The sequence below is a fragment of the Semicossyphus pulcher genome, unplaced genomic scaffold (assembly GCF_022749685.1).
Source record: "Semicossyphus pulcher isolate SPU_LCO1_2020_fin unplaced genomic scaffold, fSemPul1.0.p SCAF_18, whole genome shotgun sequence".
In the NCBI taxonomy this organism is placed as follows: Eukaryota; Metazoa; Chordata; class Actinopteri; order Labriformes; family Labridae; genus Semicossyphus; species Semicossyphus pulcher.
Window position 1 is genome coordinate 16,579,761 of NW_027211691.1, and position 72,089 is coordinate 16,651,849.

A 72,089-nucleotide genomic window follows, 5' to 3' on the forward strand; every position below is an offset into this window, starting at 1 on the left:
ATTGTTTTTTAGGTTATATACCCCACATTATTTATTATAGTCTTTTAAGTACTTTTTTCTCAATGAGTTCTGTTTTTCCACAAAGGAACTTTTAGTTTTTGGTGTAATATTTGGTGCCTTTGCAGTCTGCGTCCCAAATAAATCATCTGTTTCTTCTTTCAGCTTGATTAAATTTAAACTGCGCCTGCAAACCCACTGTCTCCACAACAGGGCCGAAAATAGCGGATGGTTTACTGTCTTTAGGAGGCTGCAACGCTGTTTAGTCTTTTGCTAATGCGAGGGCAGTCCAGGCTGGAGGCTTGTGTGTTTTATTTGGCACTGAAATAAGGACAAATGAAAAAGGCAGCTCAAGAAAACACCACCTGTGCAGTTAAAAGGTTCCACACGCTCTGTTTTCACTTGTTAAGCTTGATAAGATGTTGGATTTAGCTGTAGATCCATGTGGGCTGAATTCCAGCGTCTGGTACCTTCTGCTGATACCGAGGTAGATATAGAGTGGGAATAATTACGCGGAGGTATGCCTGATGAGCTTTCTCCATCCTCGGCCCACTTACCACAGCAGTCACCCAGCTTCTGTGTCTGGCAATTTTCGTGTAATTAAATGCAATTTTCTCACCCACGCCACGTGTACCCCAAATTAAAATGTCATCAGAGCTACTGCCACGACCACAAAGACTCACAACGTGGCTGATTTCTGCAAACCCTGCCTTAGACAGATAACGGCCTCATGTTTCATATAGGCTCTGCAGCATCTTCAGTCTGCTCTAATGGGGATATTAAACCGCTCATATATCTCCTGGACATTTTGTCAGCATGTAATCAAACCCAGAGGACCATTCACCGGGCTTTTCCAAATGTTCGGTGGGTTTTCAGACTTGCGCCAGCGAATTAAAGCAACACATAGCGTATTCCCGATATATCGCACGCTGCCAAGATGCTTCATGAGGTCCTCCGCCACAAACACTTATATTTTCCAGCTGCGGAGAGTTCCCGTACCAACCCACAGGGAGAGAGATCCCTGTAAGATATATGTCACTGAGTTGTTGAATTACAAACTTTTAAGGCTTGTTTCACTGCCTTTGGAAATCTGGGTTAACACTGTGTTGTTTTAACCTGGTTTGGTTTATGGTAGGGAGGATGACCTTCTTGGCTTGAATGAGTTTATGTTAAAGAGACAGCAAGATTTGAAGTGTTAATTTTTTTCCATATAAGTCTCAGCCCAGTGCTTTACTATCTGCTGCATGCTGAACTATAGCAAAAAAGAATGGCTGAAGTCCTAGAAAAGTATTCTATGTTGAGCTTTTTGACATGCCTCAACATTTTAAAGGGTTTATCAGGGCCTTACTGGAACAAAGTAATTTATCTCATATAAAAGTGTGGCTTCTACTCCCACTGCATTCAAAACCCAAGAAGCCCGGTGATGTCATTAAGTAAAACAATCTGGGTGCTGGCAGTCATAGCAACTGCCATGCAAAGCGTCGGCCAGACAGGAACAGCTTTTGCCGGGGGGGGCAAGTCTGTAACTTCTAATAAAGTATGAGAGACACAAATGAGACAAAGCGTTGGTTTCAAGGTCAGCTGAGAGACTGCGAGGCGCAGATACAATACGACAGTGAATGGAAGCTGGATTTTATGTCTGGTTTCTGTTTTTCTCTTTATTCCTCCCTCGGGTGCGTGCACAGCGCTGTAGAGGAGCGGGAGCAGCGCGAACATCTGTAGCGCCAGTCAGCTTTTTAATATATTGTCAGTGGTAAGATGTGGAGATGATAGTAGTAGTACAGCTGTAGGGATTGGTTCGTTCATCAATCGGCAGAAAATTATCTTGTCATATCTGATGCTTTTGCTGCTTTCTTTAGTGTTTCATTATCGTATACCAACTATTTTTAGACTTTGATCATGTGAAACAAGCCTTTTAAAAATGACATCTTGGGCTGTGGGGCTCTTTAGAAAGTCTGTAATAAGTGGAAATTGCCCCTCGCAATTTCCACTTATTACAGACCACTAAAGACCAAACAATGAATAAATGAATCAAGATAAAACCCAGCTGCAGCCCCAATAGCAAGTTACTAAATACTCAAGTCGTAACAAGTAGAAGTATTTCCATTTTATTCTACTTCATACCAATACTGCCCTCAATTTGTACTTTATATAAAAGTTAGAGATCATAAAACTTACTCCAGTGTTAGAGCTAAAAGTTATTTGTATCCGATATAGCATGGTAAAACAGGCACAAGTGGTCTGTTGGATAGTCTGTGATCGAAAAAAGGGTACATAAGGGATAATACATGTCATTTATACATAAATAAAAAACCTGCACAGTACATTGAAAGTCTGCCTCTCTGTAAATGTAATTTTGTAGCTTTACACCGTGATTTACACTAATGAGGCTGAATGAAAAGTCTTTTATGAGCAGGCTGTAGAAGGAGGGTAGTGTTGGTCATACACAGGCTGCTGGGTGCTCAGGGGGAGGGGACCAGGGGAGGGATATTTGACGGTCATGGGGGATGAGGAGGGGAGGGGGGCATTCAAATACAGCTGTGCTTGGTAACACTTTCGCGCAGGACGTCCCTGTGTCAGGGGTAAACACCGTTATCTTCTCCTCTGCCGCGTCTGTAACTACACTACTTGTGGCTGCAGTTACAATTAAGGGACCCACGCCTATTTCTCTCCAATTTAACAACTTTTTTATCCGCTCCCTGAAGCTGCCTCAAAAGCTGCTCGTCCAGAGAATTTCATATTTATCGGAGGATTTTTCTCTGCCTCCCTGTATTGTTTTATTATCGCGAGAGCGTACATTAAGACCCTCCAGTGACCACTGCTTTCTGGCTGGGAGGTATTAATCCAGTCGGTCACCCGCAGTCTGTCCGGGAACACGCACTGTAACAGCAATGGAGTACCTCAAGTTTTGTTTTGTGTTTTTATGCTGGATGAAGTTCGCAAATTCTATCTCCTCTACCGATACACCTCAAGCCCCTGCGCCTATTCCTAAAGGTAAGAGACGATAAAACTTTTTTGTCTTCATAATGCCATTTTTTGTTGTCGCCTCGAGCTTACCTAGCTTATATTACTGCCATAATGTACGACGTTAATGCTCATCCACGTTAAATGACGTGCTGCGTTTTAGATGTGTCATGATAACTGTCCAAATATGGAATTATATTCTCGAATATGTAATTTACCGGTGATGTTACTGAACAGGAGGAGAAGCAGGTTGCATGCCTGTGGCTCCCTGATGTGTCACGCGCTACATATATGTTGAACCGTTAAATTATATGATGGAGCTCGACACAAAAGTCTGCGGTTTCTCACAATTCGGTTTTTGTTTCATGTTGTTTTCTCGCGCGCAGCCCCGGCTTTTATATACACATGTCAGGCTGTAAAATGTCAGCGCGAGAACTAACGAACCAATTGGCGGCGAGTCTTTGATGCTTTCACTTGTTTTCTATCAGTTAGACTTGACTGAAACCCGGAACAATCTCACAGTTTTTAGGCGTGATTGAATCATAAATCAGAATGCACAGGAAATCAATTATCGTTTGATTTTAATAGCCAACAAGCAATTATGTGCTAGAGAAACAGAGACGCACTTGTAAACCTGTTTATAATTGAAGGCTCGTGGAGCTGTGCCAAGTACAACCTGTTTGAGTGCTCAGCTGTTCAGACAACCTATATACTGTAAATGTATACAGTAGGTTTGTGCTCCCTAAAGCACCCCCACACCCACAGTTTTATTGACTTGTTTGAAACCCTTCCCCTGTTAGCATGTTGCTGTGGCTAAATTGCTCTAAATTGCCCCAAAATCATTTAAGTTAAACACAGCTCTTTTCGCGCTCACAGGGCATCTTGTAAAAACTTGCAGACAACAACATAAGTGGAGACACATGTGCTTTTTTTTTTTATACCAGCGTTGGTGTCATAAGTATTGTGGGCCTACGTTTAAGTTAAGTCTGGAAATCTGCTTTTCTAATGATGCATTTGGCTGGGGTGGAAGCAGTCTGCTATCAGGGAACAACAGCTGCCTTCAGTCTCCACAGGCTTGTTTTGTCCTCTGGTCTGGACCAACACAGTAGCCACAGTTACTTTACAAGGTTTAAAATGTTTGCTTATAAAAGCCTTTTCAGAACACCTGGGGGGGATTACAGCAGGAGGTAAGAGAGGTCTAGCTTGTTGATGCACACGCTTAATCTACTAAACCTCTCATGAATGGAATTCGAAATTGAAATAAATAAACAAATTAATTCAGATTGATAAAATAAAATGAAAAGTTTGATTGCAAATGGATTTAATACTCAATACTTTAATGCAAAAATGAACAAACATTCCATTTAATGGAATCTCCGTTGCAATTAAGGACTATTTTCACTATTTATTAATCTGTAAATTATTTTCATCCAATAATCAATCAATCTTTTAGTCTCTAAAATGGCAAAACATTGTGGAAAAAATGCTCAAGACAACTTCCCAGAGCCCAAATTGATGTCCTGACATCGCTTCCTTTGTCTATTTCATAGTCTAATACTAAAGGACTTGTCATTTACTAGCATAAATGACAAAAAAAGCAGCTAATTCTTATATTCAGGAAGCTGGTACCAGTAAATGTTTCTCATTGTTGCTTGAAAATGACAAATAATTGCTATTTGTTCAAATTTGTATTCGTTGGATTGATTAATCGATTAATCAACTAATCGTTTCAGCTCTCAGTATCACATCTTAACAGTATCACTCCATGAATAATGTGCAGCGCTACAGTGTTACAGTGTATATAATAGTACAGAGAGCCAAAACACAATGCATAAGGCAATTACACATTTAATGAGGAAATATGTAGTTCAGATGTTCTTTTATTTCTCTCATTTTTAATTTTAAAATTTGGAGCCCTCTCTTTTCCTTTTCACTGGAACCCTAAAGCCAGCCAGTTATCTGCCCATTTAGGGCCTGTTTTGGGTTATAACATCAGAAACACGTATGCATTACACCTATTTAATAATGTGTTAATAGTTTGTAATATAAACTTGATGAGTCATTGTTCCCCCTACATTCTCAGTCAAACAGTTTTCTCATCCCTCTCTCTGAAAGAAAGCTGGATGCAGAGTGTTGGGGTGAAAATGGAGATTAGCTGTAATGAGTTGGTCGAGGCATGTCGGGTCTTGGCAAGCTGGGAGACGTCAATTTTCACCTTCAAAACAAGGCCAGATGACGTGACATCCACCACCTCGAGTAGAACAATTCTGTGTGTGACTCTAACTTAGGTAACGCAAGGCGCTGGTTGTCAATGTGAGGGGTATTACAAAGCAGAAATAGTCTGTTTGTTTTAATGCCAGCTGGGTGATGTAGTCAGAGTGCTGACAGAGCGACACCTCTCCATCAGTTATAGCACAGATGCATTTGGTGGGATCAAGCAGTGAAAAGGAAAAGTGACGGGGGCAGGAATGCAGACTTCTGCCCATTTCTCACCTACGGGCACCTGGCAGGTCACTGTGAACAGCGGACGTGGCTGTTGGGTTTTTTGTCGGTTTTGGAAAGTTACAAAAACTGGGCGGTGTAGACCCCCACTGTCCAGCCGTCTGAAAGGAGCCTTTCACTTATTCCTGACACACTGTGTGAACAGCACGTCCGACAGAGATTATATTAGATTTAACATGTTGCTCTTGTTCTTTGAGTCATTTTACAATATTTCTGTCCAAGTAGGTAAAAGGGACTTCTTTCAAAACACCAGCCCAACTTTTAACCCCTCCAAGGCTTTCAATTGAAATTGTTTCCACTGTCCATATCCCAACTTTAAGGTAATCCAAGAAGTTTTAACAAAAAGATGCCAACATCTGCAAATTGTAAAAGCTTGGACGACTTAAAGGAGATCTTCTATGTCGAGAATGGTTTAGAGAGATGATGATATTATTGACGTAGAAACTGGTTTGGTATTCCTGAGAGTTTCTAGGACATAATTCAGGTGTGTATTATTTAGTATGATCTTGTCCTCTCCGTTTGTCCAGTGCTATAGATCACCTTTCCCAGACCTCACTGACGCGTCAGCGGGGAGAATTTTATAGAGAAGAAAAGGAAACTCCACCTAAAGTTTGCCCATGCCTTATATACTGTATAATAGTGCTCTCCATGCCTGTAATTCCAGTCTAACAAACTAACAAACCCTGTTGGCAGGCCAAGCCTGTAATCATGTCTCAGAACATTGTCACTATATCACCACAAGGTTGGTTCCGTGCCTCCTCTGCAGCCAAGTATGCATTGTGTTGTCTGCTTTTTCCCTCTGCTTTGTTGTCTGAGCTGTCTGAGGTATTTCTGCCAACTATCAAATAGATAACAACAACAGGGCATCAAGCTGACACTTCCCATGATACAGAGTCTTCCAATAATAGATGCTATATCAGCTATGTTGTCAGAATTATGACTATATCACAAGAATCTCATTGTTCTACCAAACAAGTCATTTCAATTAGGACTGTCTGGGAGTGGGAAGTGAGCAGCTGTTCATATTTGGCGAGAGCTATGTTGGCTGGATCTTGTCTTGAGAGAGCTGCCAGGATGTGCTGTTTTATGTAATTGAAATTATGTTTTGAATTGAGACATTGGAAGTTGTCAAAATATGAAAGATAAAATGACTGGAATGCTAACTGTAACATACCAGTGTGATACAGTTTTCAAAAGGAGAGAAATGGTGCAAGCCACTGACGTCGTCATAGATACAAAAAAAACTCTATACGTCAAAAGTAAGCGAGACCAAGTTGCAGCTTTTTTACAAGAAATTTTGCAATAGGTCGATTTGTGACAGTAAAGTTGCTATCAGTTATCAGTCCCTGCAGGATTTCGCTGGCTTTTTCAGAGATAGTTGCACCCCTAAAATGCCTGATTTTGCGGGAGATTTTTGAAAAAGTTGCGATGCAAGTTGTGATGTTATGAGGCTTTTTTGTGTGTAACATCATTACACATCCACTGTGAGCGACAGGCACAAACGCTCCAATAAAGCCAATTATTGACTGAGCGAGCTGGTCAATTTCCGTGTCAAGATGCCAAATAAAATGTGTAAAAATTGAGTGATACTGAAGGAAATTATAATGGAGAAGTAATTTTGCACTGTGTGTGCCTATTGCAAGGTCATCTATATAAGGGCTGGGTTTAAAAAATGTATTACTCCAATTGTAATCGATTCTCATTTGAATGACCCAACATTGATTCATAAAGAGAGAGATCGAGATCGATTTCTAAAAGTATGTGTAAAAGCGTGTCTGATCACTAAAGTTTCCGAGTGCTCATGAACGCAGCATGACACAGCGCATCCCCCGAAACAAGGCAGTGAGGGAGACATGTCCGGACTCGTTTACTGCACCTGCTATGGAGACGTCAGTGATCGCCGACGGACTCTTTTTATCGGGTGTGCATCCATGAATATGTAAATTAGTTTTGCACTGATGTTTATGTTTCTCTCTGTTAGTGTTGGCTTGTGAATCGAATCAAATTGAGAAATCCTTATCAATACCAAGCCCAAAGAAGAATCTACACATTATTTATTACATTTAAGCTGCTATTTCAGGTGCTTCGCTTGTATAAAACCACTAGAGATGGCGATCACTATCTCACTGTACAAACACTCTTTAAAATCAACACCAGGAAGTGGCGAAGTGAACGGCTAACACCTTCAACGTGGATAAATAATCACAAGAAGACATCGAGTGTTGGATTTGTTATTATGGATTCACTGTATAGAGTCTCATTAAGGACACTGTAGTTGGAGGCCGGATTCGGAAGCTCATGAATGAGAGACGATGGCACTGGAGCCTTGTTACAACGGCACAGCTGTCTGCTTCACGACAAAAATAAGTGCGTCCCTAGCATTCAACGTGCATTCGCTGAATCGCAACTTCCTGGAGGGTCTGATTTATACTGAAGAGAAAACAACAAAGAAATGTACTTTAAGGAATCTGTCATTTTATATTTTCATTATCAATGAAGCCTGTTAAAATAAATCCACATGCTTAGTAGAACATGCAGACGTCAAACTATGCACTCAAAGGGCAGCTTGTTTATCTTAAAAGCATTTTCAATCCACTTTCAATGTAGAGAAAAGGAAGCATTTTAAGTTAACAGGATGTGGTTGTCCAGTTAAATTCTTGGCTCAAAACCCCTCTTTAGTCATTTTTCCCTATAAAACAGCACACGTCACAAAATTGTGTTCTGCTTTCCATTACCGGTAATTTCAACATAAAAAAAATTATGAATGAGCTCTTTAATCTTAAATTGCAAACCTCTCAGTTCATTATGTTGAAGTGAACTAGGTGTGTGATCCAGTCAACAATGAAGGATTTAAAGCCCCTCAGTGACCTTGGACTGTAGCCAGTAGAGGAAATGAGTCCTAACTGTAATCACTTAGCGCTGACGCAAGCCCTGCTTGACACAACCCAGAGAAAATTAGTTATTTTTCTTCTACAGTTCTAGTTGTTTTTGTGGGGCCAAACAAATAAGCTATTCTTGATTCATAATGACGTGTGACGAGACTCCTAAATTGTTTCCTGGCACAATGCTGGTGACATCACTCCACATCCTCAGGCAGAAGTGCCTGTGGTTTGACATGTGTAATTGAAAAAACAGACTTTTTTTCTGCCCTACACGCCTCCTGGATTTTGGAAATGGTGTGTTAGATCAATTATGGTGTCTGAGAGAAGTCACTAGAAAACGACTCTTATTTTCATTGCGGACGGCTAAATAACTTCCAACTCACCGACCTGTGAGTGTTGGGTTTGCTGGTCCCTTAGGTGTCATCTCTTTAATTACAGCTTATTACAAACACATGGAGTGCTCACCTAAGTAGCAACAATGGTATTTTGGGGGTTAAAGGAATGTCTGCATGTCCTGGGGCTGCTGGCTCTTAGATATCAAAAGTGCTATAACGGTGCCAAAGCTGCTTGTAGTTACATTATGAGTCTAATATGTTCTAAGGCTGTAACAGAGTTAAAAGTAGGTTGGGTCGCACGCTTCTATGTTTAGCTGAAGGCTGAGAAATGAATATGGCAGAGGAACACACATGAGGAATAAACAGGTCTGAAAGGAAAGATTCATTGATTTCTGTGTCTATGTATTTCTCATGTATACATTCCCGCCCATACAGAGAGCCAAACCACACTGTGCTTTGGAGGCTTAATAATGTCATGAAGCCTTTCTGACTTACAGCAGAAGTCAAGTCCTCTTTTACAGCTGGCTTAAATGGACATAATCTTAAAGATGGTCAGATTAACACCTTCCTGGTTCCCACCGTGACACAACATTGTAACAGAAGCACCATTTGAAAGTGTTTCCAAGTAATGAAACATAAACTATAGTATTACTAGTGCTCCAGTTCCCGTTACCTTATCCATTTATCTTTTGCAAAATGGGTCCAAATGACAATAAGGAATATGATGCGTGTCCCAGTGGACAGAGATTAAGAGATAAGCTCTGTTTCTGCTCACATTTAGCCTGTTTGCTGTCCTCAATATGGACTTTGGCTGCGTCTTTGGTAACATCTACTTCCCTTTGCTATGGTGAAAAATTAGGCCACTGGGTTTTTTGCCTTTTCATTTCTTTGTGTTTAGAAAGGTTTAGCTTTCATTCACATGGGACCTGGGTTACAAGCTTGCCTCCATTAATAATCCCTCAGCTGGCCAAAGTATATCAAGTTTGAAAGTCTTAGTTTGACCCTGAAAATTGTATTTTGCTGACTGCATTACATGCCAACAGAATACTGTTGTATTTTCCTATAAAGTTGGCCTCGAAATGTTTTCACAGTATTCCCTTTCAGAGAAAGCTGTTGGCGAGATAGAAAAGGTGTTTGTTACCTTGACTATTACAGTAAGGGGTTTCAGCTTTACAACCTGGAATGGCCAAGCCAAGGCTCATCAAAGTATACCTGGGTGTACGACTAAGACAAATCTCCAGGTTCTGGAACATTCAGTTGCATTTTTAAAGCATCATTTGGCATCATTGTGCAACACTTTCTAAATCAGGCTGCAAGCAAGCCTTTTTTCCAAATGTCATAATGTCTGGCTTTACCTGGGGATTAAGGCTGGCTCAGTTAAATAGGTGCCTGGGCTAAGTATATTGTGCCATGGACTGAACTACTTGCACTTTCCTATGCTTGAAACTTTTTTAGGAAGATTCAGGTCACCTTTCGGCAAACAGTGAGCACTGTTTATTTTCTAAGATGACCAAAATAGAAAGAAGTGAGGCCTCACTGGCCACCACTGTCTCGTCAAAGAGGAAAGATCATGTTATTCTTATGATCAAGGTTGGGCCACATTCCCATGATAGCTCTTTCCTGTTCTGCAAGAAATGCTTACTTAAGCTAGCCCCGGCAAGTGAGTCAGAACTTTCGCTCATCGACATGTGAAAGTTTACCTAGACGGCTGAGCCCCATGTGGTACATAGAGAGACGGTGAGGGAAAGACGCCTTGGCGCCCATGCCTTTCTTGGTGTTCCAGCAGCACTGTATGAGCTGCATTCCTCTCCTTCTGTGGGCTGCTCTTACAGAACTGACATGACGGTGTGTTGTGTTTACTCTGACTAGACACTCATCCTGCAAAATCGTGGCTGGCTTAAAACTTGACGGTGTCGCCGTTTGTCTCAAAGCTATGCTTCATTATCAGTCTAATTCTGCTTTTTACATAAAAAACATAAAAGGAGGATTTTGTCGTTAGATTGGAAGGTCGATTTGAATCTGTGAACATGAAAGGGGAAAAATTCATGTTGTGTTCTCTCCTTATGGACTCATTTTATTGGCAGATATGCAGTCTGAATTTATAAGAGGCCAAATATCTTGACAGATCTTGAGACTTTTTTGGCTATTGTAGGCAATGATTAGTCATTTGAGACCATTTGGCTGGGCTAGATGAGTTACTAAAGTCACTGATTAATACATTTATTCATGGGAATCAGTTTCATTTTGGAAGGCGCTTGTAGTTTAGGAATGCAAGCAAAGCACTTATTAGCACAATCATGGAATCTTGAGCTTACTTTGGTAGCCGGTGTTAAGGAGTACTTCACCAAAAAATTGCACTGGTACTATTTTTAAAAATGCATCATATTAAAATCAATGACAAGAGTAATGTTCAACTTGGTAAATGTGCATTTTAATAAAAAGCAGGTGCCTTCATCGAGTGTAAAATAGAATTGGGTGTCATCTGCATACAGGTGGAAGGTAGCTTAATACCATGAATGTGGATGACTGACCTCTGTAGCAGCAAACAAACTGAATAGTCTGGGATTAAGGGTTGACCTAAAGACATACCCAATAATGTTATCCTTACATGAGGAAATATTACTTGACGCAAGGCAACAAAGTTATTTTTGAGGAGGCCAAAAAATGCCTAAAACTGTTCCCAAGAGATTTTCCAGGATGATCTGCATCGTCTAGATGTTGCAACCACTTATCTGACCATTAACATGTTAATGATAATCTTCTATGTAAGTTTCAGACAACATCTGAACACATGAAGTCTGTTTAAATAATCTGCTATAAACTACTTTTCAGTACAAAAATCATCACATCAACACTTTTGCATGCAAGATTGATCACTTGAATCATGTGGTCCACATTTGGTTGTCCAATTTAACGATCTTTCTCATGGTGATAACCTAACTACAAATTACCATATTTACCAGCTGTTGGAAATCCCTTGCCTTTTGACAACCCCTGAATTGCCTCGGCTTGGATAAGTATTGATAGATCATAAATCTTCTCCATGCTCTATTTATTATATCTGGATACAATACTATAATTTCAAGCCCGGGTTTCCAGCCACAATTTGCATGATGACTTTGTGAATCCTAAGGGATTTTCTTTCCACCAGGAATTATGTGGAAAGGCCCTGAAAGAGACCACGCCAAAGTGTCTGAACAACAACTTCTAAATGTAAGAGATAAAAGTGTCATGTCTTTTAAATCAGAGGTGGTTTCATCCCCGGGTTGTACTTAACTGGGAGCTTCCTTGTTAGGCTGCACTTATGTGGCCTGCATTTTTACAGCGAAGGGGGGAAAGCTTGTGTGGTGCCAAAAGGTCAGACTGAAGGCACTGAGGGGTAATTGGGATCAAGGATTGCAACATGCAGCTTACCACTGGCTTTAATTAAAAAAATACTTACACAGCTACTGGTGATCAATTCACATTTCATGAGAACAGAGACATAAATTGAGTTCACTGGAAAAAGGAATTCAAAACACATGTCCTAGCTGTAATGACAGCATTATGAAATACAGAGTATTCATGGAGGTTTCCAATATTTGCCAGGAAATCCCAGCAGAAGAACTTTGTTTGAACTTCTTCCTCAAGCTATTTTCTTTCATTTTTTGTGTCACTTTTGTGTGTGCAACACTATGAAGGACTTCCACGAGAGACTGTCTGAAAATGTGTCTTCATCCACATATTTAAAAGTTAGTTCTGCCCACGATCAGCTTCACACAGCTTCAAGGGTAGAAAAAAAGGTGGACTGATATGGGCTTCAATTCTGCCGGCGTGACAGCCTGGGAAATATGGAGCATGCAAACCTCTCCTGTAACCATTAAATTCACTTGTTTAACAGACCTGCAAGGGAAATATGTTTCCTAAATGTGGGACACATCATTCCCTCCCTGCACCATGCTCGATCATCCTCAACCCCCAAGCCAAGAACAAGAACAAGACGCACCTGTGGCTCATAATCGGCATCCCTTCCCCTGACGAGGTGCTGAGGAAAAGTTGCTTTTCAAAAAATGACATGTGATGCTGTTTGGTTAGAGGCAGACCGGGGCACTATTTCCAACCTGTAACAGAACCTTTGTGTCAGGGGAGAACTGGAATGGCTATTACAGCGATGACAGGGCCACAGGCTAGACTGGGATGAGAGAATGGCAAAGTCACATTGATGGGAAGTGGATGGAAAAGAGCTGCAAAGAGGACTTCTTGTAATGTACTTTAGCTGTGTGAGTGAGTGGGCGAGAGGAAGGGGAATTGGATTTGCTGACAAATAACGCTTCAGAATAGGATCCTGGCTCTTGTATGCCCTCAGGCTTTGTTAGGTCTACATCTCCAGTGTAGGAAAAAGTAAACACGTCAGGTATCTTGATTTAGGTCCAACCTATTACCATCCACAGATGGCTGGTTTATATCCCTATTGCAGCTTTCAGCTTCCTTGGAAAGTGACATCACAACATACCCTTTTTAGTGCTTCAATCTTTTACAGGCATGGTGAGATTTGTTGTGCAGTCAAAAGAAACACAATCACCGTTGGTCTTATTCCAACAAAAAGAAACAATGACGACGTCTTCATCTTTGTATTCCAAAGGTGTAATTCAGGTTCTTTAAATGTGGTCTGGAGGCAGAGTGCACTCCTGCGCCCTTTATAGGCACCTGGTACATTCTTTTTCATACTTCAAATCCTACTCGGCAATGTCCAATAAATTATTTACAAGAGTTCAGTGGAACTGCTTTATGTTAAATTGAAGGCAGATTGGCTCTTGACACATGAAAGTAGGATTAGTATTCAAGTGGTCTTATAAAAGCACATAAGTGTGTTATTAACTTTTTGTTAGCTTGGCTGACGACTAGCACAGAACATTTGCACATTTTCAGGATGATCTTTTGGAAGGTACAAATGAAGGATCTACAGATCCACGGTACTTCCTTCCTTGGGTCCATCTAATCAAGGCCACCCCTGTTTGGTTTGACGAAACATAACAGAACAAGTGAAAAGCAGCTCAGTGGGTTTAGTCTGCCTCTCTGTAGCTTCACATGAGGCTATGGTGCTAATTTGTATTTGGTCTAACCCGTCTTCAAACCTCAGCTTTCAGAACTCATGGCCACTGGAAATGTCCTGCAGCTTTGTGGGAGTTCTTTTCACCCAACAAGGAAGAAATGATTGAGTCTGTGTTTAAAATGATGCTTCCGTTTCTGAATCAAATCAAGCCTACAGTAGATGTTGCTAATTTGAGATGTAGGTTTAGACTGCTAAGCCAAGCAGTTACCAGCTTGTTGACTTAGGTCTGAGGTTTACAAGGAGCTGGGTTCACAGAGGATGGAATCTCAATGCTTAAATATAAGCACCAACTTATTTCAGTGGACATACTTCCATTGAAGCCAAGATTTTTCCATAAAACGTTACCCTCTAAAGCTCTAACATAAAATGTTAAGCCCAAGGAGTATATCCCAACATCCCTATAATTTGGTAGTCAAAATATGTGATGACTTTATAAGGCACATGATTAAGGTTGCAGGAATTTGTTTTTCTTTCTTTTTCAGAAAAATTGCTCGTCCTAACCGTCGCAACAGAGGAAACAGATGGCTTCCTCCGCTTTATGAAGTCTGCAAACTATTTCAACTACACTGTGAAGGTAAGACTGTGTTCTCTTATTCTTTAACTACGTCAACAAATGTGCAGTTTGTCTAACGATGCTACGCTCACACACACACAGCAGCCAAATGTTTCCAACACACTTGATGGATTAGGTCTCTTAGAGGGAACAATGAAGTGCGGCAAGCTGCAAAAACAACCCCTCTTAAAGGGATACTCCTTAATGTGGGTCCAAAATTTCCCCCTGTGGTTGAAGTCTGCAGTAAAAATCAAGTCAGAGTTAGTGCACCCAAGCATTGGTGTGGTCCTCTCCCTCTCTCCCTTTGACGTATACAAACTAGTTTGCAAGACTTTTTGGGGCCTCAATTTCATGTTCTTCTTTGCTTGCTTATAGTGTTCCTTCAGGCTTGATATGCACCTATCTACAGCGTAGACAGTACAGTGAACAAAGAAAAAAGGGACCAGACAATATGGCTGCAACCTAGGTGTTACGTCATACTTACACCTCTCCTACAACTGTGTTACTCGTGAGATTGTGTTAAACTGAATTCTGGCTACAATGCACACCTGGCTACTATATCCAGCAAGAGCCTGACCGATATTACCGATATTTGAGAGTGATACCATTTATAAAAACCCTAAGCATTGTTTCTTCAGTTTATGTTCTGTAAACATTTCATATCAGGCCTGTTGGAAATCATATATGCCAATACTGATACAGGAGTAGTGTAAGGAATGGTTCCTCCGCGGGAACAACCTGCTCACTCTACATCATCCCGTTTTTACAAGTCTACCTATTTATGAAATCAATTATTTGACATGGTTTTATTCATTTAAATATGATATATTCCTGAATCCGTAGCAACGGTCCGTTATCGAGAAATAGCAGACCTCGGAATGCCATAATTAGCCAATCAGAATTAAGTATATAACAGCTGTGTAATAAATGCCAATATCGGCCCGATAACAGTGGCTGAACAATATATCAGTCAGGCTCTTTTTATAGCTACCACCAGGTGAAACACATTTTCAAAGGCAGCCTCTTCTATCCATTTAGTGGACCCAACTTACAGAAAGTTCTTTGAAATTTACATGAAAAAATGGACATAATAAAGACTGAAAAATGATGGATATTTTTACAGGGCTGCCTTCTGGTGAAGTTTGGTGTCAAACTATTTCATGTTAGGTTCTAACACTTCTCCATCACGTGCTCTGTCTCAGGTGCTGGGAATGGGGGATGCATGGAAAGGTGGTGACGTGGGTCGCTCTATCGGTGGAGGGCAGAAAGTCAGACTACTGAAGGAGGCCATGGAGGCTCTGGCTGACCAGGAGGATCTTGTCATCCTTTCTGTGGATAGGTATGTAGCATGTTTTGGTTATATTTAGCTTTACATATCCGCTTGATTTTACAATGTTTATGGCCACTTCAGACCAACTATTTTTCTTAATGCTTGTTCAGTGCTCCCCTGCAGCTATTTGAATTTCACTGAATATCTTCCCCCTTTAAAGTACCATAGTGTAATGGAGTCCCTCATTCTGAGATGTTAGCAGCCCACAAGTATTACAAATAAATAAGATCAAACTGTCATTTATTTCTTCTTTCCTCGCTTGTGTGTTACGCGTCTCTTTGATTGAGCTTTGTTCTGATTTAACTTTGATTTGAAACACAAAACATTTCCACGACAAGAAAGGGAAGCAAAACACCTTTAATTGCTGTGTAGCTCTACAGTTAAATTAAACTCATTTTCACAATCACAGACTGTAATAATTACTCTGAAAGCGATTCCTCCTCAGCGAGAGGTGTTTCTGCCCACTTGTGCAGCGTTTAACCGCCCTCCACTCGCTCATGTAAAGGCATTATTATAGAGCATGGGCAGATATGTGAGGGGAGTAATTTTCACATGCAGGTAGCTGAATTATAGCAGCTGAGTTTTCAAGGCCAGTGGAAAGTTTTGCAGAGATAATGTGAGTGGTTTAGAATAATAACAGCTTTGCGGGCCGTGCTGCCTCAAATAGAGCAGATGATGATGATACTCGCTGCACCGTGTCACATGGATAATGTGAGCTATAATTGCTGTGCAAAGTTGTCACACCCTTGAGACAGGTAATTGGAATGTCTCCTGTTGTAGTGTAAGAAACTGCATGTGCATGTGCAGAATATTATGAGGCATTCAAATGTATTTTAAAACTGTATAATTCTGCGTGTCCAACTTGGCTGCAAAGCAATTCATGACAGTCAATTTATTTTCTTACACCTACAAAGAGAATGTGAAGCAGACCAGTTCAATCCCAAGACAAGTTGTACCCCTTTCCCACCAACATTAGTGCATTGACGCAGGTTTTTCAGACCTGCTAATAAATGCCGATTGTCTCTTTTCCCATTGCCAGTGGAGTATTCTCCTTTCTGCTGCGTCACCGTCTGACGTCACGCCGGAAAGCACCAAAAAGCTTCCCCTCGGATCAGAAGAAGCTCTCTCACCTCGCTGTCTTGCCAATGTTGCTGCATCTTCTGTATTTACGCGACAGCAGCCGGAACTTCAATGCCGTCATAGCATCACGCTGGAAAGGGGGTGGAGATTAGCGTGTGGACCCGGGTTTTCACTGCCGATGGGAGCCGGGTACCCGGGTCTACTGCAGAGTCACTTGACCCGGGTCTGAATGCCGATTGTAACCTTTTCCACTAAGCAAAAAGAGCCGGGTGTTGGCAGGTTTTTTGACCAGTGGGAAAAGGGCTTTAGTCTAATTTATTTTCTTACAAACTGTCTAGACATCATGAGTGTTTTGTCAGGGACTGCAGGATAGTTTTATATTACAGCGATGACAATGATTTACGACTTAACAAGGGAGCAGAGGGTACTAGTTTGAACACGTGTCGGCCAGATGTGGATAGTGTAAAGCACACAGCTTCCTCACCTGTTTGACTTCCTCTCATGACATGCCTGAGAAGGTTGAGGTTGTCGTCTTTCCCTTTTCCTACCATCATATATTAAAACAATCTATATATAGTACAGGATTTTTTGGGATCGGACATTTTTGGACGAGTGTGTACAGAAGTCACATCTACCAGTGGGTGTTTTATATCCAGTGACTCACTGGAAACGTTGTCACCATGAATCGGCTCTTTTTACAGTTATGACTTCACACTTCTCAGTAAAATCACCAGAAGCATTTGAAGTTTTCACATCCTAAAATATCTGCCCTTTCAATAATAGCATGCTTTTAAGTCACCACGAGGCCTATAAAAAGGCTTAAGCACTTTTTCCTTTAATCCGTCACAGAGCTCCATAAGACGTGAATGGATCAGCACAGTCTGCCTGCCTGTGCAGATGCCCACTCATGAAGAATGTCTACTGTTTACATTAAGATGTCTATCTGTTAGAAGCACAGGTTTCTTGTTTAAGAGAACTGTCAGACTGCTAGATTATGATCTGTTGTGTTTCATCCTCACTCCTCCCTTTTAGCTATGATCTTATCTTCGCCGGGGGACCAGAGGAGATTCTCAGGAAGTTCCAGCAAGCCAATCACAAAGTGCTTTTCGCTGCAGAGGGACTGATATGGCCTGATAAGCGACTGGCTGAAAAGTACCCCTCGATCCGCAGTGGCAAGCGCTACCTCAACTCTGGAGGTGGGTGCCAAGAATTCTAAATATGATCGAAATGCTGCGACGTTTTGACCTGTTGAATGTTCTCCGTTATGGCTGACATGAGGCTTTTTTAGCCCTTTGTTTGGACAACGCTTTTTTGGGGGGGAATATTCTGATAAAACAGACAACTTTTCAAATAAAAATATGCATGGCACTGCATGGATTTGAAGTTTAATTGAGCCAACTTCAATTGCTCTTCACTAACCATGAAAGTGATGGCAAAGATTCTGAGAGACTTATCTCACTCTAAACACATGTAATGTGACCCTAAGTGTATTTTCTGGTCTAATTCCTTCCGTATTACATGTGTAACTACAGTAATTGTGTGATGGGCTCTGTGTGCTGCCAAAACATGGGTAACCCACACTCAATACTGTGCCTGAATGCATCCTGAGTAGACACAGATGTAGGGCAGAGGCTGCCGCTGCTCTGCTGATGTGCTGCAGCACACGCATTATGTTTAGGAGCAGCGTATGACTGATCCTGATTTGACGGCATGTTCAAATTTAACTTCATGTGACACAAGGTCTTGCATTACTAAGATTTAACAAATATCGTTAAATTTAGTGTGAGGGGGGGAAAAAAACTACGAAAAACAAGCAATATCTGAAGAGAATGGCTGTTGCTTAAAAAAAACTGAAAGCCATTTTGTTTATAGTATGTGTATTGCAATGTAAAGTGGGGCTGAACTAGTGTTTGAGTAACTTTGCCATGAACCCATAACTTCTGTGGGTGGACATGGGTTTATATATTCTACCATCAGCTGTCAAACTCTGAAGAGTTGCAGCCTTGGTTGGAATTCAGTGGGCTAAGCAGCAGCAGCACACCCTCGGCGTTACTGGCTTACAGAGTGGTCGGATGCATTCAAGGAATGGCAACAGACTGGTGTTAGTCTTAAAATATAAAACCGCAGACTTTTATTACTATCTTTATGTGTGAAGTGAAAGTATATTTTTCCTGTAAGCCAGCTTCTTGAGGTATTTCCTGTCCAAATGGAGAGGAGCTGACAGAAGCCTGTTCATGTGCTGCATACTTGGCTGCTCTTCAACCCTTTTGACCCAATTCTCATTATTGCATTGTCAGGCATTTACATTACATATAAAGATGTTTTAAGGCACGAAAAGGTTATAATGAATCATTTTCTCTCAACATAGAAACAATAACAGTATGCTCTCATGCATAATCCACACGGCCAGCTGCATCCTGTCCGTCTTCAGGACAGAGAATTACTACTTTCCCTGCGGTCATCAGCCTGCGCTGACCTCCCATACTGGAGCCTCGCTGCGTCCGACTGATCAGAGACTGTTTTTAGCATTCATTGTCATTGACTTGACATGTGGATTTGTCTTGGCCCCCACAAAGTGCCACAGTTTGTGTAAAATTGCAGGTTTTGTTTTTTTGTTCCCCCGGCTACCGCCCCAAATGGACATTGGGAAAGGTTTCAGAGTATGTGGACGTCTGTGTCGCAGAGAGCGCTCAGATTCAGGGAAGGAATCGAGATACAGAAGGGTTGTGTTTGTGTGCGTTTATTTAACTAAGTTTATCCAATCTACTAACAAACAAACTATAAACGTCTGTAACCGGGACCTGAAAGCAGCGAACCGCTTAGTAAGAGTTGCATAAGCTGTAAATGAAACATTTCTTATTCAGAATCGGCAAATATAATGATAAAAAAGTTAGATTGTTCAATGCAGCATCGTCTCTTTCTTGCAGCTTTGTAGTCAGAATATTGTTTACTGCGCTCTCAAGCAGAGCGTAGCTTTCCAAAGGCATCGGGTTTCCAAGGATATGTTGATTTTACAGCTATCATTTTGCGGATAAGCAACCGACAATATGAGTCTCATAAAATTTCATGATGTCCTTTCAACTTCTCCTCGCTCCGGTCATTTAGATTATGTCACGTCTATCCTTCGACTTGTTTACAGTGTCCACGGCTTCTTTTTAAATGGTGGGATGCAAAACTGCGCAGACAAGCAACACAGCCAAACCCTGCAATCTTGCAACTTGTGGTCAGTGTCCTGGAGCACGAGAGGGAAAAAGAGGAGACGGGGCAGAGCTGGAGTGGAGATTGCCATGAGAATGTACATTGAGAGAGGGTGTGAGATACTTGCACAGACTGTTCCAGAAGCCGGCGGACGATTATTGCTCTCCTTTCTATCTACAGACTGTGGGAAGAGAGAGTCCCTGCCCATTTTGTGTGTGCTTAGGATTGTTACCAAAACTCACACTTAGTGTAAGGCGTTGAGGCTTCCTAGAGTGAATTCCATAGACTACGAAGGCAGAAGATAGTTTATAATTGTCACCAACAGCCAGTTGTAGCCTATATGACCTCGTAAACTTCTCCCAACCCTACACTTTGCGGCTGGATGTGTGGTTCACACTGTTATTTGCTTGCAGGTATCATCGGCTACGCCCCGCACATAAACAGGATTGTTTCCCAGTGGAACCTCCATGACAATGATGACGACCAGCTCTTCTACACTAAAATATACTTGGATCCTTTAAAGCGGGTGAGTATTTCGAGTCGACGCCAACACTTGATGATGAAATATATCCCTGGAAAACAATCTTGGATGGTGAAGACACTCTCTTATGTCTTTCAGGAATCTTTCAATATGACTTTGGACCACAAGTGCCAGATTTTCCAGAACTTGAATGGAGCTGTCGGTGAGAAACTCAAGTCCATCAATAAATGACCTGCGCATCTGTTTATATATCTGGCGCAATATTGTAAACAGAGGTATTTCAATCCTCAGTTTTATGATTGCACTCTGGATGTAATAACTTCTTCTGCAGAGCCAGAGTTGTAGTCCACTGTTTTGCTCCCACACGCCAGGAAAGATTGCATATTGTATTTTCAAGGAGACTTGGCAAATCATCCGGTCGTAACTTATAAACCTTCAAGGCTCTCGCCCATGTGGTAAGTCACTTTTCATAACCTGGCCTGAAATGTCTCTTGTTCCCCTTTTTTTGGCAGATGAAGTGCTCCTCAAGTTTGGAACAGGCCGCGTGCGAGTTAGAAACACCGTGTACGACTCTCTGCCAGTGGTTGTTCATGGCAACGGAAACACCAAAGTGAGTTTGAATAAATGGCCGTGGGCACACCTAACTAATAGCACGGCGTTGATTCTTTGAAGGTAATCACTTTCATCAAGGGCACTGCCTGTGGGCTCCTTTTTCCCCATTTGCTGATGTCCTTTAGATTTGATCCATTTAACATAAAGGGCCAACAATTGCATTTAGGAACATAAATTCAACATATTCAAGAAACATAGATACTGCTCTGACAACTAACTAACCCTGTCAAAAATGCCAGGGCATTATTTAGTGACAGGGACAGATCTGGCCAAACCTCTCTCTGCATAAGTTCCCCATTTCCCTTTAAAGACAAGTCTCTGTATATTAAAGTGCTGGGCTCATACAAGCTGAGAAGCGATCCCTCCATCGCTCCACCACCAGCCGTCTGCCTCTGGTCTTCCTTGGTAATGAACCAAATCCAACAAACTATTGAGTCATTCTTCCCGGAGGCCTCAAACATCTGCGGGACAAGCTCTAAATAGTGGATCACAGAATGTTTGTCCAAGCAGTGGTTGGTTCTGTTGGAGCTGCTTTGCTGGATCTCTTACCATTGATTTATTGTGACTTTCCAGTTATCAAGCCAAATACAGTCTGCTTGAAACGCATGATCACAATGTTAGTGTCCAAGATAGGAGATTTGTTGAGAACAGTAGTGCACTGACGCCATCATCCACAAAGTTGTGGTATCGGCCTGTGATACTTCCTTTAAGAGGGGGTGTTATGCTGTTTCACATTATAAGACATGTGTATAATGTTACAATGTTGGCTCCAGATCTGCAGGTAAAAGTATGTTGGGCTAATCCCCAGGCTTCTCAGCTCAGTCTGCAGGCTGTATTGAACGCCAGGTTTCACACAGTTTTTTCTACACCCTGCACTCTGTGACGTCACAAGGGAGAGCTGGCCAATCAGAAGAAAATGGGCTTGTAGGGGCGGGGTTTCTTAAAGGGACAGAGCTGACTGAGTCATTTCAGGCAGAGGCTGTATGAGGTGGTTATGCTAAGCTACTCCACAGGTATCACAGAGTGAAATATGAAGCTTGAAATTAGCATAATATCTCCCCTTTAAATGCAGTCAGGTATCGGCAAGTATACCAGTCAATGCAATGATCGGATAACATAACCATTAGCCCCCAAAAAATCAACTGGTTTCAGGTAAAGTATTGGGTAACAATAACTAACAATAACAGTGTGTTGCTAGCAGAGAGTGTAATGTTAGTCAAAGCTAGCAATATGTCAGCAATCAGTGTTTTTCCACCAATATTATGCACTGTACATTTTTAATCGCGTTAGAATCGTAGGGTTACTGAAGTCCCGGTATCTGGAAAGGGACAAATGGTATCGGAACATCTCTAATTATGATTGGAATATGGTGACATTGATAAAGAGAACTGAAAAGAAGAGGAATGATGACAGAGAGAGTCGAGTCTCAATTTCATTTCAAGAGACATGTCTGTGAAGGTTCTCAGTCATCCAGGTCATGGTAATTGTAAGCTTAATCAAAAGGGCAACTGACTTCATTGAAGTTCTTGAAGATGTTTCACTTCTCATCTGAAAGGCTTCTTCAGTTCTTCTTCAGAACTGAAGAGAGGTCTTCAAGAACTTCAACCAAGTCCAGTTACCCTTTGGTTTAAGCTTAGAAATATACGAGACGTTTGTAGCCAGTGGGCTTAAGACCGAAAAGTAGTTTTGCCTGCCGATTCTATCCGATTCTAAATTCCTACAACAAATCATTGGACTCAATATTCACAGTCATATTCTGAGGTAGGATAGTCCAAACAATTCAGGGTAATAAAATGGAGCTTTAAAGATTTTTTGATTATGTCGATATTAATCTTCTGCAACCAGGCGTTCACCTATTCGGGATTCTTTCCTTCGCAGATGTACTTGAACTACTTGGCCAACTATATTCCCAATACATGGAACTACGAGCATGGGTGTAGCCACTGTGATGACGACATTGTGGATTTGTCTCAGCTAAAAGTAAGTACATATTAGGACATTTCTCCTGTCCCATTTTTAAAGTGCAGCTGTGGAAAGTTTGTATCTTGGGTGGACACAGGAAAGGATGAAACATCGCCTTGTCTTCCAGTAAGAACCATCACTCTGTGTCTGTCTAGACAGCCGGAGTGGAGCCCAGCACGTCCTATTTCACTAGATAAGCAAGCGTGTTTGTGCTGCACACACTCCCTTTCCAACAGAAATAGGTTATGTGCCCGTTGGTCCTTTTGGACCCTTTTAAAAGAGCATAAGTGCCAGGGAAACTCCTCGGGGAAGAGGAAGCCCGGCACTGCTGTGGTTGCAGGATATGGCTTCTGGGGTTTTCAGAAGGGCTCATTTAAAGGGGTGTCACTGTCGGCCAGCCTGCCTTTTAGCCGGCTTCTCAGTATGGGTTTTATCCACAATAGTAAGTTGTGGTGGTTACGTTGAAAATTTGTCACAGAGTTCAGCCAAGATTGGCGACGTATGGAGAGCAGGAATGGCAGGCAGGAGGAAATGTCTCCGGCTGTGTGGTTGATTCTGTCAACAATGTAACTTCTTTCTTTGTGGACATAGTTCTGGAGTGTGCCCAGATAATCTATTCGACAATCCTTGTTTGTATCTGCTTTGTTCCTTTGGTACTAAAGCTGCCAGCTATTTGGTCATCGATTGATTGTTACAGTCATTTTTCAATCCAAAATGCCTGGCCCAGCCATTGGTACAGCTTCTTATATACAATGATTTGCTGCTTTTCTTTGCCATCTATAAGTAAATGAAGATTCTTTGAGTTTTGGATGGTTGGTTGGACATTTTGAGGACGTAACTTTGGGCTCTCTGAAACTGCGATGAGCATTTTATGGACAGTTTATTGAAAATAATCAGCAGAATTTTTGACGCTCATTAGTTGCAACCCTATTGAGAACCAGCCTGTTCACAATTTGCCCCTGCAAATAAATATCATAAAGAACGTACGTATCAAAAATGTAACACTGAGTACATAATGGTTTGCTGTCTGCCTGCAGGCTCTATAAATAAACCTGCTTCAATACTTTGCCTGGAGCTGATTCAAAGCAAACCCTGCTACATGAAAGGCGTCTCTCTGCTTTCACTGACCTTCCATAATGATTACAGAAAAACACCGCTTCTCAATAATGGTCAATTGAGCAAAAACATTTCATTCCACTGTGCCACTGTGTGCTTTTGGGACGGAGGCATCTGGAGGATCAGGTCATGTGGAAACACTGGTTAAACTGGGGTAAAACCAGGTCACTGGCAGTCTAGCTTGCTTCTCTGTGTGCTTTGGTTTTGGTTTACTCGTTGTGGCAGCACACTGTGTTGCACGACCAAAGCCCTGAAGCGAGCTAGCCAGACCCCTGCGCTGCATATTTTTGTCTTTTGTGGTTAAATGAAAGTCTCAGTGTTCCTTCGATCTGCTCTAATAACTAATAAAAGCTTTCGTTTGGTTTCTCTGCCCCTTTTTGCCACTCTTTTCCTTCTTCTGCCTGTCCACTGTATGTCCATAACAATTTACCCTCACTCTGGCAACATGCACCAGTTCCCGTACTTGTGCCTTAAAACCCAGCCATTGCGGAACTTGCAAATTAGACGGTTCTGCGCGGATCCCTTTTCATCCCGGGCCCAGACCTTTGCTGTGAACTGGTCAAGAGGATCAGGAATCCAGACGGAGCTGTGTGGGCTGGAGCTGGAGTGTCATGGGAAAAAGTTTCCTCCTCTCTTCTCTGTGTCTCTTGCTTTATTTCTCTTTATATCCTCTTTGCCCTTTACTGTCACAGCAGTAATTTTGTGCCTGGGCTGTCCTCTTCAAAGGGTTATACGTGGCATCTGGGTTACAGTTCCTTTTAAGAGGTGCAATCATCAACTGTTGAGTCTATTGAAGTGAGAGAAGTGTAATCATTTGGACAGACTTTGCTCCACAATATAAACAGTTAGTTTCTTTCTTTATTTAACAGAACACTGCAGGGGAATAAACAGGGCTGGCATCCATTAAACTAGAACAAACAAGAGACCGTGAAGCAAAGAGTCTGCAGGAACTACACTGTTTATGTCTAATGTGAAGTGTCAAAATCATCAATGATTTATGATAAACATCGTTCCATAGCGGAGCCGTTTTGTTTGAAATAGCACTAATGTATCTCTCCTCTAATCTAAACAGGAGTATCCCACTGTGTTGGTCGGCGTGTTCATCGAGCAGCCAACGCCGTTCCTTCCTGAATTCTTCCAGCGCCTGCTGACCCTCGACTACCCCAAAGATAAACTCAGACTTTTCATCCACAACAATGTGAGTGTGTGCAGCTGCGGCTGCTATCAGGCATTCCTCCCGCCGCCCATCTCCGCCATGTATGCCCTCTTATATTTGGCTCCTAATCTGTTAATATTGGATCCCCCCCGCTCAGGAGGTTTACCACGAGAAGCACATCCAGAAGTTCTGGGAAGAGAACAGGAACGTGCTGAACAGCTTTAAGGTTGTGGGACCTGAAGAAAATCTGAGCCAAGGAGAAGCCAGGAACATGGGCATGTATGTGTCTCTGCTCTAAATCTTTCAACTCTCTGAAGTGGTGGTTTTAGGAGGAAGAGTATTGAACCAAATGATGGTGTTTATAGCCCCGATAAATCTCAGCCTAAAGGGAAACTTGACTGTTCCATCTAAAGATCCAAATGGTGCTTTAATGAGTTCTCTCAGATCTAACTTCTGCCCCACAACTGTATGATTTATGCATCAATTTATATTAGAGATAGACCGATATGGTTTTTTCAGGGTCGATACCGATACCGATTATTAGTAGTCAAGGAGGCCGATAACCGATATTTGGAGCCGATATTCATTTGCAGTAAAAGTGGAAATATTGGCGTCAAAATTTTGAATAATACAAACACTTAACTTTGTTTAAATGCCTTTAAGCATATGTTTATTAATAATAACAAACAAAAATAAATAATTAAATTGATCTCTTATCGGCCGTCAGATTAAAAAAAAAATCCGATATGCGTCAAAATGCCAAATATCAGCGCCGATAATTGGCCCGGCCGATAATCGGTCCATCCCTAATTTATATAAGGTGGTTGGACTGTAGTCAGCTCAATGGTCAGCTCTGCAGACACGCTTACATCTTCCTTGGCTGCAGGATAGAACTGTGCAGGTGATAAACTACAGCTGTCCAACAGGTGCAAACTGTCTCCCTGACTATGGGCCCTCTATCTCTCTCATTGCTCAGTGTTAAGTTATAGTCTGTTTTAATTATGATAATTCAATCTGTGAGCACAGCATGCCTAAAAGCATCGGTCAGGACAGCCCTATAATGAAGACGTCTAAGGTTTATTAGCAGCCTCTAATCTTGGTGAAATCACATGATCCACTGGAAGCTTAAAGATAGTCTGACTCACCATGATTACTTCCAAGTATTTCATTGACTGTAATCAGCGCTGGATTGATAATAGCTACTTTCCCATGTCTGCGTTTTCAATTTCATCAGGGATCTTTGCCGAAAGGACGCCACGTGCGACTTCTACTTCAGCATCGATGCGGATGTGATGCTCACCAACAGGCAGACGCTGAAGCTCCTCATCGAGCAGAACAGGTAATCATACAGTAACTGGAACAGAAGCCAAACTGGAGCCGGTTCAAGGCGCATTCGTGGTAGCTGTCGTGATTGTTGAAAGCTGTTGGAAGTTGTCCCTCAAGTGGCAAAACCACAGGAACATTACAGCCAAGTGAATGAAAGTTTAAAAATAAGACACTCTGGCTTCCTGTTTTGCCGTGCCACATGGAAACAGTGAGACGGTCCATTGCCCTAACCCCGAAATGCCACTCTGCATTATACAAAAAACAAACATGCAAACCCTTTTTCCCTTTTGCAGCTCGTGATTTTCAAGAAACCTTCCCGTAAACTCGATGTAATGCGGCGGTGGCGTGGCATTGTGTCCCGTTGGAGGCATGCAAAGTAAAAGCCCTTCTAGGATTATTTAAGGACGGCATGAGAACTCTTTGCTGGCACCGAGGTTGCGGAAAAGACAACGCCGATCTGTCTGAACAGAGAAGCATTAGAATACAGAGCTGTAGTGCATCTATATCAAGCAACCCTGTGATTTATGGATCAATTATTCCATGCCTGGCAAGTTTATTTCAGATAGCAGAAACAGCCTCTTTGATAATGGTCTGGGTTTGTTTGGCAGCAGTGGAAAACTGCCTGAATTTCATGAAATTCTCGGAAATCAACCACATTCAGAGTTCAGAAAATCAGCCTCCTGCCGCAATTTGTTATACTAACAGTGTCTGAATCAGTTTAAAATGATTTCCACATCTCCGGTTTGAGTTGCACACTTCTATGATCTGATAGTAACTTGGCAGGTTATCATATCTTTCCAAGGAGAGCTTGATCTCATCGATGCAGCACGCTGGCTTCAGCTCTGAGAGAGCCAGTACATTAGGTGGTTGGATGTCTGTGAGATGTCACTTGAGTTTTATCTGTTCTGACAGAATTACCATCTCTCCGCTCTGTCTCCTGCTTCCCCGCAGAAAAATAATTGGCCCCCTTGTCACTCGGCACAGCAAGCTGTGGTCCAACTTCTGGGGAGCCTTGAGCCTGGATGGTTATTACGCTCGCTCTGAGGATTATGTCGACATTGTGCAGAGGAAGCGTGTGTAAGTCACAAGTGCAATAAGGGCACACACGTTGCATGGCCTTGCATTTTTATGGTTCACACACACCAGGTTTGGATCTTGCAGCGCACCCATGACTAAAATAAATCATGTGCTGAAGCAGCTCTCATCCATGTTTAATCATAAACACCATGATGCATAAGACACTTTTATTGTAGGCTACATCCCATCATACAAACAGTGATGAGAGATTTATTACTGAGCTCTGCAAAAAAAAGAAGCTCTGGTTAATTTCTTCTTCTATGATAGACTGAATTTTTATATGTTTAGGAAAGTGTTAAAGTTGAAGCAGGCGAGCAGATGGTGCAAAGGACCAATCATTCACCCACCCCAGTAGAAAGTCAGGTTTAATCACCCATAGACCGTGGGTGCAAAGACCGTGTCATCAGGTCTCTGCACCAGCAGCTCCTACTGGTTGGTTAGTCAATGGGGGAAGAGAGTGGTATACTCAAACATCAAACATATAAATCTGCTATTTAATTACCTTTCTCATATGGCAGCCATTTTTATCTCATGCTTTGCTCAGGTGGGAAGCTATAAGCTGCTTTATTGTCCTACCGCTGTATTCCATGTTTGCAAATTGTATACGCTTAGAGGATCTGTTAAGTCATTATCATTTCACTCCTACTGGAGCAGTGATGTTAGCTAGCTAACATAATTAGTCACGTAAGCTAGATAACATTACTAGCTAGCGAACATCACTGCTAGTAACTAGCTAGCTGACATTACTGTTAGCTAGCTTACGTTACCGTTTGCTTGGAATTTACGCCTGTTGAACGTTAGCTTTCTGACCGTTGCTAATGCAGCACTAAACACATGGTGTTAACCTGAAATATGGGCGCAATATAACCATGGATTTGACTCTCTATTGTCTTTTCAGTTGTTGAGGTGTTAAATGGTATTGACATATCAGATTCCCAACGTTTATAGAATTTGCAAACCTGGAAAAAATGGCTGCCGTTTCAATATAGTGAATTGCAACCAAAGAGACGAATACCATTTTCCACATCTGGCTTATTTTACCATGTAGTTCCATAATTTGCCTCCTACAAAACACTTACAGTCATGGATGCTTTGAGCTTTACAATGAACACTCTCCTCTTGCGTACCAAGACTGCATATTTTAACGGTCAATGCAAAATGAGCACTTCCTTTCTCCTGTTCCTGTGTTGTTGTTTCTAGGGGTGTGTGGAACATTCCTTACATGGCACATGTATACCTTGTCAAGGGCACTACCTTGAGGAATGAGCTGAAAGAGAGGAACTACTTTGTTCTGGAGAAACTTGACCCTGATATGGCTTTGTGTAGAAATGCCAGAGAAATGGTAAGTTTACCCAACCATCCATCTTCATGTCTCAGTGTTGTACATACTGTACGTAGAAAAGATTCAGAGCTGCTAGTTGAAAAATGCATTGAATCCTAACACAAAAGTCAGCAGCTCAGCGGAATCCAAGTAATGGCAAGTATAAGCAGTAAATATCTTTGTCTGTCATTAAGGCATGAACCTCCTCTGTTTACAGTCTCTCTGTGGTGCTCGAATGTTCTCCGCTTCACTTGCATCCCATCAGCCTTCGCTTTCTCTCGCCCGCATTGTAACGTGACCACAGACACTGCAACCGGTTGCAGAGCCTGGCTGGCTCGCTGACAAACGTTCTCTTGTCTGCTTTCTGTTTTTCTTTCCTCTTGTAAACTGTCGGCCCAGCCGTGTTTTACGTCACCTGTACTCAGCACTAAACAAATACCATGCCTGATCCAAACTCCTGGCCTCTTCCCCCCCGCATGCTTTCCTCACACATTAATCCACAAAAGACATCGGCTTCAGAGGGAACTTTGCTCCTTGTTCGTGCATTCCTTCTCCTCCCAAGTTGCTATGTATGTGACGTAAATATATTTCAACTGTCACCCTGTCTCTTATTCTGAAATCATAATTCATGTTATCCTATTGACATGATGCTTCTCCTTTATTTTAGACCAGTCACAGAGAAAAAGACTCCCCTTCTCCGGAATCATTCCATATGCTCAGGCCCCCAAAGGTGTCCTTTTGTTTTGATTATTCTGCTTCCTGAAACATCCATTTCCAATGGGTTAGCACTCAGGAGCCATTTACGCTTTGGCTCTTTTTTAAGGCTTTTTCACAAGCAAAAGACCAGAACCTGATTCGGTTTAGGATTTCTTGGCCCTGTTGGGGGGAATTCTGTAAATTTGTATGTGTTAAATAAAGTAAAACAGATATTTGGCAGTAAGTCGTGGAAAGAAAACTTAAGTTGCTGCCTATATCCTGCATTACAAACAAGATGTCTGGCAGCTCTTTGGAAATTGATGTTGATATTTTGCTTGAGTTTTGGTTCAAAAACTGACATTTTTGTTGACGCTAGAAAGAGAAAAACCTGTTGTCTGTCCTGTTTTTAAAAATGCCTTCGGCGAGGAAATCAAGGAGGAGAAAGAGGGTTGGAGAGTCGGTTCACATGCAAGTCCCCTGTCCTGATGCTTTACCTCGAACAGCCAGCCTTTACACAAAACATATGTAACCAGCTGCTTCCTGTAAACACACTGACTGATCTCAGACTAGGCTCCAAAAATCTGTCACACAAACCTCCTGGTCTAAATCACAACTTTCACAAGATTTGGGACATTATCAATTTGGAAACACACACCAGGAAATTGCAAAACTATTCCTTATCAATCATGTATTGTCCTCCACAAAGCCTAGTCTGATAGTGAGTCCAGCCCTACACGGCGCTCTCCCCATGCTTCACTGTAGAGGGAATATCATTCTTTATTCCCAGCACTCCTCTGTCCCTGTCCTCCCACTCCTCTCACCTCACTACCCCACCCTGTCCTGTCCCCCGCCCAGCGACATCCTGCAGCCCCAACACCCATAAATAATCTTAGATTATTTATACGCCGTCTGTGTCTCTAAAAATTGATACACAGTTGATTTCAGTGTGCTCAAACACACTTAAATCGCACTTTATTTTCATTTTTGTTGGTGCAAATGAAGCTCTGAAGTATTTTGCAACATGTTTAACAGGTTTTATGCTGGTGCTAACCTCTGATTAGATACTGTAATTATAACGTGCAGTACGATTATGAACTCTTAATATGCATGTAAAAAGGTTATGAAGATATGAAACTGTAAGAAACTCTGAAGTGTCGTGAAACTGACTGAATTTTCTCCCGTCTGCTGCAGGGAGTCTTCATGTACCTCACAAACCGTCACGACTTCGGGAGGCTCATTTCCACAGCCAATTATAACATTTCTCATTACAACAATGACTTGTGGCAGATATTTGAAAACCCAGTGGTAAGTCATTACGATCTCTCATTCTCCTACAACCACAAAAGAAAATCATTTTTCTCAATAGCTGAGATAAACAGCCGCCACCTGTAAAGATTATCAGCCATAATGGGAGGGATTATAGATGTGAGACGATTTTGAAATAATGTCTTAGGGGTGATAATACTCCTCACTGATAAGGCTCGGTGATTTACTCCTGAATTTGGCACGATGGGACCTGCCCTGTGGGAGAGGGGATTAGCTCTGTGAGGTATGCAGGTCAGCTAACAGTCCAAATAAAATGGCCGCTAATCTGAAAAATTCTTCTCCTGGCAGGACTGGAAGGAGAAGTACATTCATCCAAACTACACTCGAATCTTCACTGAGAACTACATGGAGGAGGTTTGTATTAATGTGTGTGTATCTCTTCAAGCCAGACTATGAGACAGTGAAAAAGAATGACATAATAGTACAGACAAAGCCCAACATCTGTTTTTAACATATCTGGATATTACATTACATCCACTACGCTCAAGGTGAGGGTGTGACTGAAGTGTATTCTCAGCCGTCTGTCTGAGCCCCCGTGTGTGTGTGTCTGTGTGTGTGTCTTGCAGCCCTGTCCAGATGTGTTCTGGTTCCCAGTATTCTCAGAGAAGGCCTGTGATGAAATAGTGGAGGAGATGGAGAACTACGGTTCCTGGTCTGGAGGCAGACATGAGGTCAGTACAGTTAAGCTGAGGTTCACTGAGCACTGAGCTGCAGACACACATCACATGTTTGGAGTTATTCTCTTGTTATCTTCACGTCTGTGTACGACAAAAACGTGTGAAGAATCATATGGCAGCAAATCATTATTTTCACTATCCATTAACTGTTCATTGATAAGCCAATTAGTTGTTTCATCAATGAAATACAATAAAGGACAAAAAGTAATCATATGTTCAGGAGTTAGCTATCCTTCTAGCTGTTGCTGTATCCTTCTATGCTGTAGACTTACTACGCTGCTAGCATGGCAGCTAACGTAACTAACTAAACTTAAAGGCATAGATGATGGAGGAGTTAGCTGCATGCTAACATTAGCTTTTAGCCCAACGCTCTACTCTGCTTCAGCGTGCTTTAGCCTTACTAGGCTGTTAGCATGGCAGCTAACTTAACTAACTAAACATAAAGGCATAGATGATGGAGGAGTTAGCTGCATGCTAACATTAGCTTTTAGCCCAAAACTGTACTCTGCTTCAGCGTGCTTTAGCCTTACTAGGCTGCTAGCATGGCAGCTAACTTAACTAACTAAACTTAAAGGCATAGAAGATGGAGGAGTTAGCTGCCATGCTAGCAGCTTATTAAGGCTACAGCATGCTAATATTAGCTTTTAGCCCAAAACTGTACTCTGCGTAAGCATGCTGTAGCCTCACTACGCTGCTAGCATGGCAGCTAACTCATCCATCATCTAGGTCTTTTTAAACAATTAATGGACAAACACCTATTGTATTTTGCAAATGTTGTATGTAAATCAAGACTAAGGAGTTAGCCGCCATGCTAACAGCTTAGTGAGGTTACAGCATGCTGAAGCAGCGTAGAGCCTTGGGCTAAAAGCATGACAATGTTAACACGCTGATGTTAAGCAGTTCACATGTTAACCATGTTCCCAAACGTTGTGTTAGAATGCTAAAACTGCTATTTAGGCTAAATAATTTTTAGATGTGAATTTGTTTTTTGTTTTTTTTTGCAAAACCCGGTCTACTTTTTTGATAAATTAATCAACCTTTCTTTTTAAAGTCATGTCATTTTTTCCGCTCTTTACTTTCAGTGCTAATAGCGCCCATCAAGTTGTGACAATAGCTTTTAGCATTGTTTTAAGCAACTGTAGCACACTGTTAGCACAGTTAGAGACATCAGAGCTAATTTTTAACCTTCAGACGACACCATGTTCTTTCATTTATTAACTATACTTAAGAAAACATTCACAACTTCTTTAATCGCCTTAGATACCTGACGTGATAACCTTAAAGACCTTAAACCTAAACACCAATAGAAAGAATTGGAGGTAAGGAACTTATCCGTCATGTAAACTTTATTGTAACAGTGATGTAATGTTGTCTGTTACAGCCGGGTGAGCTACCTTCACGCCCTTTTTTTGATGTCATATATTTGTTAGGACATGCACAAGCTCTCACACCGAGACATGACTGGGGTTCAGAGTATTTGTACTCATATGCTTAATTTTATATCCGTCATCTGCAGGTCTGTCATTTACATGTAGCCTAATAAATGAACGATGTTCTGTTTTATGTTTATGGTGCCTAATTCATGTGGCCTGTTTTATGCAGTTTAAACTTACTATTTAACGTGTCTAAAAGTTTGCCCTGGAGACGGAATGTGCTCTGTACTTTGACTCACTCTGTTTGGGAAACGGCTGAGCTGGATGGGTCATTAACCTTCATGCAGACACACAACAGTGCAGCCTGCGGTTTCACAGACACACATATGCACACACGCACACAAAGATCATCACCATCGCTTTGAAAACTGTGGTCACACACATCAACGATGGTGGGTCGTTTGTTCCACAGTTAATCACATCTCAGTGTTTTTCTTTTCCTTTTTCTTTTCCCTTATTCTCATTTTTCTCAGGACAAGCGGATCGCCGGCGGCTACGAGACGGTGCCAACGGACGATATTCACATGAAGCAGATCGGCTACGACAAAGAGTGGCTGCACTTCATCAGAGAGTTCATATCGCCCGTCACGTTAAAGGTTTTCTCAGGCTACTATACAAAGGTTTGTCTAAACTTCTGCAAAAAAATAAAAGACACCTCCCACCTTTATTTGCACAAAGCTAAAACTGCAGAAGAAGCTTGCTTTCTTCATAGAATCTGTTCTCACATGTAAAGTGGCATTCCTTGACGTGAGCTTTAACAGTGGCTGACAGGTTTCCTTTGCATGAGATGTCCAAATGTACACTGACTGTCAACTCACCTTGTGTATTTCTGTGCCTTCGTTACAGGGTTACGCTATTATGAACTTTGTTGTAAAATACACGCCTGAGAGGCAGGCGTACCTGAGGCCCCATCACGACTCCTCCACCTTCACCATCAACATCGCCCTCAATAACAAAGACACAGACTTTCAGGTATATAAATCACTGGAAACCCAAATCTACGACAGCGTTCTAACTTTGCACTGGCTAGATTTGTTAGCTTTGACTTTTAATAGTCATTATTAAAAGTACTTTTTAGATGCTAAACATTTTGTACTTGCTAGCTAACAAAGTTGAAAGCTAGTACAAAAGCTAGATGCTAAAGATGTTGTACTAGCTAGCTAACAAAGTAGAAAGCTAGTACAAAAGCTAGATGCTAAACATTTTGTACTAGCTAGCTAACAAAGTGGAAAGCTAGTACAAAAGCTCGATGCTAAACATGTTGTATTAGCTAGCTAACAAAGTAGAAAGCTCGTACAAAAGCTAGATGCTAAACATGTTGTACTAGCTAGCTAACAAAGTAGAAAGCTAGTACAAAAGCTAGATGCTAAACATTTTGTACTAGCTAGCTAACAAAGTAGAAAGCTAGTACAAAAGCTAGATGCTTAACATTTGGACTACCTAGCTAACAAAGTAGAAAGCTAGTACAAAAACTAGATGCTAAACATTTTGTACTAGCTAGCTAACAAAGTAGAAAGCTAGTACAAAAGCTAGATGCTAAACATTTTGTACTAGTAGCTAGCTATTAAAACATGTTTAGCATCTAAAAAGTATAAGCTAGCTACTTTGTTAAATAGTATTAGCTAGCTACTTTGTAAGCTAGCTAGTACAAAATGTTTAGCATCTATAAAGCAATGACAATTTGTAATTCTTTAAGGAAGAGAAGTCATGCTTAAACTGATTTTTCCCACTCACATCGTCTTCCTAATATTCTTGTTTACCCCTGTGACTCGTCTTAAAAATTCCGGTATTAATCAATATTTATAACTCTTAACTATTTGTTTCTTTAGGGTGGGGGTTGCCGTTTCCACAGGTATAACTGTTCCATAAGTTCACCCAGGAAAGGCTGGAGCTTCATGCACCCGGGGCGACTGACACATCTCCACGAAGGCCTTCCCACCACCAACGGCACCCGCTACATCGCAGTGTCCTTCATCGACCCTTGAACTATCTGACTATGCTGTAAATTAGTTGTTTGACCATGCTTTGCTTTTTTCCCGCCATGTTTGTTTTGTCATTTGACGTGTTGTGCCCTTACATGTTTTTGTTGATGCAAAAATGATTGCATTAAAGGAATCTCTGTCAAACAGAGTGTAGAGAGCAAAGGGAAGAGACAAAAGTAAGATGCACGAATTAGAAAGAAATGTACGCTAGCAGGGTTCACGAGTGCTTCACTCCCATTTCCATGTTTCTGTTTAGTTTTAGTTTCAAAACCAACATCCTGCAAGGATTCACTGGTACTGTAGCTTTTCATGATTTTTACAATACTGATTGATTTAACACTGTCATGGTAATCGTCATAAATACACACTGGTAGCTTTGCTAGCAGTAAGCTTTACCATGCTAGCATGCAGGTGGCATTTGTGTTTCAGGTAAAATGTCACTGAACGCATTTATACTGTAAAAAACTGTCATGTTTAAAAAAATGACGACTGGTGCTCATCAGCAGGAGTTTCAGGTCCATATTCAGTGGGGTGTAAATTAAAAGTGTTTTTTTACACTGAAACAGTTGTTTGTGATTTCAAATAAATTAAAGTTTTATAAAACCCCCGTGGAAAGAAATCTAGTTTTGGAACCAGAAAAAATAACAGCAGAATTTAATATAAATCCTGTTTGAATGAAGTTCAAGATTCTGCTTTACTTGAAAGGTTTTTCTCTCTTTATTGGAAAATGGTTTCATTCATTTGCTTTTCCTGAAGAAACAATCTGCAATATTTTTACTGAGAGATGTGTGTGAATGGTTTTTTTAAACTCAGACAAGTTGTTTAACTTATTTTCAAAATGAAATAAAAGTCAAAAAAATCTAATATTGTCCTTTTTATTGCACCACAGCCCCAGCTTACAGTAACCTCAGATCTTTGTCGATTCCACATAAAGAAATTCAGTCCTCCCGGCTGACTCTTCTGGCAGAAGCAAAGCAATGTCTGGAAATGATCACTCCCCACTCCCACAGCCTGCCATTGTGTTATCACCGTATCTGTTCATCTGAAAGTCTGTCAAGTTGTTCCACACTGAACACGTCACATGGAGAAACAATCAGGCCTCGTCTGGCCTCCTGCTCTGCGTCAGGGAGCAGCAGTGGAGTGTTTGGGGTGTGGTGTGATGATGTACATCAGTGCGAATGTAGTTTAGTTTACCTTAGGGGCCGAGTGCAAACATGTTCATGTAACCTTATGAAAGCTGAACAGATGGGGGTTGTGAGCCTGATGACAGAGCAGAGGGGGGGCGTATGGAAGGTGGGGACAACAGAAAACTTGTCATCCATTAAAGGAGGGTCAGTGCTCTATTATTCATACCTCGCTACAATCAAAACTTGTTACTTTTTAGCACCCAAAGCCTCTATAGACTTGTTTTCTACCCTTCAGAATCGACTCCCTGACTGTAAGCACCCGTTTCTGCTCCCTGCAAAGCCAGCACGAAGGCTGAATGTCTGAGTAGCTGCTACGAGGCAACGGGGAGAGAAGGAGGAGATTTAGGTCAGCATGGGGGAAAGGCTCTCATGCTGAAAGAGCCCCTTTGTGGCCACCGTTTCCCCTGGTCTGCCCTGTGTTCAGACCCTCTGAAAGGTGACATTGATCCCGGCCAGGCGTGCAGGAAAACCTGCATACCTTCTAAACTAACAGGTTAGTCACAGGAACGCAGAAAAGGAGGGAAATGCTTTAAGTCTGATTTACTTCTTCAGTCAGACGGAGAGAAAAGCGGATTTTTTTAGATCCTTTTTGACTAAAAAGAAGATGCAACTGCGGATTGCATGTTTTTAAAGTCAAACCCTGAACACACCAGGAGGCCACAAACTCCCTGTTTATATCCCCGTGCTTGAGGGTCAGTGGCTCTCCAAGAGGGGAAACGTGATCCTTTCCCAAAGTAAATTCAAGCGTGCCACTAACTACAGGTTGCCCGCTGACAGATAGTGATTAAGCCATTACTGCGGCATCCACCCCGGTCCTGACTAAACAGAGGACTTAAATCAAGTGTTTACAATGATCTGAGCCTGCAAAGTGCCTGAGGCCAGTCAGTGTGTGGTCATATCTGGTGCCCGTGGTTTGGAAGCAATCACGCCTATTATAATATGCGGCATTCATGAGGCGAACGCAGGATATTTTGTCTGCTATCAGTGCAGCCTGGTGACCAGGAATGTGGCACAAGGAAGTCGGAGAAGCTATTAACAGGATTGCATAACCAGTTTACTATCATCCCACTTGCTTTTACTTATATTATTTATATTTTTATTACTTTTTCTTACTTTGATTCTGTCCAGGAAGATGGAAACGTGAGGCACTTTAAACTTTAAACAAGTTTAAAGGGATAGTTCAAAAAACATGAACTATCCCTTTAAGATATATCAGCCCAAACTAAATATAGTTGCAGTAACTGTATTTTAATTCCTTTTTTACTTTTAATTTCCCGCTTTTCGGATTTATACCCAAGTTAGTCGAACAGGAGAAACTCGCACATTTGTTGGGACTACTTTCGGCTGCGCATTGATACAGTTTTTGTGCCGACGTGATTATTTTTGGCACCAGGATTGCATGTGTTGGGCTGATTTAAAATAAACACGGTGACTGTTCTAATCATAATAAAGAAACAGCAACAATGAAGCTCATTGATGGGTTTTTAATCGCTGCTGAAACAAAGGAGGTCTATGGAGCGGAGAAAAAACGCTGCATCAGGCTTTGGCAGGAAGTAGGAACAATTTATCGTTGTTTTTTATGGGATTTGTTAACATTAAACGTTTGGAGTCTTTTATGCAAAAGATTTGAAACAGAGACTGTGAGTTTAAACCAACATGCAGAGTCATTCCTGACCGGCAATGCATCAAAAATGCATGCAAGGCAGGCCGACTATGTGTACGTGATGTACACAACGTAGTGCACGGTTAACTTACAGTAAATCTCGAAAATGATGTTTGGAGGAGAGGGGAGGGGGGCCGGGGGGATCCGGGTTCAGAGGCAGTGCAAATGTGAGTCAGTGGAAAGTGGAAAAGTACTGCGATGGAGCTGCAGTGAGGAAACGTTCAATAGAGCCGGGCACAACCCAGTGCATATATGTGTGTTTGTGGGTTAGTGAGGGTACGTTGTGTCTGTCACTGCGCTCGTGTGTGGAGTTTAAATTTCATTTCAAACCAATTGGACTCAAGAGAACGAAGTATTGTAGGGTCTTTGTGTGTGTGTGAGCGCAATACATTAGATACAGGAATGTTTGAAAGCTTGAAACAAGACCCCCATTGTGTGGTTTGTAACTGGGCAGAATGAGACCTCTGATGAGGGACACCATTTTTAACATTCTTTGAAAATGGGGATGATGAAGTATGAGGCCCGTGTGGATCAAATAATGATTTTGAGTTTGAGCTCGCAATAATAATTTCACAGCCTGCAGTTGTATTTCAAGTTTTGTGTGCATGTAAAACAACAGAAGCCACACTTAGCAGCGGTTACTTTAGCAAAGATATGTGTCGATCAGGAGCCATTTCTCAGCAGCAAAAGTTGTGCTCATGTTATGAAATTGTTTTTGCACAGCAGTTAGAGGTACAAAGCCAACAAAGACACTCGCTCCAGCGGCGTCTGACAATCAATAATTCACTGTCTCGTCTCCCTTCTTTCTTCCGTCAATAATAAACCTGCTGTCGGCCCCCATGAACGTGCACGTTAGATTAAGTCATGCCCTGATTGGACAGTTTTGCGTCCTCTGACTGGATGGTCAGTCGACAACGTGGAGGCGAGCTGATTGGCTGGTTAGCTGAGACGTAAAGAAAAGGGTCAAAACTTGTGCTTGTAATTTGCAACTCGTAGCTCGTAACTTCAGGTTCACACATGCACATAGGAAATGTGTGTGTCTTTGTGAAATCTCAAAGTTAAAAATGTTGTGGCACAAATTCTAAGTACACGAATAGTTTCTACAGTAATAGTAAAGTTTATCTGTTATAGCACCTTTCACAGAGCCATTCACAAAAATCACAGTACAATAATGACAACAATAACGATAAAAAAAGAGAACAAAACACAGAATAGAAAAATGCAATACGAGTCGGGGGAGTGTTCCAAAGTGTTGGAGCAAGAGATTCGAAGGCGCGGTCACCTTTTGTCCTCGGTCGTACACGAGTAACGACGACTAACCCTGGTCAGAGGACCTGAGGGATCTGTTGGGGATATACGGATGGAGCAGGTCAGCAGTGTGTTTGGGTGCTTGGCTGTGCAGGGCTTTGCAGACAAAAAGGATTTTAAAATGATGTGACGTAGTTTCAGCAGAGTTTCAGTTACAGCACAAAATATTTCTGCACCTGCAAAACTTATTCACAAACTCACAAACTTAAATATGCGTGGACACATTTTTTTTACGCATTCAAAAATGCAGATTTTTTTTTAAACATGCACAAAACATGAAATAAAACTGCGGGCTGTGAGCATTGTTTTGCAAGCTCAAAATCTTTTTGACCTTTATTTGACTCCACAGGCCTGCTGTTGTTTGGAAACGGGTCCATTCAGCTGGTCCTACATGTCCCAAAAGACACTGAGAATTTGAGGTGTTTTAAGCAGCTATTGCACAATGTCTCCTGGTTCAAGTCCCCCTTTGCATATCAGAAACTGTACCGCTAGTTTCATCATCTTTACATTAGAAATAGTGCACATACATGAAAGAACCCCATGCTTAGATAACATTTACTTTCTGACTTCACTGATTGCACTCCCCTACAAGAACGAACATTTAGGCAGACATTTGTTTTTCATTAACGTCTACATTTCTATCATCATAAGGGGAGTTGAAGTGCTTCACCAGCTGTAGAATAGGAGCCTTTAATTCTTTAATTTTAACAACTTTCAACCACTGACTTTTCATACAGCTCCAGCTGTAACACACTGTAAAAGTTTTTTTCGTCAGCTTTATTGGGCTCTTTGCTCTTTTGGCCACGTATGAAAAACCCCGGCTTAGAGTGTGTCATATTAGGAACTCCAGCTCCGTTCAGGTATAGCGTGATGAAGTGAACGTGAGTATTGTGTAATTTCACCAAAACAGTGCTTGTTATCGCACGCCTGCCATCGTGACTCTCTCCCAGGTAAGTAATCCAACACATCCACCGTCCAAAATACCAATTAGAGCTGATTGTGTGCTGCGAGACGATCAGCACACTCCCTTTCAAAGCAGCCAGACTGTTTACCGTCACAGAGTCAGCTGGTTGCACGTACCATTTAGCCAAATTACACAGCAACGCTCTGTAAAAACAATCAGCAGCCCCACACCCCCTGACACATATTGATTTATGGAAAAGACAAAAAGCCGGATTGGAGACGGGGTGGATGTCAAAAGCCGCAGAAGCTCCGTTTATAGTAAGCGGGGAAAAATTAAAGTCACACAACTTCTATTTTACGAGGCGTTTCGGAGACTTCTGAACGATCCTTCAGCGTGTTTAGTCTGGGTTCAATCGCTACTCTGCTAGTTGAGCTGGAGAAGAAAGAGTGGGAGTGTGTGTGGAGGATTCTGGTGTCAGGGAGTGTGTGTGTGTGGAGGCTACGTGTCGTAGGTCAACAGGGGTGTAGAAGGAGGCGAAACAGGAGGCCGGTGTTTGGACCCCCAGAGCCCCCGTGTGGGTACAGACAGTCTGTGCCATTTCTGAGGTGGATTTAAAACAACTTGGCACCTTGAAGTCTGCTGGAAGATTCTTTTAATCTTTTATCTGACAAGTTCTGAATCTGATGTAAAAACAAGGATATCGGTCTTTAGGAAGCAAAAAACTGCAGGCAAGCTAGAAACTGTGACTCAAGTGGTTGTTGTAAGGCGTGCGTCTAATAAAATATACTGTATGTAGTTCACTTGTAGGATCTTGCCACCCTGCTTGTGCCTTTTAGTTGCATTAAAGTGCAAGCGCACATTTACAGGTTTGTAAATCACACTTTGTTCACAGGTAGATTGTTTAAGGACAGAGGAAATATTATTTCTTTTCACACTTAAAAAATAGGCGAATAAATGTTTGGATTGTGTTGACAGGCAGAGGAATGTGATGACATATCCGTGTGCAGGCCGTGAGATCTCCCGCCCGTCAGATGATGCTACTTGCTGCAATGTTTGTTGACACGTGTCAACAAACATTGTCTGTTTGTTTCCCGCAAACTGTTTCCTTTGGGCGTCCATCTGTGTTGGTTTGTGATTTTTGGCACAGTGTTGGAGATGACCACCCACGATGATGATGTCCAGTATGTAATGAGAAATTCCTCCTACTGATACAAAAGATCAAAAAGGGGGGAAGAACAGGGACTGACAAGGAGAGAAAAAGATGAAGTGTTCTAGGGGAAAGTGAACTGAAACTTCGGACTTCTAAAAAAGAGATGCATCAGGTTCTTTCTACACTACATTGTTATATTAATGTTAAAAGCCAAAACAACTCTGTCTACAGAAAGCTTACGTTAGCTAGCTGAGAAGCGAACAGTCTTATCCAATGACTGTATATATAGATGGACGACACATCTCCATCTGCACTCATCGTACGAAATTGATGCCAAAATAGCCCCCGTGACGGGCGCTGCCATCTTGCGATGGTGATGTCATTTGGAGCCAGAGTTGCGCAGCAGAGATCGGCGGGTGGAGCCACCGTAGCCACTTCTGCTAACCAAAACACACACTTAACTTACCAAGAAAAACAGCAAGGATCCTGCTCGTCAGCGTGTTTAACAGCAGAACAGCTTCTTGTGTTGGTCTAAAGCAGACGTTCACAGATATGTAAACTTCAGTGACTGTAGTGATTGATTTAGTTATGTCTCCTCTCGCCTTTCCTCCTCTACTCTGCTAATCCAGAACAGATCTTTTGTCAACAGAGCTGTCAATCATCCTTTTGACAGCATCAAATTAACTTGTCAGAAAAATAAACACTTGGACATAAATCAGCATGATAATAACTAACTATAATGACAGAAACCATGTTTGAAAAAAATGTATTTGATGTGTATTTTGATTTTATAGTTTGACTCATGTCCCATCTGTTAACATGGAGGAGGCGGGCTTTATGAGCGATACTGCAGCCAGTCAGCAGGGGGCGCTCAAATTGTTTTGGCTTCACTTTTAGGGAGCTGTCATGTCGTCCATCTTTTTATACAGTCTATGGTCTCATCTGGGCGAGTCTGCATCATCCAAGTCCAACGTGCCTTACTGACACGCTCCCATGATGAGCACGGTGTGCTTTACACATGTAGCAGGCGATCCTTTTCTTTGCAGCGTGAAGGGTGAAAGGCTCCCAGACTTTATAAGTATTAGGATGCGATGGTGTTGCGTTGACCGCCGCCATTTTGCTATTTTTTGTTTCCCTGTCGCTTCCTGGTCGCTGTTTTGCATAACTCTCAGCAAGTAGGCAGAGAGAAAGGATGCAAGAACGCCTGAGCAAACTATGCAACGGAAAACAATGCTGTGTCCAGGCACAGCACGAAAAACCTGATTAAATTCATTGGCAGCTAATTTTGTCGTCGATTTTAGTCGACCATTTTCGACAAAAGGGCCGCCATGCTAACCGACATGTACAGCTCGTTGCGTCAGATTTGTGTCCCCGAGACTTAATTGCCTTTAAATAAATCCAGCATGTAACCATTGTCCTAGGATGCAGTAGGATAGAAAACGAAATCTTCCCACTCTCACCGTAACCATCTACAACATAAGGCCTTTAAATAAGTGATGTAGCCTGAGTGTAACACACACAGGCTGGTGTGTGTGTCTGTTGCAAGCTGTCTAAGGAGCATGGACGATCATTGTTGTACCTTACTCGCAGGGTGTTCATGCAGAGAAAAATAAAGTAATTACCTTGAGATAAGTGTTAGAAACAATGGCCTTTTCAAGGTGACAAATTCTGCAAATGCACGCCTATTGTCCAAGAACAACCGTCATTAGAGAACACCAGCAGTTTTATGAGATCACCAGCGGAGGGAAAGAAAACATTACTCAGTGCTTAAAGATCGCCTCAGCACAACGAGGATTTCAACACTCTGAAATAGCAGCCATCTTTCTGAACATGTGATGAAAGGCGGTGAGTCAAATATCTGACTAATCTGAATGTGCCACAAGGAATAACAGAGAATCATCCAGGAGCACGTAATGGATCATATTGTCTGGTGTTGAAGTCTTAAAGGCTTTTGTGTGTGTGGATGCATTTACTCCTAAAGAGAGAAGTAAGAAAGGAAGAGGGTTCCAGTGTTCGTGACATGAGTGCATTACTGTCGTCGCTCTTGACCCCGTGCCATCGTGAGCTTTCTCCCAGTGTCTGTCTGTCTGTTGGTACGATGTAATTGCACGTTCCTAGCCGTGTGGCTCTTGTTGGATTTGTAGTTAGCACTTTCCTCGAGTCCTACCAGATACTGAAGATGCAGAATCCCACAGTCGGGGCGTGTTTGTTTTTCAGCCATCCATGTCATGCGAACCTGTTGCCCTCTGAGGAGCCAGAGGCGACGCGGCGGTAGCAGCAGCAGACTGGCAATCTGGTGACCACAGCACATCAAGACACGACCAGTGGTGATCCACCCTTAATCCGTTCAATTGGCTCCTTGGCTCCGACTTAAAAGACCGACCACAAGTGAGGGACTGTTTTTTCTCCCTTGGATACCTCTGCGAATGTACAAAGAAAGTCTTCCACGCTGGTCGTTGTGGTCTGCAGCTCAGTGTTGTGGCATTCTGCCTCCGTCCGGGCTCCCCGCCACAACCCGCTTTTGACTTCCACAAGTTTACTTAGAGGGACGGTTTATGATCTGGGGCAAGTGTAACTAGCCGTACACTGCTTTAATATCAGGTTTCATGAGCGGGATTTGCTTCGAAAGACATACACTATGCAAACAAATATTGGGTTAGCGACTGAGTTTCCTCAAACGGTATATTTTTGTTTCCTATTTTGCCAGTTTTTAAGCCAAAAAAAGTTTGGGTGGCTGTGGCTCAGTGGTAGTCGGTCGTCTCTCAATCGGAAGGTTGGGGGTTCGATCCCTGAATGCTACAGTCAAAGAGTCCTTGGGCGAGACACTGCACCCCGAATTGCTCCTGAAGGCATAGCTACCGGTATGAATGTGCATGAATGATTACATCCTGATTGGAGGCACATGACATAGCCTTTACCATCAGAGTGTGAATGTAAGAGTGAATATGACACGTGGTGTAAACGTGCTTTCACTCGTTGGTAGATGGGAGACTTGAAACGAGATATAAGTACAGTCCATTTACCAAATAGCCACATTAGCGGCTCTGTGAACTTGGCCTGACTTCAATGCAAACGTCTGCATGCTACTGAAGCATTTTACTCAAACCACAAAAGAAGAAGTGTCAGTGGATCAGCCAAACCCATAAATATACATCCTCTAGTAACGGTGAAGGGCTGTGCAACCCTGAACATTAATCCACCCTTTAACATGGTTAAAAGATTTTTCATTCGGTAAGTGGTAACACATTGACTTATATAAATAAAAAGATAGAAGTGAGGGGACAACCAAAAGGATTTATCCTCCGACTCCATGCACATCTGTATTAAACCTCAAAGTAATTCATTCAGAGTGAACCAACAACCATTGCTGAGCATTGATTAAAACAAGAGCAAGGACCACTGCTATGTGTAAGAAGATAAAGCACATTAAGGCTATAATTATATCAGTGGCACCTGAAGAACAGTGTAATATTTAACAATAGGATATTTGTTGACAGCAATAATTTAAGGTTTGTTTGAATGATCGTCTGAAAGTGTTTTCTTTTCCTATTTTGACAGAGAATGAAACTGCTTAACCCTTCAGACCCCAGCGGAATTTTAGAATGCTGCTCCAGCTCCCTGAGACGTCTTTGTTAAATGCTTGTTTACTGATATATTCAAGTCCAACAGCTGAAAACAAAGCAAAATTGACAATTACAAGTTTTTTGTATTTTAAAGAGCAGAACTTTGTCTTCAAAATTATATCAAATATAATATATCTATTTTGTAAAAATCGGTTGAATAAATAACTTTTTGAAAAAATTAACTAACTAATTATCTGTATAAAAATGTATTTTGAAATCTTTAAGTGAACCAACTGGTCTTAGAAAGACATCTAATATGTACATAATATGTAAATAGTAAGTTCACTGAATAGAAGAAATGCCAGACTTCATTCATTAACAAGCTTATTCCCCAATTGGTCCGTTGATCCACCAATTGGGGAATTGTGGCCAAAACTAGAGTAGCTAAAACAGCTGAAGGATATGGACTCACACAGGACAATATGTCAATCTCAAGGGTTCCATTGTACCAATTTTGGCCAAACAATTTCCCAATGCAAATAGGTCTACATAGGAATAGGGGTGTGAATCTCGGCGTAACTCACGATACGATACGCGATATACGGCCCATGATAGCGATAATATCACAGGACATATAATGTTACATCACGACGTCTGCTTAACTTCTGTTCCCATTACCATCATTCATGTTATAAGCGCCAATGTGAGTCATGAAGTCGTGACGCGGTGAGCCAAACTCGCAGGGAAATCTCTCTAAAGCGCCTTATATTTGTAAATGACAATGTCAATATAATATATACGAGTCAGGATGACGATATACTGACGTATCGGTATTTTGTGTCGCCGCTAATCAAGAACCAATGCTACCGTATTTACACGTTTTTCAAACATCATAACAAGCCTACCAAATATGACCAAGTGCAGCACTTTGCAAGGATGTCTGTCCGAACCAGCTGCTCTATCAGGACGGAAGCTATTCTTATTCCTAACAGTAAGTCAAATTTAAAACTGTAGTCGAGTGAAAATTCTACAAAATTCTTCTTTTCCATTCAGAAGGAGTTTTATTGTCCATGTTAGTTTTCTTATATTGTCGGTGGTGGCAGGAACTGCATTGCTGCTACATCCGTCAGGTGCGGCCCTGTGTAACATTATGGTTGCTGTACGATTACAGAGTAGACTGGACTTAGCGGTAGGTCATCCCCGTCAAAATTGGATGATGAAATGTCTCTGAAGGTCAAGGTTTGGTAGAGAAACAAGTGCAAAGCCAAAGCCAAGTGGTGGTCATTATGGAGCGCACATGAAAACCCCACCCCCGTCCTCACTTTCCTCCCACCCTTCCTTCCTCCCCCAGCGCACACACAAACACAGAGGTTAGAAACCAAGGGGAGCTGTGAAATCAAATGTCCCCCCCCCCCCGCCTACAGTAACACGACCTCCCCGGAATGCAAAGCTTGAGAGTGGCTCACAAGGTCAAAAGTTCTCCTCTCTCTCAGATCTCTTTCTTCTCCACCACTTTCTATTCTCAAACTTTGAAATCAAGCGAGACCGCTGATTAAAAATGTCTAAAATAGAATATAAAATATAGAATTCCTGCTATGTGGCTTGGGAGTAGCCAGTGAGCTTATTTATGTGGCAAAATGCCACACTATGTATGATTTATTGCAGGAAATGTGCACACTGAGAGCATACATATGTTTCCACTTTAATATAGAGTTTTCCTTATGTAAGGCCTGACCTACAGGGCTCCTAATCTGCACTCATGCATACTGTAGCTCCCATCATGCCGTCCTTCTGCTACTGAGGCCTGATAACCCTGGAACTTGGCAGCGCTCATTCAAAGACACTTCAGCCGGCTTAACCTCTTTGTTCTGAGCCTCTGACGGTCTGCAAACAGGCATAAAAATGTGTTGGCATACGTTTAAATCTGAGAAAAAGCACCTTTATACAGAGCAATATTGATGAAAGCAATGCCACAAATAAATGCATTGTTGGCAAGAAAGAAGCTCTCTGCAGGACTGACTCATTCCTTATATAATCCTTAAGTTTCATACAGTATCTCTTGAATATATTGGCCTGTAAAGCATCACGCAGTCTCTACAGGAAGCATCATAATTCAGGCTTGTCTTTAGGTTGGCCTGCGTATGGATGCTCATAAATAAGCTGGACTTATGTATGGTGTACATTGGAAACTCATCTCTTCTCGTTAGGCTTCATTTCTGAGAGAACCAGACGTGAACTTTAGGGGATGTGGAACTTTAGACGCCGCATCATAAATAACTTAAAGGTTATATTGACCTCATTTATGCGTCTTGCAGAAACATAAAACTGGAGGAGTTTCCCATGTGTTTCCTCTATATTTTTTATATGTAGCTTCACAATTATTCCAAATAAAACCCAGATATTATTATGCAAATCAGTTAGAGTTTATATTTTATAAGAAAACAGCTGTTTATTAAAGAGTTACGGCACACTTAAACATGTTTTTTGAGCTGTAATCTAAATGATATTGCTGTACTGTGATGAAACGCATCAATGCTGGTGTTAATATTGACAATTACCAAGTTTATAAAAACCTTGCCAGCCGACCATTTGGGACAAAGCTACATCATAAAAATGTATATTAAAATAAAGAATGTTAACGCCTGACACAAACTCCCACTGCTGCGGCGTGCGAGCCGCCCGATTGGCCAGTCAAGTCACTTTTTTTCCACCCAAGATCCAGCACTCTTACCTGTAGTATCTGGTCTTTATAAAGAGGTGTTAGTAGCCTGTCTAATAATGATATTATTATGATATTATTTATATATCCTGTTCAAAACGTATGACAATGAATTGTATCTGTATTATCTCGGCACAGACGCAGCCATGATGATGGTCTGCTCTGAGACCGTATTGAGTAGTAACGAGTACGACTGATGAGGATTCTCTTTGGGGGCTTTGATGTTGCGTGTTGCCATAGCGAGGAGTTTGACAGCCAGTCCTCCAATCATGACAATCACATACCGGGATGCTTTTTGAGTCGTCCAATCACGATTCCCAGTTTGTGCTGCGTACATACTTGATAGTTAGACAGAATCTTTGAATTATATCATTTTATATTTAACAGCTTACATTCAAACTTATGAACACAAGCAAGTCATCCGAGTCATCATGCCCCAAGTCAAGTCAAGTCGCAAGTTGGCAACGCTGGGGGAGGGGATGTCATTGAGCTGGCGGACACACCCACCCCCCTCTCAGCCCCTTGCCCACTTTGAGCATTTTTCAAAATCATGCAGTGGGTGCAGTTATGGTCAGACCTGGGGGTGCAGTTACTCTTTAAGAGGGATTGAATGTATTTTAAGTCTTATAGATAAAATACGACTACAGCCTTTAAATTCTGAAAAGTTTACCCACAAATTTACAAATCACAACTAACAAACAAGAAGCAGTTTGTTTTTAATTTATAGTTTTGTTATGCAGAATGTCAAACAAGGTTATATTCTTCAGCGAAAAAAAAAGTTATATGAGTCCGCAAGAAAAGCCTGTAAACATCCAATACTACACTTCCCACACAGACTATTTTAAGAGCTCATTTTATGTACTCAGCGGGCTGAAATAACCGGGGTCAATCTGTGGTTGCTGTATGTTTGCCTACGTGCGCATTCACACACAATTTTCTATCATTTACACTTGTGCAGGAAGCCGGTTAAACTTACACATATGGCCACACAGCGCCGGGTACGCTGATTGCCTTCTGTCCCCGCCCACAACGAGCCGATTCTGCTGGAGAAATCACACACTCTACCGACACACTCCTCCACACAGGAAGTGCCTTATTGCTGCATGTATGTTGTGTAGGTTAAGTGGTTTGAGGCTCTGTGTGATCTTATGTTAGTGTAGGATAAAAACGTTTTATTTAATGAAGTTGTGCGGTTTGTATACCTGCCCATTTATCTATTTTTACATGGAATGCACTCTCTACAAATGCACAACTTACATTGCAAATAGAGCAGGAAAATTACATGTGAAATAAGTCTTGTATGGCTCTCAGGCGAGTAATGATGGATGAAAAACATTTAGCTTTCAGGTCGGCCTCCTGTGCCAACCTGAAAATCATTAATCCTGTATATTGCTCTGCATTCATGCCACACTCCTCTGTTGCAGATCGGAATGTTTGGCAAGAAAGTAACAATTTACAGCTTGCTAACAAGGCACTTAAACGTGCTTCATAAGAGGACTGTGAGAAAACGACTTGGCGTGTAGTCCGCAGCCGAGACAAGCACGATCAAAACGTTTTTTTCAGGCCGGAAAAACAGAAATGGAAATGGGTGCAGGGAGAGAAATGAAACGGCTGAGGTGTTCCCGTGGCAATGCCAAGGCGCTTGTAAGTGCCAGGGGTCCAAATGTAGGGCAACATTAAAGCCCAGGCTGAAACTAATGAGTCATGGTAGTCTGGGCGAGGGTGACATCATTTCCCTGTAGCCTCAGCGGGTCAGGAATGCGACCCCCTCCTCCTGTCTGGAAACGACAAAGCTGTGAAATTCATCTAGAAACAGTAACACAGACACCCAGAAGTCTGAGCGAAAGTCATGCGGATAAATAAGGAAGCGATGTGTGTAATATAATTTCACTTGAGGCACTTTAAGGAGCATAAAGAAAATAATAAGAGCCCTAAAATGATGGATATTTTCCCGGGTGCTATTTGCAGGGATGCGCTGTAATCCAGCCTCGTCAAATTGCAGGGTTGCTCCACAAAAAATAGACATTAAGCGAGTTTTTCTTCCATTATGTCCCCGGCATGGGCGGAACATAAAGCTAAATGCCAAATTGAATGGTGTTATTACAGCGATCTGATGAAATACTGTAGAATTTAAATGGAGCCGTGTTGCAGATGCGCGACTGAATATGAATACCAGGGGTGAAATACATTGAGATAAAGTGAGAGGCCCAAAAAGGCTCCTCAGAATGATGTCTTTTCCTTAGTGAGTCTTCCCATGCACTGACTGCGTGACTCACTGCTGATGCAGACCGATAAATCTCCGGCGGATTGGAGTGTGAGGTAAAGCTCTGAGAAAAGTCATACATCGTGGCTGGAAATCGCTCTATAGAGTCTCTGCTGCGTGGGACGGACATCTGGTCAGTGAAGTATGGCAGAGGAATGTAGCCAGTCATGCTGGAAGACGAAAACCTTCATTAACAGGTTCGGGAAGGTGGAGAAATGATGGGAATTGAAGTCAAGATGACGTTAGAAATACATTTTTTTGTTCTATTGACGGGAAAAACTGCTTGGACACAGCCTCCTCTTTGTACTCAGAGGGTCTGTTCATTATCTAAAGAAGTACTTCATGGTGCGGATGTCGTTTTGACATGTCGGTGAGTCCTTCAGAACATACAAGGTCAGGTAGCATTACACGAGGCAAGCTAACTCATGAAACAAACACAGTTGGATGCAACTTTCTAATCCGTCCAGGAACACTTGGAGGAACATAGTAGATATCCATCGTAATTAAGTCCCAAAAGTCCCTGCTCGGTGGGTGTCATCGTTGGGCTGCACAGTGGTGCAGTTGTTAGCGCTGTAGCCTCACAGCTGGAAGGTTCCTGGTTTGAATTCCGGTTCGGACGAATAAGGTCCTTTCGGTGTGGAGTTTGCATGCTCTCCCTGTGCATGCATCGTTTCCCTCCGGGTACTCCGGCTTCCTCCCACAGTCCAATGACATGCTCATTAGGTTCAACGGTGGCTCTAAATTCCCTGTTGAGTGTGAACAGTGTCTACATGTGTCAGCCCTGTGATTGACTGTGGATCAGTCCAGGGTGTACCCCGCCTCTCGTCCAATGACAGCTGGAATAGGCTCCAGCCCCTCCACGACCCTGAACAGAATAAGCGGCATGGATAATGGATGGTTTGTGTCATCATTGTCGTAAAGTTATGAGAGTTATTTTCCTAATATTTGCTGGGCTGCATATGGAGGAAAAGGATTTTAGTTCCTTTAAAAGTAGTTACTGGAAGTAAAATAAACGTTCCTGGTTCTTTTGGTGAAAACCTGACTTTACCCTCTGTTTTATTTGCCTTTTATGCCTTTATTTATAGAGAGGACAGTGGAGAGTGTTAGAAACAGGGGAAGAGAGAGAGGGGGATGACATGCGGCAGAGGGCCAAGGATGGGAGTCAAGCCCGGGGCTGCCGCATCGAGGACTGTAGCCTCTGTACATGGGCCACCGATATAACTGCTGCGCTGAGCTAAACCGGCGCCCGACTTTAATCTCTGTTGAGATTCACTTTCAGTCCAGATTGTCACTTTCCATTTGAGATGGATGGAGTTCAAACTTGTGTGAGAAACTAGTGACTGTTACATTTTTGTGCTTGACTGTACCAGTAAAACACTGACTGTAGTCAATTACTTTTTGATATCTTGCTGTAGTCTCTATGCGCTTTACAAGGGAATGTATTTGATATCTGCAGTGCGATGCATCTTTGGCTACCGCCGAATAAACAACATCTTCAAGTGTCCTTAGTTCAGTCTGAACAAGGTGGACTGTCAACACAGCTGTCCACGCTTAAGTGGGGAAAGTGGCAGAAAGCAGTAGCATGTGTTGTAAAAACAGTGAAGTTGGACGCCTGGACATGTTACTGCATGCTTGTTTATAGTTGTAGTTTGGGGTCATTTTGATTTCAACATGGGGTCAAATTACATAATAAACAAACTTTTATGAGACACAGGTGCAGGACTTTCTTCATGGAAATATTAGTCCTATTTTTAGATACTTAAAAGACATATTTGAAAACAAAATATGGCCAAAGATTCTTGATATTCTGTGGTGGAAACAGTAGCTGAGAATTGAACTTAGATGAAGTCTTGAGTGAAACAAGCTTTACTGTTATACTTAAGGAATGTAAAAATGTTATCTCATGATAAAGTTCCAAGTTTGGATTCACGTAAGTTTACATTCTCTGCGTATGTCAGCCAACCTCTTTACAGTGTCACTGTGAGGCCGATCCTCAGCAGATGTCCTGCAGTATAAATCTGCACCATTCTTAAGGAAGATAACCAACACATTGCAGGGAAAGCTTTAAAAAATCTGCTTCTGAAAAACCTATTGGATCAAAAGACTGATTAACATTTGCTCATTTGCATTTTGTCAAATGTTCATTCATCCGAATTATCAAAAGTTGACTGATGTTTTTGTCAACATCATTAACAACAAAGCAGAATTTCAAATGAAAAAGAAATATTTGATGAGTGAGATGAGAGGAGTGCATCTGTTCCACTCTTCTTCCCTCTTGTGGCTGAGGACGGGACACAAAATCAGTCCTAATTAAAGAGACACTTTTACACTTTCAAGTATGTATTTTTTTTTACGTGTTAATATTTGCCTGTTAGATACTTTGATGTGAGTACAAATAAAGTAAACACCAATTATAGCTTTAAACAAACAACTTAGTTTTTAATTAATTGTTTAACTATCAAGAATAATTACTTAAAAAAAAGCAAATGTAAATTAATGTTTAATAATTAAATGTTAGGCTACTAGGGGGGCTTTTATTACAGGGTGAATTATAAGGACGTCTGTCTCCACGCCACAAGGGAGCGCCAGTGAGCTGCGAATGAAATCCCCCAAACTCCAACCCTGCATTCAAAAATCCAGTTTACCTCCACAACTAACTGCTCTCAGCTTCTAATTGACGATGTGGGTTTTGAGTTTCTGCGCCATTCATTGGGAGCAAACTGGGTCATAATTTACAAACATCATTTAATAATAATGCCAATTCATTAGCGCAAGACCCCGGCAATCTCTTTCATCAGCTGAATAGAAGAATGCCACTGGGGCCTGAAAGCAGGTCGGGCTGGGGAGGCGGGGAGTTGGGGTGGGGGTGGGGGGTGGGGGTAAATAGCGGTGCACATTCACTGGCTTAATGTGGCTGCCTGGTGGATTTCTGAGCCTTCAGTGAATTTAAGATCTGAAATGAGCTTCATCCGTAAAGTATAAGTAAATGTTTTTTATGAGGCACAGCGACAATTTGAGAGTCACTGATGTCTTTGACAAAAGCATAAAAAATGATGCGCTTTTATCCTCCGCTCTCTTTTCATAAACAAATTGAATGGCCCATATATTTTCGTAATAAACTTAAATCTGCGACACATTTCCCCTTGAAGATCCAAACACATTGGTGTCAGTGTTTCCACAAGCAGAGCGAGAGCGAGTAGTTGAGAATTGTTATTCAGTCCGTCCTGCAGAAGATCAGAGGAGACTGCACAAGCAGAAGAAGAAATGAATGGTCATGGGCGAGGCTTGGTTTATCTTCTCTGCGTTTGTGTCCAGGGAGATATGATGGATGTCTGTAGTAACCGTAAGTCTAGGTGTTGTCTGGATGGCAGAGGTATAATAGAATGTGAGGGATTTTTCTCAAGGTGGGTCCCGCGTCACCCAAGGATAAGGACACTTATCTACCAAAATTGCGGTCCTGAGAGACAACATCAGGTGGCAAAGGAATGGAATTGGCTCTCATCCGGCTCTTTGTGTCTGATAAATGACGGCTCCACAAGCACTTTGGTCTTGCATTATTGAGTAAGCCTGCAAATCCTAGGGACTGACTCATATCAAAGAGACTGTGAATGGAACAAGTAAACATAGGAAACATTTACCTTCTGATTAGGACACAATGGTAAAATCATTGTACGGGCTAAAATGATGAAGTGTTTAGTCATTTCCCAGAAACCTTTTCGACTATTTGAAAACAAGTCAAACATGAGCTGATTTTTCTGTTAAATGTGTTGACTTTACAGTGTGTGTTTTCATGAAACATTTTTTATTTTGATTGTTGTTAATTCATTAAATCAGCTAATGGATTCACTGTTCAGTGGTTGTGATCCCTCCTGTTTAAAGCAGTAGTCACTTCTTGAGAAACCTTGTCTTTACTCTCTGCAGTTAAGAAAAAAAAACTAGTTTTATCAAAAATTAGAAGAAAAAGGAAGTTGTTGACTGAAAATTAATTCCTTTTATGAATATGAACAATCCTTCTTAAGGTTACATTTATCTTACAGAATTATTTTTAAAAGTGGTTGGTGATGTCTCCTTTTTCTGTTCATCTGACTTGTGGCGTTCCACATGGCTCCATCCTTGGCCCCCTGTTGTTCTGTCTATACATGCTGCCACTGTGACATATTGTACATAAACACATTATTCAGTACCGTTGTTATGTTAATGACATAACATTTTTGTCCCATTAAGAACCAGTAAAGGCTATTTCAATCAGTTATTAACTTGTCTGTCAGATATAAAGTGCAAGAAGCTTTCTCATATCATTCTTATTTGTCTTCTGCAGTCAAGCCCAATTTTACAAAAGCATCTTAACTCCCTGTCTATAAATGTCAAACCTGCAGCCAGAAACCAAAGTCTTATAATATGACAGTGACCTTTGGTGTGAAAAACAACTTACCAAAGTCGTTCAATCATGTTTTTTAAGGAAGAGCATTTCAAAAAGCAAAACTGTTGCCTTCAGCAGGCACACTTTTTAACTTTCAATTTGTCTTCTTCAATCTGTTTTATTATTTTCGTAATTTTCCTTGTATTATTTTTTGTATATTTTGCTATATTGCAGTACTGAAAGTTTGTTTCACTGTACTGAAAAGAGTTTTATAAATAAAGTTTATCATTATTATCATCATAACTAGTTAAGGTCTAAATGTACAATTATGATGTTTTGACTATTTCCTGACATGTGAAAGACTGAACGATCAAGTGATTTATCAAAATTTAATAGACACTAACAAAAATAATTATTAGCTGCAGCCCTTTTATTATTAAAAATGCTGGCATGATTATAATTATAATTATTTTCTACCCTCAAGCTTTCGAACACGTATGAAAAGACATCCTGCTTTCAAAAGTAATTGTTGAAACGACTGTAGAGGCTGCTTAAGTGCATCGGAAAGGTAGTCAATGGCTGTCTAGCTGACAGTGGGTGAGGGTCAATTGAGAGAAGGCCTTGTCTATTAAGTCATCTTGTAAAGCGCAGCTCAATAGCAACCTAGGAAATTTTGCCAGTATATCAGTGTTGAAGCACATTGAATTGTGAACACATCTTGGAATCCTCATCCCCCAAACGCCTCTCAGGAGCTGCACAACTGAACAATGCACAAGGTGAATTAATTCAGCTGGGAGTAAAAACCTATTCAGGTCCGAAGACACAGTTCAATGTCTCGGATGAAGTCCCAGGTGTGGGAAAGATTGATGAATTATTAACATTCGGTTCTGCTCTCTGTCCATTGCGTCCATACAGGGCCAATCTGATTTACCATGATGGTGAGATCAATGTCGGGCCTTGAGAATCCTGATTGTCTGTTTTACCATCTTTCAGCTTTCATTTCAAATTTGAGGGTTGAAAAGAGCAGGAATTCGGGCTTCTTAGATAGTTTTCTTAAACCTTATGCACTTACTGTAACATTTACTTTCTAAGAACTCAGAGTCTTGAGATATATGTGGCTCTGTTATGTAGTTGGTGGGGACAATGGTGTGAGTAGTAGCAGAAGGGCAGCAGGTGGTGTCTAGGTGATGAATTTCAGAAAAATGTAGGAGGTGGATCATAAATTGAGCCATCACCTCTCCTTTACTCCTGCAGGCAGTTGCCTGTAGTGTCATATCTACCGTATTCCTATTACATGCTCCCTGTGCGCTTCTCCTGCGGTGGATCACAGCAAAGTGGTAAATAAGAGGGACGGGGGAAGGGGGGAAAAAAACCAAGAAAGACCTGAAACACAGGAATCCTATATCCATAGCCCTCCTTCCATAAATGCTGTTGTCACTGCTAGGTGCAGGAGCAATTAATCTCACCCAGAGGAGGCAAAAAGAGAGATGCACAAGTACAAAAGCTATCAAGATGACAAGACTTTGCAGTGTAATTTACCAGGTTTCTATTGCTGTCAAGGATATAAATGCCTTGATAAACTTGTTATTGTGTCTGAGGAGCATATTGTGTTGATAGTTTTTGTAATGGAGATTCGCAATTACATCTGTTTTGCAGCAAATGAAGATAATGTAGCGTCGAGCCTGAGCACACACACACAATGGGACGCATTTAAAAGATTAGTTGGTGTTATTAAAAACACAGGAGACGCATAGATGCCTTTCTGCCCTAAGAGAGACTTAAAAGTGATTTTTTATTTCCATTTCTAACATGTTTTAAATGAAACTCCCGATAGTGGTCTTGGAAATAATGAACAACTGAGATGTCGGCCTCGCAAGGCGGACTGGAGTGATGGCACAAAGACAGGTGAGACGAGTGTTCAAGTGGTCGGCCTTCACGGAAAGCAAACCATTCTAATGACCGGAGAGGAAAGATGTAATGTAGAGCACCATATTCATTTTACAACCACAGCAATGCATACAATGACACATTTAAACACGCATTAGTTATTGACAAATGAATTTCAGCTTTAGTTACTAAGCAAGGGATTATGTATAGCGAGAAAGCACTTATCGCGAAATGGATCCCCGACAGGGTGAGCAGGACTTGTCTCAATATTGACTTGGAAATTATTTTATTAATTTAAAAATGATTATATTTCTCTTTAAAAGTAGTCCTTTACACTCAGTGAGAGCTGCGTCCATAGCAACGGTTAACTCTGTAGCCTTCTTTCTTTCAATCAGCTAACCTAGCTGTTATTACTCACATTAAAATGAGCTAACCTAGCTGTTATTACTCACATTAAAATGAGCTAACCTAGCTGTTATTACTCACACTATATGGAAACATTTCAACTGATGGTGAAGACACCGTAAACAGGACCATAGGAATCAGCACAGCACCTGATTGAGGTTTTCTGTCTCGTCACTGTCTGTTGACATTTTCTTTCCCATTCACCATCTTTAAACACTGCTGTATCCCGTACTGTGTGCCGTCTTCAGTTTTGTAGATCACTCTGTCGTAGCCTTCAGTTTTTGCATTGTTTAACTTCTATTACTTTCTTGCCGCTGTTTCGTTTTTTCAATCAAAGAATTGCACAGTATACTGTATGAAGTATGTGCATTGCAGTATGCATGGGAATGTCTACTGTAAACAATACTGCAGTAACTTTAAAGTGACAAGTTGACATGTGTGTTTAAATAGCTGGCATGCTGATTTGAAATAGACAGCTGGCCACGAACAGCGCAGCACAGCGCAAACGTGGCGCGACGTTTTGATCCTGATGCCGTTTCAATTTGGAGTCGCATGTACAAGGACGAGGAGCTGTTACCGCACCACACTTAGCACTTGTTGGTTGGCCTCATATTATTGGTAGGTGGAACTATTTCTTTGCTTTGCTGAAGATGAAAAAAAAAAAAATAGTCATATGCCGGAATTCGGGCACCACGTCGGAGTACTTTAAGCACCCAAGTTAGTCCTCCAGATTGTGTGATTAGAGCCGCATTCCAAGCAACGGTATGTTCTTCATAACAACGGTCTGTTATGGAGAAATAACAGACCTTGGAATGCCGTAATTAACCAATCGGAATCAAGTATTTAACACAGCCGTGTTATAACAAAAATAAATGATTGTTTTTCCTTATAAAGTTGGCTACGACGCAAGATGCTTAATCATACAGTATCATTGTTTGAAATACACTCAGTCATTTTCAAGGTTACTTACACCGACTAGCTGGATTGTTCCTTTCCTAAAAACCAAGATGGTCGCTGCCACACACTTTAACAGGACTTGGTGGGATTTTAGGATCTATAAAGGAATCCATCAAAGCAGCCAAGCACAGCATTAGATATTTACGGTGGTTCTGTAACAGATGGCACGAGTCCTGTCACTGACATTTCAAAGAAAATACCAATCATGGAGTGAAAAGCCTCAGATGCTTCTCACATCACTGACAGAGCTGAGTGTGTTTTCTTTGAATTCTGAGGAAAGTGGCTGATGACAGTTCCAGTGATTGACTTACAGGCCTTGAGTATGTAAGGTACTCACAGTAAACACTGAATATAGGCATACATTAGGTGCAGGACATACTGTAGGTACAAGGATTGCAGCCTTAATAGAAAGGGTAAATCTGTAAAGGAAAAAAGATCCTCTTTATAAAATGAGTTTTTAATCCTGTGAATATGTACGCATGATTCAGATTTAACCTATCTTATAAACAGTTCATGTTACTAAGGGGCAACAAAAGTAAAGATTTTTTAAAAAGAGAATGTTGCAAAGAAAGGGTGTATTCAAAAAGCTACCACATTATTCAGCCAATTAAATGATTGTACTCAGATGCAGTCATTGGTCTTTCAATGGTTTGAGCTTTCAATTATACAGTAACATTTATGAATGAATGAATGAATCTTTTTAAAAATGAAAGCTGCAGTCTGTAGCTATTATTCTTTCAATGTCAGAGATTTTTTGAAAAGATAATTTACTATTCATAATACCAAAGTTGCGTACTTGTACTTCCTCCTCAGACATAGCAGCCTTTAAAACATGCAGCACTATTGAAAAAAGTAAGGCAAAACCTTTGACGCACAGCTACAGTCTATATATCAAATCACTATAGGCTGAAAAATGATGATTCACGCTAAAGCATTAGTTAACTAAAAAGTGTTATAAAAATTGTATAAAGTCACATAGAAGTGTCTGCATTGTATAGTTACACAGATAAATAATTAATAATAACAAGCGAGATACTGGTTAATATGTTCCAGTGTGGATGGTGGGCAACTGATTTAAAGGGAATAGGATATGCTATGCTGAGAGGGGAAAAACTTAATCTATAAAAATGAAGAATCTGTAGCCATGGGACACGATTTCTGATGTCTGAGGCATCCTGGTGTCCATTTGTAATCCGAGTAGTATCATCCAATAGCGTTTCAGCAGGTACTGGCTTTATGCAGGAATACAGTCCGGAGAGCAAAATTGCACAATTCAATCTTATGGAATGCAATACGGAAATCTTTCGACAGACATCTGATGAAATTTTGTTCTTAACAGTATAATAAGTAGTATTTTTTTTTTTGCATTTTATCAACAACACATTCAAACTGGGCACCTCCTCCTGGGCTCTTCGTCACCAGAAGCTCACTTTCATTCTCTCGTGCAAGAAGACACCCACCCTGCCGAGCTAACACCGACAGCATCACGGTTACCTTTGCGTTAGAATGCTAACCGCCAGTTTGCTTTGTGCTAGCATGCTTCCCGATTTGAGGCACCTACCTGTCCAACAGAAAGAAGGCCAACTCTGCATCGCTCTGTCTGAATGGGGCCCAGTTGCTAATTTGAACCACTCCCACTCTCACCTCTACGCTGTGATTGGCTCAGGGAACCACAACAGCGCCCCTCCTGATAACGTCCTGTGCAAAGCAAAACAACAGAATAGATGCAGAGGGAAGGGTCTCACAAGGGTCACATAGAGGCCCATAATTGATGATTTATATTATATTATATATGTAAAAGTATATATTTTATTTTTGTAGGAAAATCCTACTTATTATACCTTAAAATATCAACTCCATTCTCTCTTCTCAAGTTGCTAGTCTGACTGTAAACAATGACCCGCGAACAGAAGAGGAAGTCCTTCATCACTTTACCGGAAGGAACAACAAGTTGTCCCGTCCCTCCCGGAGGCTTGATCATCGTCAGGCGATAGCCAATCGGTAACAAGATTGGGAAAACCTTTGCTTACATTTAGACTTGAGACCCTGTGTAATAATGTGTATGACTAATAGCACGTGCTGTCAGAAGCAAAAGTCGAGAAGAATGTGATGATGTATTATCATGGTATCAAACATAATGAATACATAAGATAAGATACATTTCTGCACAGTGAAACTCTTAAAAGGTAACACCTTTATTCCAACTCTGTGTGTGATGCTGTGAAAACGGGAATGTGTACCATAACTTCCCATTTATGTCTTCTTAATTTTTCATGACAGCAAACTGGGACTGCATGAATTCTTCCTTGTATTTACTTTTTTGTAGGAAGAAGTGGAGCATCTTCTCTTTAGAGAAGGCATCGAAAGCTCATTCAAAGTGTGCTTTCAGTCACTTTGTGAGTCACTTTGAGAGGGAACAGTGGAGCTTTTTGTGCAGCAGGTCCATTTACTGACAGTGTTACAAAGTGCACAAGGACACACATACACAGAGAAGAAAATGAGAGTGTATAAGCGTAAAGTATATGTTTTCATTTTACTGTCGAACAGATAGAACATTGTGTTTTATAGTTTTCTGTAGTGAGTAACTTTGTACATTTCAAGCAACAACTGTGTCTGAACTAAGGCAACACGTGGCAACACAACAAGGCTGCAAACGTGTAAAAAAAATGAAGGGTTGCAACAAAATTCAAAGAGATTTGTTAATGTTTTGAAGCTCAAAAGCCAGTTTGTTGGACCTTGATGCCAAAACTGTGTTTATGATGAATAAACCAGGTACTGTAAATTATTTACCATCAATATTTCTCTGTGGCTGGACAGATCAGAGTAGGGGTCAAACACACACATACATACACATGTCTTAAAGTATTTAAGAGTTAAGACATATGTGGAAGTATTAAATGTATCATTAGATTACATGTACAAGATTTAATAATCAAGTTCTTTCATTTTTAACTGTCACTGCTTGTAATGTAAAATTTAGTTTTTCCTATTGCGCGTTTATATTTGATCATCTGTCACTCATTTAAGGTTCATGAAGGCTTATCCGTGTGTTCATTTAAGTGTAGGTGAGGAGTGAGACTGTAATTATCTACAGGAAACAATGTGAAGGCACAGAATGTGCTTTAGGTACTGCAGCAGTCTGCGCCTCTCTATGGGAAAGAGACGCATAGGTTATTCAACAAGGCCGGGATCAGCTGAGACGACTCTCCTCATAATTGGGTTTATTGAAGATGCGGTTTACTTTTTATGCCGCAGAGATACTGGATGTCCCAGGGACGTGAGCAATGGAGGAAATGATGTTTACAGAAGCAGCGCAGTACCCTTCTCTCAGAGGTGCTCAACCACTTTACATTACAAAAGAGGGAAACAGCGACAGGGAAAGCTAATTATTCACCTGATATTTACCATTCAGCCAGACAATCTAACGCAGCGGGTTGTTTTCGTAATTTTTTGTCTCTGTATTTGATAAGATACCGAAACACAGAGCTGACTTTTAATAAGGCACGGGCACCACGCTGCCTCTGTGCTCCCAGAGAATCAACATTCCACCAGAGAGGCGGAAAAATACATACCAAATAGGAAATCATTATTTCTGCCTTTCACAATGTGGAAAATGAGGGGCATAAGGTTTTCTTTGGAAGCAGAGTGGAAGGAAAACATTTAATTTTCTTTTTTTTTGCAACTAAGCACTCGTATAATGTTACTGTATGCTTCGGACAGCTCTGGTGCAGTGGGCAGACGTGCTGCAGAAACCATTACATTCTGATTTTCATGCCGTAGGACCAGAACCGCCAGCACAAACATAAAGCTTTCTATAAAGTTAACTGTGATTTGTGTCTTGCTTGTTTGACGGGCTTTGCAAAAGAGAAATAAACGCTTATTAATGGAGCAAACTTTAAGGAAAACTCCATTTCTGGAGGTTACGACCTTTCCGAAATACCATCTGCTTTGAATCCCAACTTTCCAAGTAAAATATTTAGCTTTAACGACGCACAAACTACTGAGCAGATGCTACTTTTTTTGGTTATTTCAAATATAATGTTAGGTCATGTTCGATAATGATGGCCTTTTAAATGTTTTGGCGTGTGGCAGCTCAGTGGGTTCACTTTAACAAAGCTTCCCCGACACTTTAATCCTCTCTTCTGAGCTGAATTTTTGTTGCTGGTCAGACACGGCTAAGTCCTCATTTCAACCGAGTTGGCAGTCTGCTAAAGTCCTGAAGACGTGACCAATCAGCTGCTGTAATGGAATGGCTAATTAGGCTGATTGTCTTCAGCTGTGCAGCTTCCCGTCTGTAATCAGTATGCATGCAGCTGACATGACTTTGATGTGTGGCTCGGTTATTGTTCATCACGTTGCAGGCTTTCATGACTGCATTTTACTATTGCACTGTAACTCTTCATAATTGACCATATTTACTCAGCAGCCATTTCCCTCTGATGTCATGCAAAAGGTTTGAGGCTTATTTACTGTTATAATGTTCCAGGTTGTAAGACGTATAATGTAGGGTATCTGACATTTCTTTATTGTTTCACTGCTTCTTCATTGATCTACAACTGAAAAGACAATATACAAACTCTGGAGGGAAATCTACTTTAAGTTTTCAGTTAGACAACAGCTAACGTTAGCTAATATAACCTTTAGCTAGCAAATGGCCGAAAGCTAGTATTACCGTTTGGTAGCATTGTTTTTCTTTGGAATATGGTCGACTCCCTGCAGATTGTCAGATAGTCAATTGTCCTTTAGGTTGTTCATTACTCAGGAAGCAGTGAAATGATAACATTAATAATTAATTTTCTACATTTAAACAGCTTATAACCTGAAAGAAAATGGCTGCCATGTGAATACGGTGAATTAGGATAACACTAACACTAGCTGTGTCCCAATTCAGAGGCTGCATCCTTCGAAGGACGTATTTGAAGGCTGATTGCATCACAGCGGTCCCATTTCAAAGGGTCCTTAAGATGCGGCCGACAAATGCGCCCGCCTTTTCCCGGGCCATGAACGATCCATCAGGCGTAGATTCATTGCGCCAATTCAAACAAGATGTCGGACTCTCAAGCGGCTGAGGAATAAACTTTTAAATATAAACGTTTTTGGTTTCAACTCAGTCGCATAGCTAGCGATACAGATGTTAACAACAAAACAAAAGGAGCCTTTAAAAGGTTAAGTCACGTGATGTTACTTATGATAGCTAGTTAGCCTGCTAGCTACCTGTTGCTAGGCGACAGGGGCGGCGTTTGGTGACGCAAGGGTAAGGACAGGAACGGCTGGTGAGGCAAACAGGAAATCCTCCGTAGACCAGAGCGTCTCATTTCAGTGGTCTACCCAGGCTATGAAGGACTCATCCTCAGTAGACCGCCTCCTTCGAAGGATGCAGCCACTGAATTGAGACACAGCTAATGAATAATTTAACACACTTATTTTCCATAGGTTGTGTTAATGTGTGTGTACATGTGTTTAATTTTGTGGTATACTTTAGTGTTTTAAATTCTTAACTATCCCTTTGCTCATCTTTCATCTGATGCTCCTGCTTCTCAAACTTCCACATCTGATATCAGGTGTTTCCTGCACATCTAAGAGCATTTTATATTTAAATTATAAAGCCCGGTGCTTCATTATAGACAGACTTCAAGGTCGGCTCCCACCGTTTTCATGGAGAAAAAAAAAACACATCATGCTGCTATTTGTGCGAATATTCAGCGTGCACCCTCGGTGCGTTCGCTGCTTTTCAACTTTCATAACAAGACAGTCTCCAGAGGTGATGGTGGCAGGAGCGATAATAATGAATTATTAATTGTTGTTGGCTGCGGATATTGTTCTCCGACTCTGTTTACAAGGGTCAAATACATCAAAATTGTTTTATTCCCCCGTTTCTTTCCGTGAGGAAAAACTTGGTAATAATGTAAACCACGCACATACAGTAACGTGTCCTCAGTTCAACTGTTCACATTGAAAAACAAAATCAATATCTGATTTAATCTGATTCTGCAATCCATATACTCTAGTGTGTATGATGGCAGTGAGGAATCTATACCCTGATCAATAAGTGTGTACATGCCCTCTGGACATGTGTTGATGTGTGTTAAGACAACATACACAACAAAACACATGAGCATTAATATTCCTGCGTAAATAGAACTACAAGCATCGCAGGTAAGTTATTTTTAGAGGGCTGCAGGCAGACAGGGTTTCTGTTGGAGGTCTCCTCAGCCTGCTTCTCTGTTGCTTGCTAACAGATGGCCACTCTGTCAGACCTGGAACACGGGTCAACGTTATTTGCATATCAAATCAGTCTCCGAGCAGGAGTCGCTCAGCTTGGACTCACCTGTGTCACTCACACTCACAGAGCAGTTGGATTGTGAAGTGTTTTATACAAATACAGTTTTTTACCAAGTTTTAAAAGTCCCCACTGGAGGGATTATGAGTGTTGCACATCCCAGTACAGATATAGTTGCAAATTTAAGCTTTCATGTTCACTCCAGTTTTAAGTAGCAGCACTAAACAGCGCGGAGGTGATGTTTTATTTTTGCTAAATGTTTTAATGTACCTTGGCAAAATCGTGTCAAAATAATCTCGTCAGACACTTCTGTCAAAAAGCATATTTTTCTCTCCTCTGTGAAATGAGAATTGTTCCTGACATGCGGTAATACATCCTCCCAAAAGTAAGAGGTTTAACAGAACGATCATTTGTTCTGACAAATTTGTTAAAGCCATAAATATTTCCCCTGGAACGAGCTCCCAAAATGAAGACGCTTCTGTCAGCATTTCTGCAGAAATGATTTCACTTCTGTGCAAAAAGGGGGCCTTCAATTTTTCATGACCGCGGATAACAATGATGAAAGACGTGCTCTTTCTAAGGGCTGCGGTGCAATGTAGTCGTCGCTTTTTGGACTAACTTTTCTTTTCCGTCATGGTTACGGACAATGAGCTTTGTAATGAACTCCGTCATTTTTTCCTGCTTGCAGGTTTATTGAGAAAGATGCCGTGTCTGACTTGGACTTCCCCCTATCAGGTTTCCCTCCACTGCTCCTTTCCCGTGGTGTTGTGCGGTTAAGAATTTGCTCATATAACACCCGCTTCACCTCCATAAATTAAAGCGGGGAAATGTGATTTATCTCCTTCCTCATGTGGTTCCTTTCAGCTGACTCTCTGAAATAACAGCAAACATAAATAGGGGGTATAAAAAGGGCCTGTGAACGCTTGAGAGAGTGGATTACGCCATGAATCAGTTTATTAACGGTGGGCCATGGAGCGGTGTCGGCACAGGGGGAATTTATTCATTCATAAAGCAGTGTTTACAGCATTTATCTTCACCCGAGAGCAGGCCCCTAAAATGTAACAAAGCACCGCTAAGACAAAGATATGGCATGATGGATCTGAGAGTTCCTGTGTCAAGGCCACCGGCAGACTCCGAGGTATTCCTTAACTGCTGTAGGTTTGGCGAGGAATAATATAATCTTGAGCAACAAAGGAGTGCAGCAGACAATGTGTCTATTGTCTCTGCATGCTGATTGGATCTGGTGTACACAACATAATCCTCAGCCGCAAAGACAAAGATGAGAATGTAATGTATGTCGTGTCGAAGCAGCAGATATAGAGAGAAATCAATGATCCTCCTCGAGTGCAGGAACGCACACCAAAACACATCTGATCATCTGAAGTGAGATACAGATGGCACTGTGAAATATTCGTACTAGTACTACACAGTATTTCTACCCAACCTACATCTTAATGAGCTGGACGCAGTCTTTGAAGTTTGCCTGAGCAAGACTCTAGTTTGAGGCCTTTAGGGGACATTTAAAAAGAGTGCGGATGTTTGAAATTTGAAAAGGTAAATGGTGTCGATATGAGGCCCCGAACAGACACAATCTGGCTTGTGGTTAATAAGTAAGAGACTAAAAAGGAAAGTGTGCGTCTGAGAAGTTTAATGATTAGTTCAGAGACAGAGCTTCTGGTGATAATCCAGTGAACAGATCCTGTGTAGCTAAAGACTTATTTACCTGAACCATTGATCTCTATTGTCCAAAAGCAATTAAAAGAACATAAAGCATCCACAGTGTTGAAATGGTTGATATGCTCCCTCATTAAATAAGTATAGACACTAGTCTAGCTGCCCTGACTACTAAATACTGTAAAATTTGGTGTATTAGATGCACTTTTAATCTTTTGTTTTTCATCTAAAAAGTGGGCTGCGACCAATATACCAGTATAAAATGCAGAGAGGTATGTTACTGTGTTGCAGTATTTTACCCAGACGATGGCGCTGTAATCTAGCTAAAGTTGTCGGTTGTCGCATTAAACTGTTTCTGGGTCCGAGCTGCTACAACATCTCTTATTTACAATATGCTACAGTGCTAGCTCAATTGTTGCTAACGCTTCGTCACGGACATGCACTGTCATGATCGCAAGTGCAGCCGCCACCCTCACAACAATCAACGTTACCCTATGCTACTGCTAGCTACAGCACCGGTAGCTAGCAGGACTGGAAACTCGACATGGCGAAAACAGTGTGTGTTTCAAATGTAAATAAATTAAAATACTGTTGAAATAACAGTTTATTTATTAATAAATAGCTATAGAAAAGCTTTTTGCCGACTGGGGTACCCCCAAAAACAGACTTTTATTCTGGAGGGACTTATATTCCGGATTTTACGGTATATTGAATGGTTGTGCAGGAATCTGGTGATATTTAACTGTCACATTAAAAACCAGTAGGTCCTGGATTTTAATTTATATCAGTCCCTGTAACAGCCAGCATTATGGCACTACTTTCTTTGCCGTCTAAGCAAAGGATTTTACATGTTTTCAAATTAAAGGAACACAAATCTTGACACTTGCAATAAACACTTCAAACTATTACAAACGAGAGTTGTGAAACGTAATACAGATAATTTGATAAGGCTGAATTAAAAACTAAGAAAAGTGCAGTAAAAGTCACACTTTGGCGATTTCCTTATTACAAGGCACCATTTTTATACCCCGTATAAGTAGCATGAGCATTATACTGATAAAAGTTGGTCCATCATAAACAACACAAAAATATTCCCCAACATCAAAGCCACAGAGTCAAACTCCACCTGCTGCTTTGACTCCTCAGAGAGTCCCTGAAGTGTGCACCGGCAGATAGAGCAGATAGACGGTAAAAGCAGTCTGAGATGAAATGTAGAGGCAGATGGCACCCAGTGGGTGGTACCGGCCATCTCTGATACGGGCAGTCATGCTGGGTGAGACGGAGTCCACGGCTGATTGGTGTCTATCTGACCCACTGGTTGGTTGATTACTAGCATCACACACCGCGGGACACGCGGGCCTGTGTGTTTGTGTGCTGACAGCACGGTGGAAGAATCATTACTACCGTGGATTGACTCCAGTGGTCATCAAGATACATCATTGTGAAGAGAACATGACAAAGCTGCAACCTGTGTGGATGACATAAAGAAAGACTGGAAGTGCTGCATTATGTGTCCGTGTTTTTGCATTGGTGAGGTGAGTTAGAAAATTCGAGGCATGATATAAGCTCAGAGATTGCCAGTTTCATTTTAGCATTTTATAAACCAGTATGACACTTTTTATGCTTTTTGTAAAGCCCCTTTCCAAGTTTGCATCATAACATGCCAATTAGAAAATATCACATATAGGGAGTGCTGTTATCAGCATGCTGTTATTCAGTATAACAGCACGACTTTGAGTGTGCCTTTATTGTTTGATCAATCTAGACAAAGACAGTTTACTGAAACGTCAATTATGTCATATTAATAGTCGGCTTGGGAACTGGAGGGTGGCCGGTTCAAGTCCCGCTTCGGACCAAGTGTGGAATTGGGGCTGGTAGCTGGAGAGGTGTCCTTAAGCATAGCACCGAATCCCCAACTGCTCGGGGCACATGTCCATGTGCAGACCCCTCACTCTGACATCTCTCCATTAATTAATGCATGTCCATTGTTACCTGTTTGTGCATGTGTGTATTTCGGGCCTATGTGTGCGTAGCATTGTACCAACAGTAGGGGTTGACCGATTATAGGCCGGGCCGATTATCGGCGCCGATATTCGGCATTTTGACGCATATCGGCATCTGCCTTTTTTTTTTTAATCTGACGGCCGATGAGAGATCAATTTAAAACTGGGTTATTTTGGCTCTGATGCATATGCTTAAAGGCATTTAAACAAAGTTAAGTGTTGGAGTTTGTATTATTCAAAATTTTGACGCCATTATTTTCACTTTTACTGCAAATGAATATCGGCTTCAAATCGGCCTCCTTGACTACTAATAATCGGTATCGGTATCGACCTTGAAAAAACCATATCGGTCTATCTCTAACTAACAGAGTGAAAAATTGTATCTCTTCTTCTTCTTCTTCCTCTTAATTAACAGTATTCAGAACACCTGAGGCAGAGATACACACAGTTAAAAGTCCCCGCGCTGTTATACTTTATATCAGCATTCATGCTTGTCCAATCAATTACTTGGTCAGGACTAACTGTTGTATAATAACAAATTAGCCTCTGTGCTGGCCAAATTACTGTCTGGAAAACGGTCGCTCTACCTTAACACATAAAGGCGGCAGATGATTCAACAAAGAATGCTTCAATGCCAAATATTTAGCCCCTCTTGATGATCTTTTACTCTCGACAGCTTTGCTTTTCTTTTCAGCTTGAACAAGGCCAATCTCAGTGGAAAGGGGGGGGTGAGGTAATATCGTAAAAACAGAGATTACACAGAGACATAATGCAACAGAAGCTACATAATACGGTGTGGCAGTTAATTGAAAATTCCTCTGATTGAAATGTAGCCTTCACAAAGGTTGAGTAAATACTCATGTATGAACTAGGTAGTTCAGTAATAAAAAAGGTGGAAGATTTGATGACAGTTTGATATGACTGTGACTCAGTGACTCAATTTGGCAAAGATATAAAACAGGTTAAATTATTGCTTTTATACACCAACTGCACCTCTATGTCCAACGCTCATTAAATGCATCTCCGCACGTCCAAGTTGCACGGCTTTCAAACTGCTCTGTGACATCACGGCAGGTGTCGAAGCCAAGTGTGCTCTCAGTATTGACTCATTCTCCATCAGTAATCAGCCAAATAAGGTTTTCAGTAAATGAAGCAAAAATAATTTAGCTCTTCTTTTTTTTTTTTGGCTTGTTTCGTAGACAAAGACAAATACCAGACCTGACAGATTACCCAGGCTGTCATTAGAGAATAATTATTTGCTGTCTTTGTGCAAACATTTCTCATCTGATAAAATCTTTAGTATGACAGAGGAGCACTGGTTATATTGGTGATAAAACAAAAGCCCGGGCACATTACCTATTCCAGTAAAGTGCTGCAAGAGCTGCTGCATCACGGGCAATGGCAGGAAGCGGCTGTGTCAAACTTTCTTGTTGTCCTTATTACTCAGCATCTTTTTTACTGAAAATTATTATTAAAAGCATTTCACTTTTTTTTCTCTAAATCGAGCACTCACTCGACTACATTTTGTAATTGATGAGTGTTCCAACTTTAACGTTACGGCACAGCATGGCTCCTGTTACAAAATATTTTGTATCATCTCCTTAGATGACATCGTTAGAAACTCTTGAAGACTTGAAACAATAAAGAAAGATTTTTGAATATTAAGCCATCCTGCTGACAGCCGGTGCGTATGCACTCTGACGCTTCTTATAGGTAAAACATTAAAATCACGTAGGTGGATAAAGGAGTCCCTGAACTGAAAAAACAAGTAGTAGAATCGTGGAATTAAACAGTCATATTCCTATTCCACAGAAACAAGCTCTTCTCTCGACTGAAAGCGTCTCCATATTAATCAGAAAATTACATCTAAATAAGTTTTGTATTTAGCACAGTTCATTGTTTTTGTTCCCCTGTCGTTCCTGCTGTTTCCATCCCGCTAAACAGCGAGGCCCCCGCCCCGGCTCCCAGCAGCTCATTTTTCCATGTTCATCATATTGATGCATGTCAAATTTACTGCATTCTGTCAATATGTGACAGCTGAGTGAAAAAAAAAAAAAGAAATGTGAGCACACGGGAAATATATCCTGATACCCAGAGAATAACTGCTGCTGCGGAGCAATCTGTCAATTATCAACACCGTGAACATCATGGCCCACATCCCAACCCCGCGCAGCACACAGACACATGAGCAGACTGGCTGACCATGTGTGGTTTGGAGTAAATAAAGGTGTGGGTCTGCGGAGTTGGATCACTTTGGAGGCATTTCGGTCACAGCAGGGCTGTGCGAGGCTTCCCGGGTCTGTCATTCACATCCACCTGGCTCATGTGTGAAGGCAGAGCTGTGATTTTTTCACTGGGATGAGACTATGTGCTGCTAATAACCACAAACCTCTTTGTTGCCACTGTCGGCACTCATCAAAGACTCCGGCAGATGCTTTCATTTAGATATAAACAGGAGCATTAGCAGGCAAACTGGTTTCCTGTGTGCCTGTGCGTCTCTTCTGACACGCATGTGTGTGTGGCAGCCTTAGTGGGAGTAAATATGGTGTTAAAGAGAGGGGTGTACACCAGTCAGCCTGCATGTTTATGCACATGTGTCTGCCTGCCTCTGCTGGGGTTTTTATCAAGCAGCTGGGGCCGAGACTGGCTGTTGCTAGGAGGCCTGTGAGACAGCTGCATATGGCAGAGAAAGGCACAAGCCAGCGGGAGGGCAGCTGACAGGCAGGGCAGCGGTGACACGGGGGCCGCTCTGAGCCAGAGGCTGCTCGTGTCATGGTGCAGAGTTCCTGCTCAGTGGACATCACTGCAGAAGTGGGCATAAACAAGAAGAGAGTCAGAGGGAAACGAGATGCAAGTGGGAGTATTAACCTAAACCAAGCCAAATACATGCTAGAAAAGGACTTGTTTGCAAAACCTGAGAGCTTAAGCCAAGTGTTTGTAGTCTTGACATTTTAAGTATATTGCAATATACACAGATCAGCCTTCACATTATGACCACCTGCCTAATATTGTGTAGGTCCCCCTTTGCCACCAAAGCAGGCCTGACCCATCGAGGCATGGACCCCACTAGACCTCTAAAGGTGTGCTGAGGTTTCCGGCACCAGCAGATCCTTTAAGTCTTCCAAGACAAGCCTTCAAGGCCTCCATGGATCGGACTTGTTTGTCCAGCACATCCCACAGATGCTCGACTGGATTGAGATCTGGGGAATTTGGAGGCCAAGTCTTGAACTCGTCGCGTTCCTCAAACCATTCCTCCCATTTTTGCAGTGTGGCAGGGCGCATTATCCTGCTGAAAGAGGCCACTGCCATTAGGGAATACTGTTTCCGTGAAGGGGTGTCAACAATTTTTAAATAGGTGGTAGGTGTAAAATTAACATTAACATGAATGGCAGGACCCACGTATTTTTCCTGGAGTTCTGCTTAAAGCCCTGGACAAACCACTGTCAGCCAAAGCTGCCCATTCTACATTCCTACAACACCCAGCGTGCATTGCGCGCCTCCCTCTGAAAGGAACGGCCCAGCGAGAGACGCTGGAGTGAAATGCTACCATTTTCGCTGCAGGCAGTGGCTCAGAGCGGTAGAGAGTCTGAAATACGACGAGAATATACCGATGGATCGTCTAAAAAATCTTCAGGTCTGCAGTCTACATTTCAAACATGACGATTTTGAACGAGACATGACATCAGAGGCGAGCGTCCTAGATTTCGCCTCCGCTAGATGACGCGTTTTACGTAGTCTGGTGGTGGTTTTCCAGGGCCCATTGGAGAAGTGGATATCGTCCTCCAAATAGCATTAGCTCCCCATTATAGCATGATAGGACTGAGGTTGAAAATGAATGTTACACATGCATCAACTATCCTCATATGAAAAGAAATGCAACAGAAGCATCTCGTGTACATGTCTATGGTCATGTTGTTCAAATAAAGACCAATGTAGAAAACCAGTAATGATGTTCAACAAAGAGTCACAGAATGAAAATAGATGAAATAGCTATTGCTGAAAATGCCTGCTGTAAAAATAATCAAAATTGGAAATAGATGTAATAAAGGATTTCACAATTATGACTTTGAATCATGCAGAGAACAAAGACTAACTAGAGGACTCACAGTTATGAATAAAAAATTAAAAGGATTCAACTTTATGTTGGAAACAGTATTTTCATCTCCCAAGCCTGTGCGGCTGTGAAACAGCTCGCTGAAACAAAGCAGTGTTGGAGTAAGAGATTGGTATTCTTAAGATAGTGAAGGCCAGAAAAGGGTCGACAGAGAAGCGGGGTACTTAAGTGTTCCCTCCTGCAGGGATGCTCTTGATTTGTCCGTGGCCTTTTTGCACGGATGCAGCATAAATCACTGTCCATGGTGCTGAATTCTGTCATCCTTGTGTGGACACACTTGACAACCATTAGTTACAATAGCATCGCAGGCTTTTTTGGAATACAGGCATGCTCTTAGTACCATCGAGTGAGCTTTGCAATTTAGTGTGATAAACTCTGATTTGGCTCAGAGAGGCTACAAAGTCAGAAGAAAAATGGAGGCTATTTGAGCGACTGCAACTGAAAGAAGCAGCAATTGTATTTCATTTGGAGGCTTTACAGCGACGGGATACCAGTCAGCATTAGGGACTAGCTTCTTTATAATAATGTATTAAAGAAAGGTGCCGCCATTATGC

General features: G+C 41.6%; 1 protein-coding gene across 1 annotated transcript; it reads left to right on the forward strand.

Annotated features, from left to right (window-relative positions):
• The first annotated feature begins 2,583 nt into the window (after nt 1-2,583).
• On the forward strand, nt 2,584-35,957 carry plod2 (procollagen-lysine, 2-oxoglutarate 5-dioxygenase 2). The gene is made up of 20 exons (XM_069667320.1): nt 2,584-2,991; nt 14,255-14,346; nt 15,528-15,664; nt 17,768-17,931; nt 20,347-20,459; nt 20,553-20,616; nt 20,927-21,024; nt 22,905-23,006; nt 25,177-25,302; nt 25,418-25,539; nt 26,495-26,599; nt 27,538-27,663; nt 28,864-29,005; nt 29,652-29,714; nt 30,872-30,985; nt 31,295-31,360; nt 31,573-31,677; nt 33,590-33,736; nt 33,963-34,088; nt 34,946-35,957. Exons 1-20 carry the CDS (start codon nt 2,889-2,891, stop codon nt 35,099-35,101), a joined length of 2,271 nt encoding a protein of 756 aa, XP_069523421.1. The 5' UTR covers nt 2,584-2,888; the 3' UTR covers nt 35,102-35,957.
• The last annotated feature ends 36,132 nt before the right edge of the window (nt 35,958-72,089 follow it).

What these genes read in the sequence shown, in the direction of transcription:
- plod2 (XM_069667320.1), top strand. Translation starts at nt 2,889, where the DNA reads ATGGAGTACCTCAAGTTTTGTTTTGTGTTTTTATGCTGGATGAAGTTC. An exon ending in GCGCTACCTCAACTCTGGAG is followed by an intron (nt 17,932 to 20,346) that starts GTGGGTGCCAAG and finishes ATTTGCTTGCAG; the next exon opens with GTATCATCGGCTACGCCCCG. An exon ending in GGTCTGGAGGCAGACATGAG is followed by an intron (nt 31,678 to 33,589) that starts GTCAGTACAGTT and finishes CATTTTTCTCAG; the next exon opens with GACAAGCGGATCGCCGGCGG.